Raw genomic sequence first — 71535 nt, forward strand, 5'->3', positions numbered from 1 at the left:
TATATCTATATAATATCTTTATATATTTCTTGTGTATTTCTGTACTTAAATGTACATTCTTATAATAGTTATATTATTTATTTTAAAAACCTGCCTTTAACCAAATAAAATCAGAAAACACACTTTATTTTAAAGCATATTTCAATATATTTCATATTTACATTTTTCATATTTATATTCACATTTACCATTTATATTGATGCATTAAATTTATATTATATATTAAATAATAAATATATTATAATATTATATTTATAATTATAAATATAATAAAGAATTCATTGGGATAGCTTGAAATAATCGCGGGGCAGAATTACAGCAGCTTTTTTCCCCCCAGCACTGAGGTTTCCAGGCAGATGAGGTGGGAAAAACTGGGATTCAAGAAGGTGCCAGTCTATAGGGTTTGTTGGGAGTCCCTAAAGCTGCTCCGGGTCCTGTTTTGGGGTGCTCTGGGTGGCAAATCCCCCGTTCCCCCTTTGGGGCTGGCCCCTGCCCCATTCCTTGCCTCCCCCTCCTCCTCTGGCTGCTGTTCCTGACTCTCCCAGGCAGCTCTGATATTTTTATGTGGTTCCCTGCCAGGTTTTATGCTCCCACTTCCAATTCCTGGTGCAGGAGTGGGATTTGGGATCCAGGCCTGGTGCAGCATGGATTTTCCTGCCCCATAAACTCCTGGGGGTTTTCTCCTCGTCCCACACTTCCACAGGGTGTTAAATCTGAGGAATTATCTCCATGTGCATGCAGCATCATTATCCTGACACTTGGCTATCCTCAGGAGATGCAAGGAGCACTTGTAGGCATCTCATTAAAATAAATCAGCTTCAAATGGCACCACAAATGTTTCCATCTTTTATCCAGCCCGGAATCTTTCGAATTAAGCCGGGTTTAAAATGCCAATATTGATTTTGGTGCTGGCTGATGGAAGGGCCTGGGTGAAGTTTGGGAAACCGGACGTGCTTTTAATTTAATTTCATTTTATTTCATTTCCTCTGGGCTGGGACAGCACCTTGCCATCAGCATTTCTTTTATTTGCACATCTGGAAGCAGGCAGGGAGCACAGCTGGGAAGAGCTGCTGGCCATTCATTCCCAATGCTCTGCTTGCCTCTGGAGAGCTGGGAAAACCACCCTCACTGAGGAGTAATTAAGCAGGAGAGTTAATAAATCCACGCTGGAGATGAAATGAGAATCATGATACCAGCAATCCCGAGCATATGGGAAAGATTTGGGAATTTATTGGGTTTTCAACAGCTGAGCCATTTGTGGGAAGGTGTTTTTAGGGAAAAAGCTGTGGCAGGTACAGGTGGGAGCAGAGATTCCCTGGAGCAGAGGAACATTCCTGTGCTGGATTTCCCAGGGCTCAGCATCATCCCATTAAATTCAGAGAAGTGCACTGGTAATTAAATTTTTGAGAACCCAGCATGTGGGCAGAAAACCCAGGGTTTCAGCCACCTGTGGAAATTTCTCCAGGTGCTGAGGGAGGCGGGAGGAGCTGGGCAACGCTCTCAGCTTTAATTTGAGTTTGTGGTCCCGGGGCAGGGACACAAGGAGCTCGTGGAGATGGGTTTTGGCCATAAATAAAAGTGGAATCGCTGCATTTTGAGTGAGGCTTTACCCACCCCAGAGGGCTGGGGCTTGGCTTCCCAGCTAAACAAATACTGGATTAAAAAAAATGGGGAAAATCTCATTCCATCCCCCTTAGCCTCAGTTTGGGACCTGGGACTCGGTGACATCATTGATGCACTGAAAATGTTGGGGTTTCGCCCCTGGTTAAGCCAGGTCAGGGTTTAAGCCGGGCTTAGCAAGGACAGAGCTCAGTAAAACACAGCTGGGAGATGCTGAGCAGCTCTCCAGGAGCTCTTGGAATAAGGATGTGGGTTCTGTGAGAATTAAATTCCCAGGCATCCCCTGGACCTTAAATCCCATCCCACCCCATCCATGGGACACCTCCCACCATCCCAGGCTGCTCCAGCCTGGCCTTGGGCACTCCCAGGGATCCAGGGGCAGCCCCAGCTGCTCTGGGAATCCCAGCCCAGCCAGGAATTCCTTCCCAACATCCCATCCATCCCCATCCTCTGGGCTCTTCTCATATTTTCCTCTTGTCCTATTCAAGCATCCCACTCCCATCAGGTCCTGGCTCACCTCACCTTGGAATGCCGTGCAGAAATTCCCAGAAACTCCAGGATTTCACCTCATCAGGAGCATTGGGCAGCTCCAGGATCTTTAAGCCCCACATTTGCAGTGCAGCAAAACTGGTAAATATTGTTAAATAAATCAATCCTTGTTTGTGCAGGGAGTTTTCCCTCAGGGCAGAGCCACAGAAATACCTGGATGAGGAAAAGCCTCCGGGCAGAATTGAATTCACATGGAAAATAATCCCACAATAAACCAACACAATAGCTGGGCAAATAAAAGTGGAGGAAAAGTGGAGTTAAAATACAGCTCTATAAACCAGGAGCTGTAAAACAGAAATCCCAGGAACAGGAGCTTTTCCATGAATTTTTTCTGCTTTATGGAGTCAGAGGTCACCTTAAAGTGTCCACGCTGGTGGGGGAGCAGAATCCTCATCATTCCGCCTTCCTAGGATCAGCCAAAACCTCGGGAAAACCCAGCCAGGTGGGCTCTGAAGGCTGGCACAGGGATTCAGAGCCTGTTTTATGGGAATTTGGGAAGCAGAGACCCCACAGGAGCTGCTCCTTCATCCATCCCTCCCCAGATCTCACCTGTGCTGCAGCCAGAGGCACATCCCTGGAATTCCAACAGAGCACAGGGATTCAAGCAGGATCAAGGAACTCAGCCAATTCATTTGAAGACTGCTTTAGACTAATTCCCAGTGCTGATTCATTCCCACCAGCACACGGACATGGAAGGGTGGGAAAAGCCCTCTCCAGGTGGGAATAAATCCCAAGGAAGGGAGGGAAAGCAGCAGGGACTGCTTGGAAGTATCTCTGGAGCTGCCATCACTTTTCCATGGGAAAATTTCCAGCTCTCCCCTGAATTCCTGGCTGGATGCAAAGCCCTGAGATTGTTGGAAGTGTTTCCATTCCTCAACAGCTCCTCACCACTAATAACTTATTCCCTAATTAATGCCCTAATTAACCTCTGCCCCCTGCTTTTCCAGGTGTAAACTGGTGTAAGGTGAGTGGGAATGGAATAGGAATAGGAATAGGAATAGGAATAGGAATAGGAATAGCTGTGGGGCCATCAGATCCCTCCAGGACCAGGATTTGTGTGCCAGTAATAAAAACATCAATAAATAAATAAGCTAAGTCAATAAATATTCCCCCCAGCCTGAGCTCAGGGAAAATAAACAACAATTCCTGCCAGCTGGGAGGGCTCATCATTCACCTCCAGCTCTTGCCAATCCCTCAGGGATTTCTTGCCTCCCTGAGCCAGGTGATCCCATTCAGGCACCAGCTCCATTCATCCAATGTGAGAATTCCCCCTAAGGAAGAAGTTTTTCCAGGTGGGAACAATTCCCCTAAGGACAAAGTTCTTGCAGGTGGGAACAATTCCCCTGAGGACAAAGTTCTTGCAGGTGGGAACAATCCCCCCTGAGGACAATGTTCTTCCCTATGCAGCCACTCCAGGATGTTTGCTGCCAGGAGTTATTTTAGCCCTCTGTGGTGGGAATGCTGTCATTTCCTTTCCTGTGAGGTTTTCCAGCTTTTGGGCCACGTTCTGTTGTTTGCCAGAGCCACCCAGGTGTGCAGAGACCCTCAATTCCACACTGGGATCATGGGAATACTTGGGGTTGGAAGGGATCCACAAGGATCATCCAGTCCCACTCATGGGACTGCACAGGACATCCCAAAAAATCAATCCCTGTTCCCAAGGGTGTTGTGGGGCAGCTGCCAGGGCTGGGACTCCAAAGCCACACCTGGCCTGGCAGTGGGACATCCAATTTCTCATTCCTGGGAGAAAAAGGAGAACGTTCCCATTTTGCCAAGCACATCCATGACCCCAGTGCACAATCCCATCCTCCTGCCCACCTGGATGTGCTGGTTGCACCAGGGATGAGGTCACTGGGAAATCTCACAGAATTCCAGAATCCCAAATGGTTTGGGTTGGGAAGGACATTAAGGATTGTCCCGTTCCACTCCTCTGGGCAGGGACACCTTTCATTGTTCCAGGGTGCTCCAAACCCTGTCCAACCCAGCCTGGGGCACTTCCAGGGATGGGAGAGCCACAGCTTCTCTGGGAATTCCATTCCCATCCCTCCCCACCTTCCCAGGGAAGGATTTTCCCCTAAAATCTCCTCATGAATCACAGCAGGATGGGGACTTCCCCTGCTGTATCCCTGGAAGGGCCTCGGATCCTGCCTTCCCCAACCAGATCCAGCCCTGTGACATTTTTTTCCCCTCACAAAAAAAGAGAGGGAAGATCAAAAGCCCAAATGTTTTTCTTCCTGCAGCTCCCAGCGAAGAGCTGCTTTATAAATCATCCCAGATAAACACAGACAATCCAATCTTTGCTTGCAGATCCTATGCAGGCTCTGATATCCCAGAATTTCTTCACCCTGAGCCAACAAATCCTGCCTGGTGCAATCCAGAGCCTGCCAAGAAAATCCCTTCAGGCCCGGGCTGCTTTCAGCAGAGGGGATGGGAGCAAGGCTGCACAAATATTCCACTTTTTGGCCGCTTTTCCTGCTCATTCACAAAGCCAAGCAAGTTTCCTCTCGGAGATGGGAGCAGCAGATCCCAGGCCTGGATGGGTTTTGGTGCGATGGGATCCCACAGCCCCATCCCACCGCTGGGTTTGTTGTTTTTCATGGGAACAAACACCGGGTTTTTTCCCTGAGGCTGTGGGAAATGAGGCATCCTTGTGGCTGCCACCTGGGAAAAGCAGAACCTGCCCTGGGAAATGTCCCACAGCAGCTGAGCTGGGGCTTTCCAGGGATTTCCGCCTTCCATGGGGCCCTGATTTTGTGGGAAGTTGGGGCTGTGAAGCAGAAACTTTGCTGGGTATTCCCAAGGGATGTAAATCCTGGTGGATCATGGAGGAGGCCCGAGTGAGCCTAAAGGATTTCCCTGACGTCCCAAACCCCATCACAGCCCAGGTTTGGAGGCAGAATTGGTGGGATGAAGTGCAATAAATCCCATATTCCTCAAGGCTCCTCTGCCATTCCACCTTCCCAGAATCCCAGACTGGTTTGGGGTGGAAGGGACCCTAAATTCATCCCATTCCATGGGCAGGGACACCTTCCACTATCCCAGGGTGCTCCAAACCTGATCCTTTTGTGCTGTGGGGCAAAGAAAGGTGATGGATCTCTTAAAAATTAAGCAAAAAAGTGCTAAATTCCCAATTTCTTGTTTTTATTAGGAATGCCTCATCTGAAAATAAAAGCCAATAATGTTGGAAAGGGCAGCTTTTCCTCCTGAATTGCTGAAAGGAGCAGGGCAGGGCTGCAGCCCCAGGAACAGGCATTAATAGGGTCCCTTAACCACAGGGTGGGTGCAACAAAACCCAGGTTTATAAACCAGCAGATGCCAACCTACAGTCCCTTGGAAAAACAGGGATTAGAGCCAGTGGACTCCAAAAATTCCCAAAATACATAGGAAAAAAGGAGTGTAGGCTCCTCTTGTCTTGCAGTTTTATTTTCACTGTATTTTGACATCTTTCTCTTTGTTGGTTGTCTTGAGCTGGCAAAATCTTCAGGGGTTGAGAGGGGAATCCATGAATTTATCAGTAATTAGAGCCCTCAGGTTGTGGTGTCCCTTTGGACAGCTCCAAATGCAGGGAATGCAGAGTTGGAGGTGCTCTGCTCTTACAAAACTGAGGCAAAAAAGTGCTCGGACCCAAAATCCTGATTTTTCTTGGGAATGAAAATAAAAGAAAACAATGTTGGAAATGCCTGCAGTGCCCAGTGAGGCTGGAAAAGCTCCAAGGTGCCAAGGAAATTGTGTCCTGCTAGGGAAACGTGGGATTAGGGAAATGCAACGGATATGCAATTTCCTTTTTCAAGTTTCCTTCCTTAATAACTATTTTAGTAAAGGTTTATTATATTTGGTAAATATATTACTAAATTATTAAATATATTACATTGTTAAATATAATTTTTATATTTATAAACTTATATTTAATAAATTTATATATTGCTTATATTTTAAAATATATTTATTTTTATATATTTTATATATAAACATAAATATGTATATATTTAAATATTTATAAATTTATATTTAAATTTATATTTATATAAAATATAATATAATAAATATAAAATCATTACATATAGATTATCGAATACATTAAATATTATTTAGTGTGAATATTTATATTTATAATATTTATATATTCATAAATATTATATTCAATATTTTACTTAATGATAAATTATTAAATATATTACTAAAATAGATTATATATTTATAATATATAGTAAATAGTAAACATAAAATTTACTAAAATTAGTAAATCTTTATTAAAATTAAGTTTCTTAGTTCCCATTCTGGGGGTGGCCAGGCCCTTCATTCAGATAAAGCCCCTTGCAGCTGCTCCCTGGTGGAAGTGCTCTTTGTAACGATCCTGGAAGGGGCTCCTGGCTGCAGCGGGTCCCTGCTCCCTCAGATCATTTTTAATCTAAGCCTGGCTCAGCTGGGAAGGGCTGATAAACCCCTGTGCCCCTGACAAACAGGGCTTTAATCCCTCTTTTCCCACCTCTCTTTTCCATTTGTCTCCCGACGACCCCAATGGATTAAAAATGATCCCTCCCAGAGCTGGAGCTTTGCTTTGAAACGTCCCCAAATCCTGCTTTGAGCCTGGGCTCTCAGGAAAGGTCAGCAGCTCCCTCCCACCACTTCCTAAAGCCTGGGGTTTTCAGGGATTTGTTTTCCTGGCCGCCCATTCCCAAGGAAATCCTCTGCTGGGAGGGGGCTCTGGGATTTGGGAGGGATGGACACTGGGAATCCCTGCTGAGGAGGGCTGGCAGCCAGAATAGCAAAATCTGATGGCTGGATTTGGGATCTGGGCACATTCTGCTGGCATTTTCCTTCAATCATGAGACCCTAACTCCATTGTCCTGTGATTTTTGGCCTGGGTTTTGATCTAAAAGAGAGGGTTTTAGCCCAAATTTAAGCCAAATTTACATTTCCCACTCTCCACCTGGGTGAGAGAACCATCATGTCCATCCCTTCCACCTCTGGAAAATCCCACTGGCAAACCAGTTTTGTGGTTTTCCTGGGAAGATGAGGCTCCTCTGACCCACAAATCCCAAAGAGAACCTTTATTCCTCTCATTTTCCCACATTTTATCCCGTGGCTAAAGGATGAAGGAGCTCAGGGCTGCTCTGGCTGAGGTTCACAGACCTCCCAAAATATTCCAAATTGCAGGGGAAGCCTGGGGGGTCCTGGTGGAAAAGGCCACCCCGTGGTGGGACCTCCCATGGTGGCATTTGCTCCGTGTCCAGCCACGGCTTCCGGGACAAGGGAAGACATCACAGCTAATCAATCCTTAATGAGCTGGAGCAGGAGGAGTGGGGAAGGATGTGGGAACAGAGCTGAACTTCCTCAGAAAAACTGCTGCCTGCTCCTGGTGACTGGAAATGGGAGTGTGAGGAAAAGGGGTGTCACAGCCCGAGCCAAAATTTTGTTAAATCACATTTTTCCCTGGAATAAACCATCCAAGCCGGGCCAAGAGGGATAAAAAAGAGCCTTTGCACAGCCCCAAGTAGAGCAAACCCTCTCAGCTTTGCTGCCTTTATATTAAATGTGGGTGATAATGAAATAATTCCACATTCAAATTGTCCTCCTTGGCTTGAGATTGATTTTCTGAATAATTTTTGGCACTTTTGGGATCGACACTGTCTAATGGCAATGAGAAATATCCACAATTGCTCAGCCCCAAACACCTTTGGGATTACCAGGAAATTCCCCAGGGGAAATCTTGGATTTTTCTGGTACCAGGTGTTTTGAACACAGATCTTGACCTGGTCACGTCCCAGAGCAGGCAGAGCCTTCCCCAGGGTGCCCAGCTCTGTTTGGATTTGGTTTTTTGGGAATGAAGGAGTCTGGCACTCCCAAACCCTCAGCAAACAGAGACAAACGTGTGACTGCTCCCAGGAATTCCCAGCCCTTGTTTGCTCTCAGTCCAGCTGAGCTTCCAAACTCCCAAATCACCGGGATCTGCTGGGGACTCCTTCAGCAGCACAAAGGCTCCCGCTCCAAGAAATCAATCCAAGGAGAGAATCCAAGGAAATGTTCCTTTCTTGAGCTCCCAGCCCTGTTTGCTCAAGGAGATTGATCCATTCAGGGAATGCTGACAAGCGGAGATGTCTCCGCATCAGCACCTCCCGTTTTAAATCGCAGCCTCCAGATCCTTGGGTTTTGTTGTTTGGGTTTTTCCTCGTTTCCCCGGCGTGTTTTCAGCTGCAGCTGGTTTCTAACGAGGAGATGACGCCAGTTCCCTGCTTGCAATTAAAGGATTTGTCCTTGAGGTGAGGAGTTGGGAGCACAGGGATGGAGAGGAGGGAAAAACAAAGCTCTTCACTCAGGGCAGCATTGACACCTCCAGATCAATCCCTCCTGCTCACTGCTGAATATTTCTGCATCCTTCACCCTCCCTCTCTCGAAAAACAAAACATCTCTGGAGGTCTCTGCTGCAGCTCCAGGGCAGGTGGAAACCAATTCTCTGCTAAAAAATGGAAATATTCCTTCTCTTCAGGAAGGCTTTGGGATGAAGGATTTCATCTCTTTCCTGAGCAAGTCTCCAATTTGTGCTGATTGAACAGCACTTGAGAGGAGGAGGCCAAGGAAAAGCTCATTTGAGGTGGAAATCACAGCAGAGCTGCAAATATGTATTTAAATATCAGAATGGGATAAAATGATGGAGGAAAAATATCAGGAAATAGAAAACAAACATTTCCATTTGAAGGCAAAAATGGAGTAAAAGTGTTTCTCAAAAATAAATCAACTCTGCTTAACCAAAGCAATGTTAGCTGACAATTCCTTTTGTTTAGACGCTCTTCTTGCATCCATAAATCCAGAGCTCTTCTCAGCAGCAGCAGAAATATTCCCCCAAATTCTCTCCCAGGTAATGAACAGGTTGGAACAACCTGACAAAAATAATTCCAGCCTTCCCACAGGGATAATGTGCCCTGATAACACCGTGCAGGGCCCTGCAATTCTGCACAGGGAGAAATCTCTGCTGAGGAAAACTGAATTTATCTCTCGTGGTGGTTTTCCTGTGGTGCTCCTGATGGAAAAGGGATGGGTTCGGGGCAAAAACTTTGGATTTTTTACAAAAATCCAAATATAAGTATATTTTAAAATATATATAAAAATATATATATTGTATTTATTGTATATTTGTATATATATACATATAAAAATATATAATTTTTAAAAGATATACCCTATATATTTAATATATTTTAATATAAAATATATTTTCTGTAATGTTTATATATTTTAATATAAAAGATATATTATCTATTTTTATATATTAAAATATATAAATAAATAAATATATATATATATGTATATAATTTTTTTTTTTCTATCACATCCCTTCACTGAATTTCAATACAAGTCCCAGCTGCTGATGGCTGAGCCAGAGGTTAAATCTGGAAAAGCTGCTGCCAAAAAGAGAGGAATTTCTCCAGGTCCATCCGTTGCTGATCAGGAGCTCCCACCCCGCTGGAATTCCCACCTGGCTGCTCCAGGGATGGCTTTGTTTGGTTTGATGAGGGAGCTTTGCTGGGATGTGTCTGATCAGCTCCCCAGGCTGGGCTTGGTGCAGCTGAGCCTGGCCTGGCAAAGCCTCTGCTGGGGCTTTGCAAAGAGCAGCTCCAGCCTGGCAGGGAAAATCTCAGCATCCCATTTTTGGGAGGTTGAAGAGAGCTGGACCATCCCATGGGATTCAGGGGCATGGGATGGGTTTAGGAGCCTTTTCCAGGCAGGATTTTGTGTTCCCAGTTCTTTTCCATCCCTAAAATTCTAATTAAACACCTCCCTCTCTGGCTTAATTGCTGCTAAAACTGACTCGAGATGAACTCAAACACAGCAAATCTGGTGCAATTTGACCACAGCAGAGCTCAGGTTTATTTTCAATGATCATTATAAACACATTAATATGGATTCAATTCCTGGTGGAATTCCTAATTCCAGTTCCTGCTGTTCTCCAGGTCGAGAACTGAGTTATCCTGGGGAAAATGCAGAAGATGCTTGAACACTTTTAAATGGAAATTCTAGTGGTTTGAGGAAGAAAAAAAATCCCTGAATTTTCCCAAAGCAGAATGCCAAAATTCCCAGGTGTTTCCAGCCAGCACCACTCCCAGATTGGGATTAAATCCTTTGCTGTACCTGTTGGAGTTTTTCTAATTTAAGGGTTATTTTTCAATATTAACAGTTGTAAATTGGAGCTGGGAAATAGAGGAGAGCAGGAATACAATCCCAGGAATCTGTTACCCAGCTCTGTGGAGTTTTGGTTTGGTTGTAGGATGGCTCAAAGGATCCGAGCAGCTGGAGCATGAGGATGTGCACGGTGACACCATCAAGCTGGAAAAGAAAATGGATTTTCCTCGATTTAATCTCATTGTCCAATATTTGAACACTGAGGGTTAGGGATTTTTCCTCACACAGAGGAAAATCTGTGGGTTTGGATAATTTCCAGTGTCCCCACAAGATTCCTTCCAGGTTCAAGGCTGAGTTTGCTCCCGTGCTTCCAGCAGGGCACATCCTGGGATGTCACCAGGATGGGAATGGGATGATTCAGCCCAGGCTGGGGTTGTTTTTTCCCTGCAAACAGCCAAAGTTCAGGGCTGAGTCAGGCAGCTCCTCCTTGGCCATGCAGGCGCGCAAGGTTTTGCCCTTTGCCCACAGACAACCAGACTGGGAATGTGCAAATCCCTTCAGCTTTCCCCAGCAATGATGAAATCTTGGAATTTATTGGCTTTTTATGCAAAACTCTCACTTTTTTTTCCTAGAAGAAAAAAAAAAAAAAGGAAGAGAAAATGAGGTTTTTCCTGCAAGCAGTGAAACTCCAGCCCTAAGGGGTCACCCAGAAATGCCTTTCCCCTGAGAAAGGGCAGGATTCCTGCCTGTGCTATTCCCATGAAGGTTTTGCCTGCTCTGGTTTTCCCAGTCTCAAGTGGGGAGGATTTGCTGGAGCTCTGGTTCCTGTCGAGGCCCCGCTGCCAGCCCAGCTCTAATCCCCGGCTCTGGGAGGGATTATTCCATTTAGGCAGGAGTGAAATAAAGAGGGGAGGCAAACAATCCCCACTGAAAGGAGAAGAGCAGCTCACCAGGCTCTGCTGGCTCCAAGTGGAGCCATCCCGGCAGGATTTGGAGGCGCTGGGAATCACAGGGGGGTTCTGGACAGAGGGGGAAGGTTTTGGGACTAAAAGAGGAGAAATTTAGGGGGGAGATTAGAAAGGAATTCTTCCCTGGGAAGGTGGGGAGGGACAGGGATGGGATTCCCAGAGAAGCTGTGGCTGCCACATCCCTGGAATGTCCAAGGCTTGGAGCAAATTGGGATAGTGGGAGGTGTTCCTCACAGTCTCTTCCAACCCCAATGGAAAGCAGACCCCATGGAAAACCCAAAGTCTGTAGACTCTAAGTGCCTGTTTTATTCCCATTCTACTTTTCCTGCTGGGTTCTGTTGGATGAAATGATGGATACCCGTGAGAAAACAGGGAATGGGCTCCTGGCACTGTCCTGGAGCCGCTCCAGGTCCTGGAATTCCTGGGGCTGGAACCAGAGGAATTCTCAGGAGAAACCCCACAGCACATCCCCAAACCAATCAACCCCTTCCCCCGCCCAGGCAATCACAATCTGTTTGTTTGTTTGTTTGTTTGCTTTGAAAATCCAATTAAAACATCCCAGGCAATTATTAATTATTCCCAGGCATTTCCTCCTGGAATGGCTTTGCCTGGTGGGAAAGTGCAAGGAGGGAAGAGTCTTTGACTCTGTCCTTGCTCGAAGATTCCCCTTTCATTAGGCCTGGCTTAATGAGGCTGGGTTTAAAGCAGGTGTTATGTGCAATCAGAGCAGAATTGTCTGGGGCCCTGCTCAGTTAACCTTTGCCTGTGTGCATGACTTGGCTGATTAATTAATCAGCGATTGATAATGACCTTTGATAATGACCTTCAGCTCCCAAAGATGAAGGCAGAGCATCAGCACCTTCTCCTTTTAGGCACCCACACAATCAGCTCTGGCAAGGAGCTCATTTCCTGGTGCTAAACTGGGATTTGGGATGCAGACAGAGAGAGGGATGGGAATATCTGTGTTTAACAGAGATGAATATTGATGATTCAATCTTTCTAAGGATGTGTGGTGAATTTATAGATGCTCTGTGCGTCTATAAAAATGAAAATGTGGAAGGAGAGAACGGCCTTGAGTTGCTCCAGCGGAGTTTTAGGTGGGATAATGGGAGGAATTTCTATTTGGAAAAGGTAGAGCTGCTTAGGGCAGTGGCGGAGTCCCCATCCCTGGAGGGATTTAAAATCTTAAAATCCACATGGATGTGGCACTTGGGGACATGGGGCAGTGGTGGCCTGGGCAGTGCTGGGGAATGGTCAGACTTGATGATCCAAGAGAGTTTTTCCAGCCGTAAGGATTCTGGGATTTTTGGGAGTCACAGAATGAGAGGGGGATGTGACTATTTGTGTTTAACAGGGACGAATACTGAGGATTCAATTTCAATCCTCTCCGGGAGCTCAGACAGGGTGGGAATCGCCAAGAAAAGGTCATTTCCAAAGAAATCCTTTCAAAACCACTTGGGTATTTCCTCACCCACTTGTACACATCAACATCCATGTGTGAACATTTGTGTCAACATCCATGAGTGAACACCTATGCCAACATCCATTAGAATATCCATGTCAACATCCATGCCCAGAGTGTGTCCATGGAGTTTGGAAGGTACCTGGAGGACTCCTTGCACTCCAACAGCAGCAGGACATTAAAAGTATTTTTTTCTTTTTAGAAAACTTCCTTTTTCCATGTTTTTCCCCCCTCCCAGGCCAGCTCCTGCCCATCCATCAGTGGCAGGGTTTCTGTGGATTGAATGAGGATGATGGATGTGGCTCCCTGTTGTCATTCCAGCTTGGATGGGGACTTGGAGCAACCTGGGCTGGTGGAAATGTCACTGCCCGTGGCACTAAATGACCTTGAAAGGTCCCTTCCACCCCAAGCCATCCTCTGATCCTCCATGAAGGGATTAAAGCTGGATCCCAGTGGGAAGAGAGATCCAAAGTCACTGCTGGGCCCCTTCCCAGAGCCACAGGAAACCTTCTCATGAATTTCCCCCAAATCCAGGTTCTTGGCTTGATTTTAAGCTGCAGAGCCAGGCCAGGCTCCAACCCAGGCCCAGCTCATCCCCAACAGCCCAGCCTTGCTAATCCAGGCCCTCAGCATTATCTTGGAATAAAGGATAACAGAGGGGGAAACCTGCATTCCCTCCTGGAGACGAGTCTGGCTGCAAGGCTGGTGGCACTGATTTTATTGTCCTGTCACAGCAGGAGATGGGTTTATCCCTGTTTTCCACAGCAGCAGGGGTGCTCCTGTGGGCTGTGCCAGGTGGGAGCAGGCAGGGAAAAGCCTCCTCCAGCATTGCTAATGGAGGAGTTGGAAGTAAATTAAGTCTGGAAGGGTTTTTTTCCCCTCACTGCATCATCCCCTCCTGTCCCTGAAGGTCTGGAATGACTCTGGGAGGCTGCTGGAAGCAGAGCCCCAGCTCCTCTGCTGATTTACAAGCAGATTGTGCCTGGAAAGGGGATGTTTAAGGAAAAGCATGGATGGGGTAGGTCTGGTTTTCCCAAATGAACTCAGTGGCTTCAGGAACACGGCCACACACAGCAAAGCCAGGCCTGGGGGGGGGGGATGGAGGCACCCAAGCTGCCCCAGAAATGTTGATTTTTGTCTGAACTGTGAGTAAACACAGAGATAAAAATGATCTACACATCCCTAGGAAATGCAGCCCACCAGGAAATCCAGCTGGAGCAGCTCCTTCCTACCTGTGCTGAGGAAAAGGAGCAGAAAAATGGGAAGGGAAAATCCACCCTGCCAGGCAGAGCAGCATCAATCAGCTTTTTTTCAGCTGCCCATTAGTTCATTTATTAGTCCATTGACTGAACCCAATGGTGTGGCGCTCCTCACCCTCCCAGGAATATAAACTGGAACCCCTGTTAGGCCAGGGATGTGGACACCACTTCTTGCAGCAGGAACGTGGCTTTTCCGTGCTCTGGAGCTAAAATAAATCAGAATTAATTCCTTTTGGAGCTTCCAGAGCCAGATGCATCCTGGCCATGCCCATGCCTGACATCTGCCCATTAAAGTTGTGCAGAGATGCAGATCTGTAAATGTAATTACACAGCTCAGCTCTAATTTCCAACTCTCATTTAACAACTGACTTAGCAGCATCCAAACAGTTCCAGTCCCATGGTTAATTCATGAGGATGCACAACTCCAAAATAAACTCAAAATCCTCAGAGATTCCCCTGATGAATTGGGGGAAAATTCCTAAGGGAATGTGGAGTGAGGGGGTGCTGGTCCAGGGGCTGAGCCTGGCTTGGAGCTGCTGTCCCAGGGAAAATCCCAGCCTGGGATGTGCTGCCTTGGCCACCATGTCCTTGTTTGAGGAGACCTGGGCAGTGAATTCCTGGAGGTCCATTTCTCGGGAGATTTTAGGATTATGAACCCAGCGAGATGTGTTTGTTTTACCATCGAACACAAATCCTGGATGTGCTGGGGTTTATTCCTGATCCTGCTTGATGGCAAACTGCCCTTTGATCCCTGGGATCCAGTGCAGACTGGGAGCAGATCCAGCTCTGGAAAAGAAGCCAGAGTTTCACACCTGAGGCTGAAACACCCTTATAAATCCTCCTTATCTTCTGCATCACAGGAAAAAAAGAGGTTTTTGGTGCTCTTAGAATAGAATATAATAGATGGTTTGGGATGGAAGGGATTTAAAACTCATCCCATTGATGGGCAGGAACACCTTCCATAAACCAGCAGGACCCAAACCCCCTCAGGTGCAGACCTATTCATTTATTTCCCATCCAACACACTGATGTAGTTTTCCATGTTAATGCATTTCCCTTAAGAACACATCCGACTATTTCCATTTTTCTCATTTAATGCATTCTCCTGCTTCAAATCCCTCTCCTATTTCAGTGCCTCCTCCTATTCCAATGAATTCCCTCCACCTCCAGCCTCCCAGAGAGGCTTCCTCCAGAGCTCCTGCTGCCTCCAGGATAAGCAGCCACCCCGGTGCTGCTTTTTCCAGCATCCATCCCTGCCCTGGCCGGGGACTTCTCCCGCATCTGCTGCCGGTCCCACCCATCCCTGTTTAATCTCTGGGAGCTGACTCACGGGGAAACGCCAGCCTCATCTGCCGGGAATGTTAAACAGAGCCTTTTTAAACAAGGGATGGAAGAAAGCGACCATCTGGCTGCAGGGAAACGTGCTGCTTCCCTCTTTCTGCGGGGAAAGGGACACAGGCACCGAGGCCAAGCCGGGCCTCCCCCACCCAAGGCACTGCCCCAGGTTTTGTCCCCAAAGCCTCTCCAGCTCTAATGGAGGGGTTGTCATGGCAATAACCCCGGGCTCAAACAATCCCGGGGAATTTGATGGGGATTAAAGCCCCGGGAGTCTGGGGAAGTGAGCCAAGAGGTGCCCTGGGAGCTGCTGGCACCTGCGCTCCGGGGCTGCTGCTGCCACATCCCTGCATCCCAGCCTGGGACTGAGCCTCCCCTCATGCCTCAGCTTTGGCTTTTCTGTGTTTCAGGCTCTGTGCTGCCTTAGGTGCAGCTCTGAGCTTCACATTCAGCGTCGCTGAGCTCTGTGCACAGAGCAGGGAGACAAAACAATTCCTGCTCCAGCTGGGCACCAAGGACAAATGACCCAAATCTCAGGTTGGTGCTCCCAAGAGCACAAACAGCTGTGGAAGAGGTTTTACAGCAGCTTCTGTGAGCCACAGAGAAGTTTGACAAGAGGATCCATCTTTAACCCTGAAAGAGTTTTCTACCAAGGTCTTTGACATAGAAACCAAGAAAGAAAGAAGGATAAATAAGAGAAACCTGCAGCTGCCTGTTCCAATGAGCACTTTGTTTGTTTCTTGTGACCAATGAGTAAAGGGTAAACTTCTGAGCTTTGTAAGAATGTATAAAAAGCATGCATGCTGGAATAAAAACAGTTTGAAGCCTTCTGAAAATGGAGTGTGTTGCTTTGGACTGTCTCTGTCTCAACTACAACAAACCCCGTGGGCTGGAGAGAGAAAAACAATCAGGGTGGGACTGCAGGGGCTAAAGCTGGAATGGGACAATGAACTGCAAGATGCAAATGGAGCAGAACTGATCCCAGGGAGAGAGCCCGGGAGCGCTGGTGCATTTTGGGGCCATTTTGGTTGATCTTGGGTGCAGCCCTGGCTGGGCTCTGGTGCTGCCCAAGGTGGATCCATGGAGGAGATGCTTGGAATGAATCCCTGCTTTATTCTGGGACTCTGCCCAGCCCCTGCTCCAGGGCAGCCTTGACAAAGCATCACCCCCATTCCCAGGGCAATTCCTGGATGGCCAGTGGGTCAGGAGGAGGATTTGCTCACTCACCCCAAGCTCTGTTTTAGGGTTAAAGCCAGGCCTCGCTTTTCCTTTTTGCTCCCACAGCAGAAAAGTAAAAACGGGAAAGAGCTGCTGGAAAAAAAATCCCAAATGCTGGATTGGGGAGCTGCCATTGCACAGAATCAGCTTTTCTTTCTGATTATTCTGAAATTATCTTTCTGCTGGGATCAGGGACTGAGCAAAAGCCCCATCTCAGCAGCTCCTAAAACCAGATTACAGAGGGAGTGGGGGAACTGGCTCTGATTTATCTCTGTGCTCACTCAGCCCATCCCAAATCCCAAACCACCACTCCAGCTCTCCCACCTCTCCTAGCAGGGACCTGCCCAACCTGCCCTTCCCTTATTCATCCCACAGGCATTGCTGACTTCCCTGTGATGCTACAAATCCACAGGGAAAACACCCAGAGCTGTCAATAAATCCTGGAGAAATGAGAAGGACCTCTGCAAAACGCTGGGAAAAAGAAATCCCTGCTTTTCCTGGTGCTGCCAAGGTGCCACAAGGAACCTGGGAGAGAGGAAGGAGCTGCTTTTGCACGGGCTGTTAAAATTCCCAGCACACGTGCAGGGTAGACTGAAGGGCTGAATTTATTCCAAAGGCTCCCTCATTCCTTATATCCATTTGGAGCTGGCTCTGGAGATGCTTTCAAGGTAACAACAGCCAGAGAATTCGGGATAAAGGCAAATATTTTCATCTGGTTTTCTTCAGGGATGCCATTTCAGACAGGCCTGCTCCCATCTCATCCCTGAGCCTGGATTCCAGGCCTGGAATTGCAGCCCTTAGATCCATCCAGGCTGTGACTCTTCAGTGCTCCGGTGAAAAATGCAACTGGAAAAGGTGTTTGGCAACCAATGGCACCAAAATCCCTTCAGGATCACAGACAGCTTGGGTTGGGAGGGATCTTAAACAGAATTCCACCCCCTGCCCTGGGCAGGGACACCTCCCACAGCCCAGGATGCTCCAAGCCCTGGGAGAGGCCTGGAAGGAGATGCCTCTGGAAAGGTGGGAGGCAGCAGTTCTCTTGGGCAAGGCAAAATCTGGGAGCAAAAAATTCCCTCTGCAAGCTGCTACTGGAAATTCAGAGCCTCTGCTTAGGGGAAAAAAGGTCTAGGAACATAGGAACATAATAAACTTGAAGTTTCTAATGCTGATCTTTTGGAGGGCTTCATTCCCTTTTCTTTTCTTTTTTTTTTTTTTTCTTTTCTTTCTTTTTTGCTCTGTCTCAGTGGAAAGCCAGGAATTTCTGTGGTCTAATTCCTTCCAGAACTTCGTCCAGAGTCAGCTCCTGCCCCTTCCCCTTAGGAATTCTGCTGGAGGCTCCTTGATCACTCTCCATCCCAGCCTGAGGGAACACAATGAGTTGGAGAGGATTTAAATCCATGAAAAGCTTCCCGAGCATCCTGCAGCTCTTCCCATCAGTGCCCCAGCAGCCAGGGATGGCCTTTCATCTCCTCACTCTCGAAATTTCAGGAGAATGAACCAATTCCCTGCCTTTGGAAATCCCTTCTCAAGTGCTCTGGAGCTGCTGGGGTGATCAGGAGAGGGATGGGCACTGCTCTCTGCTCCGGGGTGGTCCCAGCATTCCACGGATTTCTCATCCCAGAAGCTGGGAAAAAATCAGGGGAAACACTTGGACAGAGCTGAGCTCTATCCCAGGGAAATCCTGGGAGACCTGAGCAGGGAAATAAGGTGGGAAACTGGGAATTCCTGGGATTTCTGTGCTGCTCCTTTGGTGGTGCACCAGAGCAGGTGGATTTGTCCTTGCTGTCATTGGGGTGTAAATCTCAGGACTGTCACTTTTTTAGGATGCTGCAGCACCTTCCTTGGATGGATATATTAATTATGGAACATAAATACACACATATATCACATACAGATAGAACATCCCTTTCAAAAGCAAATATATCAATTATTTCCTCAGGCTTTCCTTTGCTCCAGACCTTTCCCAAGGTCTGTAGCCCTCTGGACAAGCTCCAGCACCCAAACCAGCTGGGAATTCTCCTGCTGGGCAGGAGTGGGAGCAGGGGGGATCCCACTGAACTCCTGTTGTGAGAGATAAAACCAGAGTTCTGGTTAATCTGGTGCAGGTATAAACAGCACAAATGATCCCTGCAAAGTTATTTTCCTCTTCCATTTCTGCCATTAAATTTAAAAAAAAAAAGGAATTGCTTTTAATATCCCTGAGTGCTGGAAATGTGAACATGTTGGAAATGCTTTGGAAAGGCTGGAAAGGATCCAGTCCTGGAGCACAAAAATCTCACACTCAAACCTCCAGTGAGGGTTTCAAAAAGTGATGGCTTGGAGCTGTAGTCATGGTGAGAAAACAAAATAGATTGGGGAAAAAAAACAGGAAAAGATGGGAAAAGGGGATTGAGGGAGGGAAGGGAAAGGAAAGGAAAGGAAAGGAAAGGAAAGGAAAGGAAAGGAAAGGAAAGGAAAGGAAAGGAAAGGAAAGGAAAGGAAAGGAAAGGAAAGGAAAGGAAAGGAAAGGAAAGGAAAGGAAAGGAAAGGAAAGGAAAGATTTGATGTTTGGGTTGGAAGGGCCCCTTAAAGCTCTCCAGTTCCAGGGGCAGGGACACCTCCCACCATCCCAGGCTCTCCAAGGACAGACTTTGCCCTGGCTGAGAGCTCTGGGAGCTGGGGGGATTTTGAGGATGGGCCAGACGAAGCATCCCGAGGGTGCCTGGCCGAGCATCATCCCCGGGCTGGCAGGGAGCAGATTCCTGGTGGCTCCTGGGGGTGCCCGCTGCCAGCCCTGCCCCTGAGGAGAAGTTTGGCACCGCAGGGAGCCGCTGGTGTTTCCCCGACCGTGCCATATGCGGGCAAACGGAGGAGAGGAGGGAGAAAGCCCTTTTACCACGAAAATTAGAAAAGGCAAAAAAAGGAGAAAAAAAAAAAGCGCCCCCGTCCCAAGCCATTAGCACGGGCATTGTAGCATGAAACACAAACCCTTCCTCCCGAGCCACACAAAGGCCGGGCAGAGTAATTAATGCAATGAAAGGGCCGGGGCTTGCAGATGGAGATGCGGGAATAAAGGCGCTCCCCGGCGCTGGGCTGTCATGCATCGCATGCTGCATCTGTTATGGAAATCAGGGCTAGCGGGGCCTTTTGTTCGGGCTAAAGCCCTCCCAACAGGGATTTGGCCGCAGTAGATTTTCTTGTTATTAAACACGATTTCGGGCTAGTTGGGAGCAGATGCTGCCGCAGCGTTTGGAACTAATAACGGAGCTCGGAGCGTGCAGCATCCCCGAGAAGCCTGGGCTCGCCTGCGAGAGCGGTTCCAGCGCCGCTCCCTGCTTTGCACATGAATGCTGCTGACACCAGCTGAGCCTTCTGGGCCGCCCTGGCAGCGCCCCCGGTACCCCCTCCCCGCAGGGACACTCCAGTCACACACTCCAAACTCATCTCTGCCCTCCTCGACACCACAAGGCGCCCAAAAAGCCATTGGACGCCACCCGCAGCATCCCGAAAATGTAAAATATCCCTCTGATGTCCTCTGTGATGGGTGTTTGGCCGTGTCAGGCAGCAGAGGAGTGGAGCAGCCCGCTCGGGGATGGTGGGGTCACAATGGGAGGGGCCTTATTGCTCTCTACAGCTTCCTGAAGGGACGTTGTAGACAAATGGGGCTCTTCCACCGGGCAGCACTGACAGAACCAGAGGACACAGCCTCCAGCTACGGCAGGGGAGGTACAGGTTGGATACTGGGAAGAAATTTTTCACTGAAAGAATAACAAAGCACTGGAATGCTCTTCCCAGGGAGGTGGTAGAGTCCCCATCTCTGGATGTGTTTTAAAAAAGACTGGACATGGCACTTGGTGCTATAGTTGAGGTGTTAGGGCACAGGTTGGACTCGATGATCTTAGAGGTCTCTTCCAACCCCATTATTCTGTGATTGTGTGATTCTGGGATTCTGGGATTCTGTGACAAAGGAAATGAGGTGACAAAGGCCACGGTTGAGTCCCCGCAGCAGGGGGGAATGTTGTTCCCACATTGTGGGAATGTTCCTCACTCGGGGTCACCAAATGTGGCGGTGTTCACAGGGGTCCCAGCACGAGGGAAGAGATGAGGATCTTGACTCCATGTTTCAGAAGGCTGATTGATTATTTTATGATATGATATGATATGATATTATATGATATGATATGATATATTATATTATATTATATTATAAGAAAATGATACATTAAGACTATACTAAAAGAAAAGAGGAAGGAGACATCAGAAGGCCAGCAAAGGAAAGGAGTGGAATGATAATAAAATCTTGTGACTGCTCACAGCCTCCACTGAGGTGGCTGCCATTGGTCATCAAGCAAAAGCAATTTCACACGCTGGCTAAACAATTCTCCAAATCACATTCCAAAGCAGCAAAACGTGGAGAAGCTGAAACTTCCCAGCTTCTCAGGAGAAAAGGTCCTGGCAAAAGGATTTTTCGTAAAATATGTCTGTGACGGCACATCAGCACCTGGGGGTGGTGTTTGGGCTGGAATTGCCTCTGGCAGCTCCTGAGAGAAGGGTCCTGGAGCTGGGGTGTGCCACAGCTCCGGGTGGGAGCGCACAGGGAAGGGACACAGCTGCAGTGGTGCCACCCCAGATGCAGCTGCAGGAGCACATCCCGGGATGTTTGCTCAGGGATGCTCCCAGGTTTGTCAGAGAAAGGCAAAATTGCAAAAATGGGGGTGCAGAAACTTCCAGGATCCAGGGCCAGCCACAGCTGCTCTGGGCAGGAGAAGGGGTTTTCACAGCCCTGAGGCAGAGCTGTCCGTCCATCCATCCATCCATCCATCCATCCATCCATCCATCCATCCATCCATCCATCATCCATCCATCCATCCATCCCCTGCTGTGGACCATGGAAAATGAGCAGGACAAAGAGCACCCAAACACCTCCAAAACAGAACAAAGGGCACCAGAACACCTCCTGACAGAGAATACCAAACATCTCCTGATCAGGACAAAGAGCACCAAAACTCATCCTGAGCAGAGCAGAGGGTACCAAACACCTCCTGATTAGTGCAGAGGGCAACAAACACCTCCTGATCAGGACAGAGGGCACCAAAACTCATCCTGAGCAGGACAGAGGGGACCAAAACAAACACCTCCTGAGCAGGACAAGGAGCACCAAATACCTCCTGAGTGGGACAGAAAGCACCAAATACCTCCTGAGTGGGACAGAGAGCACCAAACACTTCCTGAACAGACAAACCGCGGCAAACTCGTGCTGCTGTGCCAGGCAGGAGCGGGTGACAGGGCAGGGCAGAGGGCAGAGCCCATTTCCACGTCACATCACGGATATGCCAGACAAGAAATGAGTCACATCTGCTTCAGGGCAAGTCCTGAATCCCATCTGCAGCTATTCCAGCCAGGATGAGGTTAATGGCTCTGCTCGGAGTAACCTGAAACTCGGCACAGCCACCTCCAACCCCCTGACTTGGGAGGTCCCGACTTTGGGGGCAGAAAATGCCCTGCAGCCCCAGGATCTGCTTTTGTTCTGTGGAAAATGGTGCGGCACGATGCCATCAGCATTCCCGAGGAGGGGGAACACATTCCCGAGGAAAAGGGACACATTTCCAAGGAAAAGGGACTCATTCCCGAGGGAGGGACGCATTCCCGGAGAGGGGGAACACATTCCCGAGGAAGGGACAAATCCCCGAGGTAGGAACACATTCCCAAGGAAAAGGGGACACATTCCCGAGGGAGGGACACATTCCCGAGGAAAGGGGACACATTACCAAGGAAAAGGGTGATGTTCCCGAGGCAGGGACAAATTCCCAAGGAAAGGGGAAACATTCCTGAGGAAAGGGGCCATATTCTCGAGGCAGGGACACATTCCCTAGGAAAAGGGACACATTCCCTAGGAAAAGGTACACATCGTATGGAAAGGGCCATATTCTCGAGGTAGGGACACATTCCCAAGGAAAGGGGACACATTACCAAGGAAAAGGGCGATATTCCCGAGGCAGGGACAAATTCCCAAGGAAAGGGGAAACATTCCTGAGGAAAGGGGCCATATTCTCGAGGCAGGGACACGTTCCCTAGGAAAAGGGACATGTTCCCAGCGCTCTGGATCAGGCCATGAAGCACAGAGCTGTAGGAAATAGTGAGGTTCATATGTGGCTCCATCCCCTTTTCCCAGTCTCTCAGTGGTTGCTGTCACCTTGTCCTCAGCTCCAAGGTCACATCCAAACATAACCCTCCTTCCTACACCCTCTTATCCAATTCCCCCATCCAGTTTAATGAGCCAAGATGGCGCCAGCCCCGTGAGGGGACCCGCCATCTTAGGCCCAATGCTGCCCAATTTCACTTTGCCACCACGAAATGGTGCCCAGCACCTCCTTTCTCCTCTCTCCCTTCCTGCTCCAGGGACTGTCACAGCTCCCTGCAGGTGTCCCAGGGTGTCACTGCTGATTTTTCATGCTCACGGCAGAGCACTTGACTCAGCATCCTCTGCCCCCCACCACAGGGACACCCCAAGGCACTCCCAGGACCCCCAGTCCCAGTTGCTGCCATGGATTCCAGCCCTGGAATTCCAGTCCTTGTGTTTATTTATCATTCTGCTCCTTGCCTTTGGGTGTTTGCCCAAGTCGAGCCTCCTCATGCTGGGGGTGAAGCTTTTCTTTGGGTTTTTCCCTCAAAAATCCAGGTGGCCCTGGCTGAGGCCACATGCCCAGGCCCACAGAGCATAACTTCACCCCCCATCTGTAAATATTTCATAATATTCAATATTAGCACCGTTATTTCATTGCAAACACACTGAAATTCCCCTTTATTTCAGAAATGCACACTGCAGGGGGTTATTGCTACCTCCTCACCCCCATATTTTGTATTTTGCTGTAAAATAAGTAAAATGGTAACTTTTATCCCAAAATGGCAGCTGGACTGCCTTCAAGGGGGCTGTTCCCAGGAAAAGTGGTTTAACCAGGGAATGTCTCTGTTTGCTGTGGGATTAAAGTCTGGTTTAGGGGCTTTGCTCATCCCTTCCTCATTCCCATGGGAATGATCCCAGCGCTGGTGCCACCTCCAGAGCAGGGCAGGTGACCATGGCAGAGCAGGAACCATCCTGATTCATCCCCTTTCCATGAGTGAAAAACTGGGAATTCCTTGCCAACCTCCACAGCAAATTGCAAAGGAAGGAGATTTAGATTCTGGCACATCCCAGAATTTGTGCCATGAGGTGTGTGGAGGCCTAAAACCCCATTTCCCCATTTGGAATTCTTTCTTCACAGATCCTTTAAAAATCTGGGTGAGCTCTTTTCTCTCCTCCTCAGATTATTTCTCATCCCTCATCCTCCAAGTTCATTTAGGGAGAATAAATAAAAAACACTTGGCAGAACATTCCTTGTGCCAGATCCCAAGGATCAGGATCCAAGGTCATTTTGGACACTTTAGGACCTGCTAGGAAGATGAAAGAGCTGCAGGAAAATAAAATAAATTTAAAATATTAAAAATATGCTGTTTGAGCTTTTAAATTGGCAGCAGCCACTGTTGCAACTCCAGCCTCTCCATGGCTTTTTCAGGAAGGCTGGCACAAGAGCAGGATGAGATGGAGAATCCTTGGAAAAATAGGTTCATAAATCTTTTAAAAAAGGAGTTTGGGAGGAAGAAACTAAATGAGCTGAGAATTAATAATTACTTGATTTTCAGCAAATAATCCCTCCCTTAGGAGAGGCTGGCTATGTGAAGATGAGGCAAAGAAATGCCAGCACCTGATCCTGAATCCACCAGAGTCCCAAAGTACGCTTGGAGCTTTAAGCCACCACCAATCTGGGTGGAAAAAAACCTAAATATCCATCAAACAGCCAACTTCAGCATGTTAAATTTAGTTTTATTTCCTTTCTGGAGATGGTTTGAGAGTCCTTCAGCAGCACCTTCCTAACCCACCCCATTTGGGTTGTGACCACACCACACTAACATGACCCAGGAGCACCATGAAACATCCAAAATTCCTACAAAATTTGGGGAACCTCCAAACTGGAGACACCAGGAAGAGACATTTCTATTTCTTCCACCAGGAGCCAGGGAAGAGCAGCTCAGAGGGAGCAGAGGAGCCACAAAGCCCAGCTTGCAGCTCATGCAGAATTCCCTGCCAAGCTCTGGTGAAAATCCCAGGAAAAGCAGCAGGAGCCTGGTGTGGGACCAGGGTTGGGATGAAGCCAAAAAGAGTGGCCCAACCGCTCCTCCAGCATTTGCAGCTCTGATAGAGACACCACAAACCCTCCAAGAGGAACCATTAACTGGGAAAAAATCCTTTCTGGAAAGAGGCTCCAAGGAAGGAGGAGCGGAGCTTTCCCTGCTGGCTCAATTTCGGATCATGAGCTGAGTTGGGCTCCTCGAGCTGGCACAGACGGAAACACCAAAGACACCTTCAGATGGCAAGGACAGAGAGAGTTTGGGTAATCAATTAAACCCTCACTCATTAATTTCTCATTAATTACAGCACCTACAGAGCTGCTGGGTCATCGGGAACATCAGCACAGTCAGAAGGAACAGGAGATGAACTGCTGGGAATGCTCAGATGGAATTCTGAGATGAAGAGCACCACAGGGAGACAATTCCAAGCTTTCCTGCCTGGGTTGACACCAGGAGAGGCCCTTGGGAGGGGAGGATGAGCTGCAGGTTCTGTGTCCCAACAGGACACAGGAATTCCAGGACAACTCAGAATTCTAAGAATCCCTCAGCAGTGCCAGCATCAGGAACAGCCCTCGGATGGGAATGAGATTTTCTGGCAAAGAACAACCTGCAAACTGAATTTGAAAATGTGAAAATTCAGCTTGAGAGGCAAAGCAAAGCAACCCCCACGTGTTTGCTTTGCTCCTCTGCCTCTGGCATTTTTGGGAAACAACTCTGGGAAAGAACCCACAGCAAAGTGGAAAATTTAATGCCCAAAAGGCTGTTGCAAGAGAAAGATTCCTATTCAAACCCCAGCACAATTATGCCCCAAAACACACAAATATTAATGAACTACCACACAAAGGTCATTTCCACCACAAGAAAATTCCTTTTTTTGTTTTTTAATTCAAAGAAAAAAATGGTATTTTAATAAATACTGCAGAAACATTAACCAAACATACAAAGTGACTTCAACAATTAAAAAAAAAAAAGTAATGAATGTCCTGCTTTATAACAGTTATAACTTATTTTTCCACAATATTTAAATACAGAAAGAAGCACTTACCAGCTATTTTGTAATACTGCCCTAAGAGCACGGTTGCATCAGTTAAAAGCTTATTATGGTGGTCAAAAATGTCTTTTTTTTTTTTTTTTTTTGTGGGAAATAACCAGAATGGGAGTGAGATTTGTCTTCTTTTCTCAGATGAAACAAAGTGCTGGGAACACACAGAACTGAGAGTTAATTATGAGTTCATCTTTACCTTTGCACGAGTGAACAGAGCTTTTAAACACTTCAAAAATGAAGCATCACCATTGGGTATGAAATGCTTGTCCTCCACAAGCAAAAACCAGCCTGCTCAGAGCTTTGTCTCCTTCCTTTGGGAGAAGTTTGGTGAGTCAGGAAGAGTTGCAAACCATTGGAAAAGGCTGATTTAATTCAGTGTAACAACAGCAAAAAGGGATTGTACTGAACCAGTTCACCCCATTTCAGGATTTGGGGGCTGGATACTTTTGTGTTAATCCTAAAACTAAGAGCAGTATCCAGTTCCCACTGGGGACACCTTAAGGCCTCACAGTTCTTCAGACCCCTTTTCCTCCCCAAAATGAGGAGCACCACAAAAGGCTCAGCTGGCTCATTTGCAGGTTTTTGAGGGGTATTTTTTTTTTGTTTGTTTGTTTTTTTGTTTTTTGCAGTGAACCACATCCCAGAAGAGCATTTCTCTGCAGCTTTCTGCGGGATCCATGGGCTCTCCAGCTCCTGGGAGAAGCCCAGGGGGGGTTTTGGGGCTTCCCCAGGTGGGCAGTAAGGCTTAAGGAACGATCAGGGCTGCAAAACCACCACGAATCATTTGCCATCACAGCTCTCAGCACCTCCCACTTGAACCTACAGCAACGAGGCCACACAGAACACCAGCACTGGGCACCAACTCCACTCCACATCACAACCACAAAGAGGAACAGCCAAGTCAGAGCCCTGCAGGGCTGCTTTGCCCCCACTCCCCTCCCCCCAAACCGCATCCATCTCATTTCCACGGAAATTCTGGGAATCCTCAAACAGTTGTCTTCATCCCCATCGTGGATCAGCAAGGCAAAACTCCAACATTTTCCTCTAGGTGACACACACGGCCTCGGTATCCTCTCCATTTTCACAATCAGCTACTAAAAAAATGAGATCAAATCCTTTGGAAAACCAACTCTAAGGTCACGGGGATAGTTCCTTAATGAGAAGGGGCGTGTTAATAACGTCTTCATTAAAAAAACCAAAATCCCATTAAACTATTATTTGAATGAAATCAAAGTGGTAGCATCCAGGAGCAGAGCGTTACTAAAAGAAACAAGCACTGTCCATCACATCTCTCCTTTGCAGGGTTATTTTCCCAATCACTCTCTCTTCTCTCAGCACATTCAAACGTTTTCCCTTTTATTATTATTTTTTTTGGCATTGTCTTCAAACAGAAATTCCTGATGCCACCTCTCTCAGAGCCTTTTCTTCCTGCTGCTCAGTCCTTAAGTACAGTCTCACACAGCAGGAGAAGTCTCCATGAAAGCACTGGCAAAGCCCTCATTAAACACCCTGTGGCTGTGACTTCATTGAGCTCCAACCCCTCCTGGATCTTCCTCCTCCTCCTCCAGGAAATCCCAGCTCCTTCACATCACCGTGCAGCTCTTGGCTTTGTCCTTTCTCAAGTCCGTGGCCACTGTGGACAGTTCTGGCCTGCCAGGCATGTGTGAAATTCGCTTTGTGGCCCTCTGAGATTTGTTTCGTTTCACATTTTTGTTTGTTTTGTTCACACACGCCAGGGTGGCGACGTGAAAAATGTCTCTGACACTGTTTTCTGACTGTAAGGCTGAGCATTCGATGTATGTGGCTGCTCCAATCTGTTTGGCCATATTTGCACCCTGAGGGGAAAAAGGAACATGTGATCAATACCAAGTTGTGCAAAATCCTCACAATTCCAGCTCTGCGCTGTTTGTCTGGAAAACCCAAAGCTGACTTGGGAAAATAAACAGAGAATTGCTTCCAGGAGGAGTTAAACAAGTGTCCAAGCATTATCTGCTGAGCTGATAAACACAAATTGGGAGAGAAAAAGAGCTGAGTGACTGCAGCCTTTTCAGCAGTTTCACCTTAACCTGAATCTGGGAAATTCCTGGAAAATCTGGCAGCTGAAATCTCCAAAGAGAAAGTCTGTGCCTTAAGGAATAAGCAGCTGCCCTGAGCTGGAGCAGAGCCCCTGTTCCAGCTCCAGGAAGAGGGCAAAGTTCTTAGGGAAATGTGTTCTGGGAGAGTTTTATCAACTTCCTGATAGGGAACAGAGGAAAAAGGGCATGAGGGGTTATAGGAGCCCATTTTTAATTTTTATTTGGCCATATTTGCACCCTGAGGGGAAAAAGGAACATGTGATCAACACCAAGTCGTGCAAAATCCTCACAATTCCAGCTCTGCGCCGTTTGCCTGGAAAAACCAAAGCTAACTTGGGAAAATAAACAGAGAATTGCTTCCAGGAGGAGTTCAACAAGTGTCCAAGCATTATCTGCTTGGAGAGAATTGGGAGAGAAAAGGAAACAACTGCAAAAAGCCTGAAGGGTCTGTGTGAGGCCTTTTCAGCAGTTTCACCTTAAGCTGAATCTGGGAAATTCCTGGAAAATCTGGCAGCTGAAATTCCTTAAGACACAGAATTTCTCTTTGGAATAAGCAGCTGCCCTGAGCTGGAGCAGAGCCCCTGTTCCAGCTCCAGGAAGAGGGCAAAGTTCTTAGGGAAATGTGTTCTGGGAGAGTTTTATCAACTTCCTGCCAGGGAACAGGGGAAAAAGGGCATGAGGGGTTATAGGAGCTCTTCTTTAGTGATTTTTAAGAAGTCAAAGCAGGGATTTTTGTTCCAGCAGCACAAGGCAACACGTGACAATAGCCCAGGATCCCATGGTGGATTTTGCCACTGGAACACAATACAGTATTATGTGAAAAACCAGGAGTTGTTCCAAGGGAATTTGATTTCTGAGGGGTGAATCTTTACTAAGTTACAAAAACCAACCACATCCTTGATTTTGCTACTGAACACAATACAGCATTAAGCAAAAAAAAGGGAGTTGTTCCAAGGGAAATTTGATTTCTGAGGGACGAATCTTTACTGAGTTACAAAATCCAACCACATCCTTGAGGTGCCACCCCCGTGCCTGCCTCCAGCCCCTCGGTGCCAGCCTGGTGCCACCAATCCCTGGGCACCCAGCTTCCTGTTTGCCCTGCAGTGATGCTGCCCCTTATCAGTGGCAGAGGGGAGAGGCCTGATAAGGCAGCAGGAGCTGGTGGGAGCAGCCCTCCCCACAGTCAAACATCTCAGCTCAGCCTCAGAAATGTTTGCTCAGGTGGAGCTGCCTGAACTGGGAGGTTGGAGCAGGGTGTCACCAGCCTGTCCTTACCCTCCCAGAGCTTCCTGATGGACTTCAGAGGAATGGGAAAGCTCTGACTCCATTCCAGGCAAGGGGATTTAGAAAGAGCTGTGTCCTCTGTGTTCAGCTGACTCCTGCCCCTCTCAGGGGTACAGGCTGAGCTGTGAATCCAGGGGGAAAAAATCCACCTGCCAGCAGAGTTTTGATCACTCTCATGGAAAGACTTGATTTTACTGAAGTCCTGCCATTTTCCAGGGTAAACATGCTGCATCCTTAGTAACCCCACATCAGGAGCTGCTGCTTTGGAAAACATGAGGGAGAAACCATCCCAAACTGTTTGCTAAAGCCACTGAGGTGACTCGTGGAGGTGCCACCGTGCCTCCCACAGGGTGATTCAGCTGCCATGAATGATCACACACATGTGAGTAATAAAGGGAAGCTCACCTCAGAGCAGTTTCCCTGTTCCCTGCATCCTGCTCTCTCCCATGACCTCATTCCTTTCCCTTTTCTCTCCTCTAATGCCTGCCTCCAAACTTCTCCCTCCCCCAAGAGCAAAGAACTCATCAAGAATTAAGATGCCTTCTGGTGCTGCTGCACCTTCAGAAGGACAGACAAGGAGTTTTTTAAGGAATTGGGGACAGGCTATACTCCAATATAATGTCATGATTCTAAAGTCAAACAACATTCAAATCTGAAGTCTGCAGACAGCAATTTTTACCAATTTGTCAGTGAATAAACAGGATGTGTCACCTTTTAGCTACATTTTTGGCATGTGCAGGCACAGAAAAGCAGGAAGTTTTTAACAACTCACCTAAACAGCAATTTGCAACCAAAAAGCCAACAATTTATCATGTTTAAAGGGATGATTTTATGATGTACTGTGGGGCTGCAGGACTTCCTTTAGTCCTACACAGCTTTCAAACCAAGGCAAATCTGCCTTTTAGGCTGCACTGGTGTCATTGTGAGGCAGAAGCTGCCCACAGTGAGGGCTCCAGTGACAGAAAAGGGGTTTTTCCTTCCCTCCTGAAGGGCAGACAAGGAGGTGGCCCCTACCTGGTCGTAGGACACGGGGGTCTGCCTATGGTTGGAGAGCTCCACCAGCGTGCTGACATCGGTGCGCAGGTCCGACTTGCAGCCCACCAGCAGCATCTTGGTGTTGGGGCAGAACTCCTGGATCTCCCCTTTCCACTGGAAAATTGCAAGTTTCGTTAATTGCTGGAATGCTGAGAATTTTAGACTTTTCTTTCTTTTAGACTAAACCCCAAGGGAACGCTGCATTTGACTTAAGGCGGCGGAGAAAGCTTCCAAAATTGAAATTTTGAATTCTAAAATTATAGGTGTGTGGTTTGATTAGAAGTGTGTAATATCACACAGTAGAAAACTTATAGTTTAAAGTTTTAGGCTATAGTAATTTATATAAAATAAAAGTTTTAAGACAAAAGCTGGTCTTTCTTCATGGGTTTGGGTGGAATTGTGTAATTAGATTAAAAAATCCACACTACACGCCACGAGTAGTTAGTTATTAAGTTAAAGATAAAAATAATTTAAGTGTCATTTCTTAATTAGATAGTTTATCCTTGAAAAACCTTGTAAAAAGAAATAGAACTCCATTTTTAGTTTATTAAAGTAAAATACTGTAGAAGTCAACAGTTGGTAAAACTGTGATATAAATTAAAACTAATAAACATCTAAGTCCAAACAAAAACTACCATCTCACACATTTAATCCTGACCCTAACAAAGTAAAAAGATAAAACTCAACAGTTAAAGTTTAAATCCAAAGAGCCAATAAGTAACAACTTTAATCAGTCCTGACATCCCACGCTGAAATATTTTTATGTAATGTCTGGATTTGCCTTCAAGGTAATTTGCTGAAGGCATCAGCTCCAGCAGAACTTGGTCAAGGATGAAATCTTCCTATCTCACACACTCATGAATTCCACTGGCTTACTAATCAGGAGGGAATGAGTTATGTACCCACATGAGCAAAGGTCTGCAGAGCTGCTGTTTCCCACACCCAGCCCCAGCAGAAATGGTGTCCCCACCTTCAGCTGTACAACCACAGGGCTAAATGTGGGTTTATTGCTGCATTCTCACCCCTAAAACTACACAAATCTGCCCCAGGGGAAACAGCAAGGAGCCCCTCAGACAGAACTTGGGATAAATTCATTTGGTTTCATCTTTCTGCAAGGTTATGTTGAGAACTCAAAGCCAAAACTTCACAGCATAATCCAAACAGATGATACTCCCTAAAATTTAAGGCTGTAATTTGGGTTTTAAAGCATTTTAAGTAAAATCTCCTGCAGGATTAAGTAATCAAGCATGAGCAGGGACAGAAAAACCACAGCTCTGGATGCTTTTTGATACAGACAGAGTAGTTTTGAAGTATTTTTTGTAGGCTATTCAGAGCATTGTAAGGCACTTTATCCCAGTGAGACAAGAATCACTGGCCCCAGCCTCAGAAAAAAAAAACAACTTCAGGTCATTAAGCCCCAAACCCACCACTGTGAAGCTGAGTCATGCTCAGCAGCCAAGGAGAGGACCAGGACCACCCTGCAAACACAGAGCCTGACTATGGAAATTCCATGTTTGAGCTCGTGGGAAGTGTGCACAGGCTGGGATCAGTGATCTCATGAAGGGCTTGGGGCAGGGCTGCATTTCTGTGCCACTGCAAGCTCTGCTGGTGCCTTCCAGAGGCATTTGTCACTGCTCCTTCACACATCAGCCTCACAAATTATGTAAGGCCGTGGCAGAAGTCCAAACACTTGGCAGATAATTTTTGCCCAGCGAAGTTTCCCAATCCTGTTACAGGAACATGTGAGATACAATTTCTTACAGCACCTCACACCACCCTCAACAATTCCTTGCTGTCTCAGGGCTGAGGAATGAGAATTTCCTTCAGCCTCCAAGTGTCCATTAGCGAGTTTTTGTTTTCAATTAACATCCACCCCTTTCAAACAAATGACCTCAAATTAAAGCACCCTCCTGTCATCGCTCCATTTAAAGAAACAAAGTGGAAGTTTCCAGTGTAGGAACAGCACCACTGCAGGGGCATTTCAAGATGAGCTTGTCCAGCAGAGCTCTGTGCTCAGGGCTTGCTCAAGCACTTGCCTTTTTTAGGACACTGTCCAGGGTTTCTGGCCGACTGATGTCAAAGCAGATCAGGACAGCGTCGGAGTCGGGGTAGGAGAGCGGGCGGACGTTGTCGTAGTAAGGAGAGCCTGCAGGGAAAACACAAACAACATCTCCATTAATTGCTGCTTTCCTCTTCCTGCAGCCATCCAGACAGCCTGGAGAGGCTTTCAGCAACAGCCCCCCAGTGATCCATCAGCCACCAAAGGCTTGGGATGCTCCCAAGGAGAGGGAAACACTAGAGCTCAAGTTTAAGGCCCAGCATTAACCTGCAGGAGAACAAATCCTCCGAGCCCAAAAAAGGTTTTTCTAAAGCAGATTTGAAATTCCTCAGTTTTGATTTGTCTAACAGTTAATTTAAAACAAATAGCTCCAAGTGCAAAAAGCATCTTTAGCTGTCACATTGGCAATGTTTAGAAGAAACTCTTGCTTCAAATTGAAGAACTTGTTGCAGGAAACAGATTTCTAGCAGGGAAAAATCCCAATCCTGCAGGCAGGCACTCAAGTTATTTGTCACAAAAAGCCTCATTAATCTGTACACCAATAAAGCTTGCAATAAATGTTTATGTTTAGCCCATAAACCAGATTTTTATCAACGAGATCAAAGCTAATTTAGTAATCTGGGGGAACAGATGTAGGTACAGTGCTGCTCTTTGTACTTGTTTTACTTGCAGGCCTGTGGAGGGGTTTTCTGCTTTCCTTAACAGCAATCATGATGTGGAGAGTTAAAATCTGTCCAGAGTTTCAAATCGTATTTTAATCATCTGGTGAATTTGGCAACAGGTTTGAGGGGGAAAGAAAGGAAAAAAAAAAATCTTTGGTTTTTCTAAGAAGTTGCTCAACCACCATTAGGTTTGGCCTTAACTGTGCTGAGCTTCACTTCCTGAGGAAAATACATTTCTTAAAGCATTTAAAAGGGCATTTAAACCATTTCGTGGTCCAACAGGGCAAGGGCTTGGGCAGCTTAAAATTAATTTTCTCAGCCCTCACACATCCTTACTTCTGTAAATCCTAAAATACAGCAGAGCCCCTAAAACACAGCATGGAATACCCTCCCCCAAGAACCCAGCTCACAGGATTTTGGGGGGTTATCAGCTCATTATCCCACGGATTTCCCAGCTCTCCAGAACTAATTGGCTGCAAGGTCTCTGATTATTAACTGGATTAGAGGAATTGCTCAGGTTTTGCCCTGACAGACAGCTCAGGCTGTTGCACAAGGAATGGTGTGAAGGGCTCGCAGATGACTTCACTTGGAAGGCTTCTCCTGCACGGGAAAGGAGGCAAGAATCCCAGGAATGTTGTTTTTGAAATGAGGAATAACACATGGGGAGTGAAGCATTACCAAAGTAGGTAGCAGAAGGTAATTTGGTGAACGAGAAGGATTTAATTCGAATGCTCATCTCTGTAAACGATGTCAATCTGACAGAGCTGTCAGAAAAGGCTCTTCACACCCCACTTCAGCTGAATCCAGCACAAATGACACGTTGGGAACAAATCTCAGCGAGGTGACCTGGAGTTAACTCCTCACTGCAGCTATCAATGAGCATTTTCCACTGCTAATTACAGCCCAGGATCTCCAGCACTGCTGTTACAGCCCTGTCCTGCAGCCCCAGGGCTGGGTTCTTCACCCTGGAGCCCCAGGCTGGGTTATTTGTCCCGGACAGGAGGAACTGCAGCACCCAGTGGCACCGAGAGCCACCTGGGTGACATTAAAGCACTGCCACATCTCCCTGAGCTCCAGCAAGCACGGGCAGGACTGAGGGAATCCTTAATGGGTGCTGGCTAGAAAGGAGTCTCAGCAAAGCCTCACCCAGAAACTCATTCCTCACACAAATACCTCTGGGCTCACTCAGCAGCTCCAGGGATCCCATTTATGTGCAGGAGATGGATTTGTGCTCACAGAGTCCCCACCTCCAGCCCCGAGACTCCTTCCCACCCCTGCTTTGCTTGGAAGGTTCTTCTTTCCCCCCCCCCCCCCCCTTCTTTGAATTTCTCCTATTTCAGACGCTGAGCTGGAATAAAAGCACTTTTAGCAAGCTTAGGAGAGATATTTCCCAGCTTTTCTCCAGGCTGGTGTGTGGCAGAACAAACAGAGCCCATTTCAATTCCTGGAGCTGCAGGATCCACAAAGGAAATTTCCTGCTCTCATTTATAACCAAAGCTTTATTCCTGTGCAAATAAAGAGGGGCTGCAGCCCTCACTGTGCAGGCCTATTCAAGCTGGCATTTTCATGCCTTTGCCCAGAGAAACCCTCAGAAGGCAGGAATGTGAGGAATGAGGCTCGCTCAAGTCTGAACAGACAACTCCAGCACAGCCCAGCCAGGCTGCTCCCTCTTTTTCATGTTCCTCTGCAGATTTGAAGCTGTGCCAACCCTCGAAAACAGAAGGAGAATGTGGAACTGGAGCCATGGTATTTGTGGGGAGAGAAAGAAAAAAGAAAAAAAAAAAAAGCCTATTTGTGTTTGGGATTCTGTTCCTGCAAAATAAAACATTTTTGGCAAGGACAACATGGGTGGTTTTTCAGTCTTATCAAGGAGTTGCTGATAAGGCTGTAGTTCATTTTCCTTTGTGCTGGACATTTATTCCAGCTGCAATCCTCCTATTTTTTTTTAATTTGTTTGGCAGCTTCAATGATTTCAGCCAAAAATACTTGCAACATTAAGGATGGTCTGCTTTTGAAACCTCATGTTTCATGCAGAGTCCAACAAAAATTCAGCTTTTAGTCTGAAATAAAATCCCTCCCCAGCAATATGGCTGGGTTTGGCCTAGAGGGGATGCCAAGCTCAGCTTTAAATATTGCTATCTTAATAAAGAACAGAATGACATCATTAAAAGCTGAAGAGTATTTAATTTTGGGGTGGTTTAGCACCACTTGAAGGTGCTGGATAAGGGAGAGGCGTTTGGCTGGAAGATGCAAAGGCACCAGGAGGGTTCAGCTGCACATCCTGAGGCCAGGAGGGCTCAGTAACAGGCAAGACTTTCCTATTTCCACACCAGCAAGCAGCCACCAGGAATTAGGCTTTGGAGCCTTTTGGAGCCCAGTCAAGTGAAAGAACAACAGATGAACAGCAGCATTCTCACTCCCAAACCCTTGGGCTCACTAATTATCCCAGAAAACACAGCAAACACTGCCTGCTCCAAGGAGCTGATTCAGTGCTGATGGTTTTCCTCCTTCAAAAAAACAAAAAAAACCCAAAAAAACTGGGATGACTGAGGTGGATTTACAGTGCAGGTTATCTCCAAGCACAGAGATATCAAAATATTCACAGTTTTTTGTAGGATCACACCTCCAAGGGAAAACTTTGGGAGGGCACTTGGCATTCCCAGGCACCAATTCTAATTAATTCCCGTGTAAATGTAATAAGAAAACCCTGCTAAAACGGGCAATTAAAACCAGAAAATCACAGAATTCAACAAGAGAACTGGGAGGCAAAGACAGCAATTGGACTTTTCCTTTGCAGTCCTTACTGCCAGGGAATTTGGGGAATTAGCAACTTTAATTCCTTCAAGTTTCAGCTTTCTCCTGAAAGGTTTGAGCACGAAACTTTCCAATTAATTTCTGTTGGTAGATGGACACTGAGCACATTGTATACAATAAAAATCACAGCAAAACTAACTTGACTCTCAGCTCCAAGGCCCTTCTGGGTTTAATTACTTGCTAATCCCCAGCAGTTGTAAGTATTTCTGGCCCTGTTGAGAATTATTTTATTGGAGTAGCCACAGTTCAAGCAATAAAGAAACCCCCTAAAACACATTTTAGGGAGACACAGGTATGTACACCTAATTAATGGCATTTCTAAGCCACAGCTGCTGTTGTCTTAGCAAGAAATATAAATATCAAAGGAGCCAAAAAAAACTTGATAAATGCAGATTAGATGGTAGAAAAAGGCAACTAATACAGATTTTTTTTCCTTCGCAGTGGCCCTGAAAGTACAAGATGAAGCTTTCACCTGGAGAAACTTTTAATATTCCACCTCACACAAGCAGCAGAACTCCCAAACAGCTCAAGACTGCCACATGTTACCACAGAGCAGAGTAATTTATGGTGTAGTGAGATTGCAACCAGACATTCCTGCTTTGAGAGAGGGCTGGTAGTCCCAAACCCCATTGAAATTCTCCTTGGCAAGTGCTTCCCTTAATGCTGTGGCTAATTTAAATCCTTCTAATGACTTGCAGAACTAGACAGCACCAGCAAACATTTGAATAATGAACCTTCCCGTTCCATTCCACTCTTGCTTGTCCCATATTCCTATGGGCAAATCCAAGATGCAACAACAACTCCCCAATGAATTTTGAATTTTCTATCAGTTGCATGACACCTACAAGTTCTCTGGTAAAAACACATTATTGTCGTTGGTATATAAAGAATTACAAAGCAAAACTGTGGCAGCAGGGCCCGTTCTCACCCTCACACAACTATTTTAACCAATGGCCACAGCTTTTCTGATTTTCCCAGGGAGCAAAAAAGGAGCCGGAGGTGGCAGTACATCCTTCCAAAGGATTCACTGCAAAACCTAATTATCAACTTTAATTCAAGGCTGTTAAATGCTCCCAGTTAAAAAAAAAAAAAAAAGGAGTTAAAGATGAATACAAAATACTGATTGAGTCATCTTGGAAGTATCTGCAGCATACTCCAAAAAAACCTCAATTAAACAGCATCTTTTCCCCCCTCCCAAGAGATATTCAAGCACCACGAAACCTGCAGCCATCACCTCCCCCGTGTTGCAATGATCAGCCATCTTTTGAAGTTAATTAGATTTAGTCCTGCTTTAAAAATGCCATTCAGACATCTCTTCCAACTCGGTAGAGGAGCAGGACAAAGACTTGTAAAAATTAAATTACCAAGACTTTCAGATAAGGCTAAAACACTCCCTTATCTTCTGCTGTCTGTTATCTGCTGATGAGATTTTGCTCTGGGTTCATGGGCTTGGGCAGAGCTGGGTTTTTGCACTGGCTGAGAATGGATGGTGTTCACGGAGCCAGAATTCCTCATCCAGAGTCCCACAGCCAGAGGATCCACTCAGTAAAACCGAGCACTGGGTCTTTCAAGCATTTCCTCTTCACTTTGGGGTGTCAGACAAATCACCCACTTGGTCTCAAGCTTCTGACTCAACCTCATTTGCTCTGAGTTCCAGGACACAGGACAAAGGCTGGCAGGTGTTTTTTCTTCCACTGCTTTTGTCTTTTGAAGTGCCAGGGAATATTTCATTCCATGGGTGTCTCCAGCCTTTGACAAACAGATTCCAAACCTTCCCACGTCCAGCCCGTGTGTGTGTTGTATGTTAATAAAGATAACATTTTCCAAAATAACTAATAATTTTTAATAAGCCCTTGCTCCATAGTTCCAGGCAGCTTAGCAATCAGCATGAAAGCTCCAACCAGACATACTCCAGAAATCTGCAAGTCTCACTTGGCACAAGATGAAGAAAAAAAAAAAAAAAAAATCAGCTCAGAGCAAAGCTGATACTGGTTGTGGGCAGAGGCTGCCTTTTCCCAGTAATCGTGTTGCAAGAATTTGGAATCGTTTCCTCAACAGCAAGAGGGAAGCCAACCCGCCGCCTAAACTCCTCTTTTAAACAGGGATTAACATTTTCATTCCTGGTAAAAGAACTGCTGTCGCGCTGAGGAGGAACTGCCGGGTCCAAATTCAGCATTAAGGAGCCATCTACACAGAGAAAGAGAGGCACTGCGTGCTCTGCCAAGTTCCCGCAGGTTTTTTTGCCAATCAGCTCTGCAGATGATGTTGATGCACACCTCTGGTAATGGTTCCTGGTGTCATTCCCCCCTGGACATCCTCAGCTCTCCACAGGCAGAGCCACACCGGCTCCCCACGCTCCTCTCCAGCACTGAGGCAGCGATTTTGGGGTGCTCCCTCACCCCCCTGGCTGTGTGAGCAGCCCAATTATCCAAATTATCAACGACAGGCGGATCTAGAGGAGCTCCTGTCTCAACATGCGAGCAGAGCCAGCCAAACACCAAACCCCTCAACCTTGGAGCCGTCTGAGCCGGTTTCTTCCAGGTAAAACTGGAAGAATGAAGAGCCTGATGGGGGGAAAGGATGGCTCCCTCCACATCCCAGAGAATCAGAGATAAATTCTAAAGGTTTTCCCTAAAAGCCGTTCCTGGCCTTAGAGACTCTCTAGGACACTGAAAAGTGCTATGTTTTGTAAAAAAAACCAAGGAGGCATTAAGGAGGCCCCCAGGAGCTCCAAAGCGAGCTGAAATAATTCACCATTAGCACATAAACACCTTTTCCCTCTCCTAGGAGGCCAAGCTGGGTTTGCAGGCAGCAGAGCAGCCCAGGTACCCCCGGAGCTCCCCAGAAAGCTCCTTCCAGCCAGGCAGGTGAGAACACATTCCCCTGCAATGCTGACAAACCGCTTCCCGGAGCCTTGTCCACACCCTCAGCCAAGCACATCCCGCAAGGATAGCTGAGATTTTTGTCCAAAAGCCGTCAGAAGCAGCCGCACGCGGAGCCCGCCAGCCCCGCCGCTGCTCCCGATCCCCCCCGAATTGCCGGGATGCCAACAGGAGCGCTCACCCGAGGTGTCCCAGAGGCTGAGCTCGATGCGCTGCGTGTCGATCTCGAAGCTGGCCGTGTAGTTCTCGAACACGGTGGGGACGTAGCTCTGCCGGGAGACAGCGCACGGTCAGCCCGCGCCCATCATCGCCGCCGCCCCGACCCCGGCCCCAGCCCAGCCCCGCTCCCGTCCCGCGCACCTCGGGGAAGCAGTCCTTGGCAAAGACGTGGAGCAGCGCCGTCTTCCCGCACTGGCTGTCCCCCACCACCACGATCTTGCACTTCACGTTCTGGTTGGGATCCATCACCGCCTTGCTCGATAACTTCTGGCTCGCTCTTCTTTCCTTCATTGATCTCCCCTTAGTCCCTCCGGCCGGCCACAACAGAAGAGAGGGAAAAAAAAAAAAAAAAAAAAACACCAAAACCAGCCAAAAAACCAAACCACACCCGGGCTCCTCGAGAAAAAAAAAAAAAAAGTAAAAGTGATATGAAAAGCACAATAAAGCCGCCGCGGTGGAGGAGGCAGAGCCGCGGACGCGCCGCCGCCCGCCCGCCCGCCGGTCCCGCGCTCACTGCTTTGTCCCCCCGCCGCCCGCCTCCATTTATAGCCTCTCGCCCGCCAATCACCGCCCGCCGCCGCCAGGCCACGCCCCTCCGCCGCGCGCCGCCGGGGCAGTGCGCCCCCTAGGGGAGCCGGGGGGCAGTGAGGGGCGCCCTCAGAGCCGTGGGGGACGTAAAGGAGGGGGCTGTGGTGTTCATCTGGGATTTTATCTGTAAATGTCGGCGGTGGGAAAGGGATCTGGGGCTGTGCGGCCTCCGGAGGTGGTCCGGGGTCCCTCAGGGGGTGCCCAGTGCCTCGGGCTGGGATGAGGGATGCTGGGGAGAGCTGAGAGAGCAGGGGGTTGAGGGGGATGAGGGGAATGAGGAGGGGTGAGACAGAGATGAGGAGGAAGGGCTGAAAAAGGATGAAGACAACTGAGAAGGGATGAGGAGAGCTGAGAAGGGATGAGAGATGAAGAAGGAATGACGAGAGATGAGAAGGGATGACGAGAGATGAGAAGGGATGGTGCTTGTGATGGTGGGCAAAGGGGCTTTCCCCTCAAAACATGGTCACAAGGAATATGTTGGGATATCACAAAACCACAGAATCATGGAATACTCACAGTGGGAAGGTACCACAAGGATCATGGATCTCATGGATCCAACCTCTGTCCCTGCACAGACACCCCAAAATCCCACCCTGGGCATCCCTGGCAGCACTGTCCAAATGCTCCTGGAGTGTTGGGAATGTGCCCATTCCCTGGGGAGCCTGGGCAGTGCCAGCACCCTCTGGGGGAAAAGCCTTTCTCTAACACCTATCCCAAACATGCCCGGACACATCTCCAGCCATGCCCTCAGTGCTGTCCCTGTCACCGAGAGCGGAGATCGGTGCCTCCCAACCATCAACATCCTCCTATTTCCTCTCTTCCTGGACACAACCCCCAGCAAAGCTGGCTGGGGTTCAGCAGAGGATTGAGCATCGTGTCTGAAAGGAGAGCCCTGAACAAGGGACGGTTTGTGAGCAGCTCGTAGCACTCATCTCCCTCAAGAGCTCCTCTCTTTTCCCCATATGGCTCCGTGTGGCAGTGGGATCCCTGGAAAAGGGGCTGGAGCAGAGCCTGCCTCCCCTCTTGCCTCCTTTCTGGCTTTGCCTGGCTCAGCCACACACAAGGGTGGCCACCCTGAAGGTGCAGCCTTTGCCTTTTCTCTTGAGTCATCCAGGTCATGAACCCAGTCCGTGTCAGTTCTGGGCTGAAACGTGAGCAATTCATCAAGTTTTAAAACAACATCCTGATAAAAGGATGCTGGCTCGTGCCTGTTTGGCCACAGGGAGATGCTGCCCTGACTCACACGAGAGAATCCCAAACATGACATTTCAAAATTCAGTGCTGATATTTTTGGGGTTTGTGACGTGTCATATCTTTCGTAGGTCAAATTACTCATTTCCAAAGGATCGGTTTCTGTTTGGAAACAATGTGTAGAACACTGAAATTCGCTCTGTGTGCCTTTTTTGTAAAGCCCTGGAGCAGACAGATTTCCATCTCTTTTTAATGTTTTTAAATTAAAAGCTGCTCCTTTGCAGACTCCATTCATCCCTGCTGTCCACCAGCTCTTTAGAGAGATGGTGGAATGGGAGGAGTAAGCAGAGAAGAAAATTACTGCTCACAGGAAGCTGAGTTTTGTTCAATAGTGGAACAGGAGATAAGTTTGGAAAAATAAAGTTGTGTAAAATGCTCTCAGGTGTTCTCCAAAGGGCAGAAAACCCTGATTTTTCTGCCTTTCCCTCTGCTCCACACTGGAACACAGGGCAGCCTCATGGGCAGAGGAAGGTGGGATCGAGCTCTGGAGTTTCACCTCCAGTTCTTTGGGAGTCCAATGCACCAACCAAGGAATATCTTGGATCTAAAGAGAGAAGAAGATGGGGTTGAAAGAGCTCTTTGTTCATCCTGAGTGGGAGCTGGGTGTGCACATCTGCTCCTGATCAATCCATCGGGCACCTCTGCACATATGGACACAAGATGGACCAAAGCTGGTGCTGATGCTGCCCTTTCCTTGGTGCTTTCCTCTGAGGAGGAATCAGTCTCCTGCGGGGTCCTGGAGGAAACATCTCCCTCACACAGCTCCTGTGGAAAATCTGCCTGCATCCAGCTATGCCTGGAATGTGGAAACTTTAACGCACAGGAACCCTTACTCACCGTGAGCAGAGAGCTTCCATCAGCAGCTCCCGGTGATTTCATCTTCACACGATTGGTTTGCTGCCAACGTGGCCCAGCCCATCCCCAGGGATTTCGGGTGCTTTGGGCACTGGGGACAATCCTTGCAAGCCGCCAGCTTGTTGGAATTCCTTGGGGAAGCTGCTCCAGATCCGTTAATCCCCATAAACCCATTATTCATGTCAGACCCTTAAGTTTAATGCCTTTTCCCATATCCCGATAACTACGGGGATAAGGCAGTGGGGGTTGATGTTTCCACCAGGATTTTTCACACGCAGTCTGGATTTTTGATTTGTAGGGCCCAGTTTCGTGCTTTGCTTCGTTCAAATTCCCCATTTTTCTCCAGATCTGATCGGAGCCTTTCACAGTTTCTCCTCTTTCCATCCCAGAAATCATGATGTGTATATTAATAACACACACACAATTTGGGACTGGCGTGGTAATGACTCCTGATCCCATCTAAGATTTCATGGGAATATCAAAATACATTTTTCTCCCCTCACAAATAATCTGCCTGAGCACTTTCTATGACTGCAATAAACCAGCTGAGAACAAGTGCTTTTAGTTTCAGAATAACTGCTCGATGATTTAAATCTAAAATTGCTCTCCAGATCTCTCTCCCCGCAATTCCAACCACTAAAGCATCCATGGAAAATACTGAATAAAATACATAAAACATGGATTTTACACATCCCACCCCTTCCCCACGCTGCTGGTGTGCAGCTTAACGCACATTAAAAGAACATTATCGAGGCTTAAGGTCGGACATTTGTGGATTAGGAAATGCGTGTTTCCTGCGTGGGGGAAGCGTGGGCTCCCTCGGGAATGAGTGAGGATGGGCGTTAAGTCCATGATCACATCTGATTTTTTTTTGTTTGTTTGTTTTATTGTTTTGGTGGGGTTTTTTTGTTTGTTTGTTTTTTCCAGAAGCCAGGAGTGATTTTGTCGCCTCAACGAGCAGCCATTGAGGGACATCTGCACCTCATGGAATCCCCACCTTGTTTAGGGCCGCTGTTCCCCTGAACCAGACCCATTTGTTATCTCTTTGGCGGGGCTTATCAATGCCCTGTTCGACTTCTCAGCAGATGAAAAGAGATTATTTCTCTCTGCTGCCTTGCGAGATGACGCCACGAGATGAGCCGGCCTGTTTGAGAGGTCACAAGAACCCACTAATTCCCACTAAGGGATCATTCCCGGCCCTTAACGTTCTGCAGATGTTGGAAAAGGAGCTCCTGCTACCTTCCCGTTAGGACTTCAAATGGCAAACCACACTGGCTGCCCAGGGAATTCTCACTTCGGGAAAAATCAGCTTCAAGGAGCTCAACTGCCACGCGTGGCTCAGACCCTGCCAAGGGACAGAGCTCTGGCTGCCAAACCCCAACCCCAAAGTCCTTCTGTTCCAAGGAGGGTTTAAAATTGATGGTGGCAGGGTGAGAAAGAGCCTCTCCCGTTTCGTGATGTCGGTGGAATACTATGCAGGAGCAACGGCATGAAAATCAATGCTAATTAGCTGTGAAGTGAAAACAAAATGAAGCTTGACACTCTTATAATCTCTATTTTGGCATTTAGAAATCTGGCTGTGACTCCAGCTCTGGGAGAGAACTGCATAAATCCATAAAATCAGCTCGAGACATCCGTGAGTCTCCCTCACCTGACTGACAGGTCCTTGGGTGCTAAGCCTCGGATGAGAATGGAAGCTCAGCTATTCCAAGTTTCAGGAACTGAGGGCAAAGCTTTACCAAAGCCAAAATGTTTTTAAAAGCCCCTAATGAAGGCAGGACATTAAGACAGAGGCTGAGGTGGTTTAAAATCCAACCTGGCTGCCGTGTCATTATTCACAGGCAGGATGGAATCCCATCTCTGCTGCCAGCCCTGGGACCTGTCCTGCAGGGCCTGCAGCTCCCTGGCTGTGTCCAGAGGCTGTCCCAAGGCTTTTATCCCCACAGGGGATGGCAGGTGTGGGGTTCTCTCCTCTTTAAAGAGGGATAATACTGTGGAGAGATGATTTTTCCAGGAGTCCAGGGCAGCACCAGTGAAGTGAGGACATGTGGGAGGTGATCACTCCCTTCCCTTCACACCATCCAGCCAAGGAGGATCTTTAAAAGCCTCCAAAATCATGTGGATTGTTCAGATATATCTGAATTCTGCCTCTGGAAAAGCTTCATGTTTTTGGGAATAGAAAACATATTTTAAGAGCCAGAGAAATGCTCTGGGGCCACTTAGAGAATTCTAGAATGGTTTGGGTTGGAAAGCACCTTACACCTCATCCCGTCCCACCCCTGCCATACACATGGACACCTTCCACTATCCCAGGCTGCTCCAAGCTCCATCCAACCTGGCCTTGGATATTCCAGAGATGGGACAAGGGGATCCTTGTGAGGAGTCAAGTTCAGACACGCTGTTCCTCATGGCTGTCTGACCTTATCCCACGGGCTGGGGAGTCACCTCAGATCAAACCTCCCCTGCAGCAGAATGATTCGTTTTGGAGAAATGCATCCAAAGCAGGAAAATGGCGCAGTGATCCCGTGCAGATCCAGCTTTGCTGTTCCATATTTATGATTTGTTAGCGCTGGCAGGAAGAACAAATTGCAGGTCGGGGGTGCTCTGCCATCCATGAAATCACACGGAGCTCAAGGACATTCCCTGCCTTGGGATGGTGGGGCAGGAGCAGCCCCCAGTGAGCAGGAACGCCAAAACTCCACATTCCCAGCCCGCAGCTGGAACTCCAGGATTTTGTCTGAATTCCTGCTGCTGTTGTGCATTCCTGGCTGTTAAAAAATCAGCTCAAACATCTTGGGAAGGACAGGGATCAAAGCCTGCAAGTCCTCATCTGGATGATAACACAAGATTGGATTTCAACAACAAAGAAGAATTGTTTTGAGGCTGGTTTTTTTTTTTTTTTTTTTTTTTTTTCCAAAGCCCTGTTGGCATTTGAAGGAACACCAGCGTTGCATTACATTGATCTGGCTCTGAACTCCGATGTGAACTAGGCCTGAAGATGCATAGAAATTTATGGAGAAATCCCTTTGAATTTCTTGTGCTTTGGCTCAGAGTGAAATGGTTCCTAGATGTTGTTGAAGAATATCCTGCAGACAAAAAGATTTCCTTCTCCATTCCTGCAGGTTAATTATGGAAATTCCTTACACAGGATCAGCAGTGCCAGTTGCTGGGGAGACAGGAAAAGTGTTTGTTAGGGAATTCTAGCCTGGAGCAGCATAAAAATTTTCTGACAGGATGGTTTTCCATCAGAAATATTGATATGCTGAAGGCAGCTTGTTTTGCTGAACTTCTTGGATTTCAGTGGAATTTGGTATTAGGAACTTGCTGAGTTGATCTCTGCTAAGGTTGCAACTTTCAGGTTTAACCTCTTTTTATAACGAGATATTAAATTCCAAGATTTATTTATGATGTAGCTTCTGCAATGGATAGGAAATGAGTAAACTTGGAACATTTTTAGTCAAAGGATGAAGCTCATTTCACAAGGAATTTTGAAATCCTTTTGCTTGCATCCCGTTTGGGGCTGGAAAAAATGAGTGAAATTGTGTAATCCCCACTCCTCACCCAGCTCTGGCCAATCCCAGTGGGTGCTGGGGGCCAAAGGCAGACTCTGGGAGCAGCTTCCAGGGAAAAGTGCACAGGATTAGGTCAGTACTGCATGTCCTTACCCATTCCTCCAAATTCCTCCCCCTTCCCTGAAGGCAAAGCAGCTCGGAATTATTGCTGAAGAGCACAAAACTCAGCGAAGGGGAAATGTCATTGTTTGGCTGTGGCACCACCGAGGTGGATTCGTTATCCTGAAGAAGTTCAGAGTGTTTCTCCTCCCCCAAACCCCTTCATTCCACCCCAAGCCTCAAATATTCTGTGATCCAAAGCTTTCCTGGCTGTACACACATATTTGTAATTCCTGCCCGTGTGAATGAGTAACAGCAGCACAGACCCTTGGAAACATTGCAGGAATTTTTTGGGAGCCATTTGAAACTCTTCATGCACTCGGGTGTTGATTTTTATTGTTTTCTGTCCCTCAGGCACAACATTTCCCACCATAAACTTGTGGGGATGACTTCAGAGCTGCATTTCAAAATTTGTTGGGCTGGGAGCTGTAGCTTGGAGGGTGCCAGGCTGGGATTAATCAGGCTCTGAGCTGCAGAAAAACCTCAGGAATTTCAGGGGGGAAAAGCAGGATGGCCATGGGCATCCATGAGGGGAAAGCACCAAGCAGACACCAGAGAAGTGAGGATTGGACAGGGCCTGGAGCTCCTGTAAAGCAAATACAGAGAGGAGAAATCCTCTGGGAGGATAATTTTTCTGGGATTTGGGAGATGCAAGATCCATGGGAGTGGGGCAGCTGAAAAATAAGAACAGCAAATGTTCCACTTTAGGAAACTCCCATCGCTGCAGCAGCAAAAGCTGCTCCAGCAAGTCCTCACTCCCAGATTCCCATATTTCTAATTAACTCCAATTGTGGAGGCAGCTCCTGCACGGCCCTGGCGAGGGATTGGCTTTGGGAGGAGCCGCTCTCCAGAGCTCTTGGAGGGAGGCAGCACAAAAATGAGATTTCAACCAAGCCCCGGGTCAAACAGGACATTTCTGGGTCACCGGGGCCCTGGCCTGGATTTTCAGCAGCTCTGCCTGCAGCCAGCGAGATGAACTCCAGAGCTTTACTCCCTTTCTCTGCTTCCTTTGTGCTGCTGCTGTGGAGTGTGGAAAAATGAGACATTTCCAGGGGCTGGAGCTCAGACAGCACCAGCGTGGACGGATGGATGGTGGTGGAGGTGGCAAGTTGGGGCTTCCACACCACGGTGAGAGCATCTCCCACTTCAGCAGCTCCTAAAGCAGATTTCCCTGGAAAAGTGTGAACATCCCTGGGTCACACACAGCCTTGAACTCCCTGCTGAGCGAGGCTAATGAGGCAAGTGTTGGTTGCAGCAGGTTTCACACCCTTTCCACCCCGAGATTTCCACGGGCAGGGAAAGTTCCTCGCTCTAATTAAATGACTCAGAAGAGCCCAACTGGTCTTCTAACACATTCTAGCTCTGCTTTTGTTGTCAGGTGTTTCCACAGGAATGATTCAAGGTTGGAAATATCTTCTTCTTACATCTGAATTAAGGAATTATTGGAAGGCTGCAGAAAACGAGGTCTTCACTTTATTCCCAGCTTGGTGGGATATGCGTTGTCAAAGAAGGGTTGAAGGGAACCTGCAGGAAGTTGCTGCTCCATCCCTTCACCTCCAAACCCCACAAAGCAGCCAGATCCAGGATTTCTGGGCTCTCAGGAACAGCCTGGCAGCAGGAGTGAGAATAAGTTCCTCCAAAGCTCTTGTTGGGTGCATTAAAAATTAATTCCTTTGCTCAGGTATTTCACTGGGAAGACAAGACAGAGCCATGAGAAGCTGTCCTCAGATAAAACCATGACATCAGCTCGCACAGGGCTGTCTGGGAGCCTCCAGGAGCCCGGAGCTGAGCTTCCCAAAGTTTTGCATATCCCGTGCTCAGCATATCCCAGTGAGCGGCTGCCGGCCGAGAGCTCACGCACCACTTGGATTTCAGCTGGAACATGTATTTGCAAAGTCCAAGGAGAGCCTCATTTTTTCACCATAAAAGGTTGGGAGCGAAATTCCAGAGCTGAATTAACACGTCCTGCTGCTCCTCCACGTGGGAAAAGAATGCCGCGTCCTCCCACGTCGCTGCTTCCCATCCCAGGGCTTCTTCCCTCTTTCTGACTTGTCCCTGCAAGTCAGACCTTGACTGCCATGAGCCAACAATTAATTAGAAGGATATAATTACCTCTCATCAAGAGAGATACCTGCAGAAGCCAGGTCTGCCTCTCTCCGTGCTTACATTGCTTTTATCCCGCTGCATTTTCTAAATTAATTGGAGTAGTCCAGAGTTTTCACAGTTCTGGGGGGAAATCGGGCACAGGAATCTCTTCTGACCTCCTGCTAATAAATAATGATGGGAAGAGAGGATTATCCAGCAGCCAAATGTGCTCCTGAGGGGATTGGAGGGGTTGTTCCTGCTGGGAATGGGATGCCAGTGTAGGCCACCATCCCTGCACGGTGCTCAGGTCACAGCACTGCTCCACATTTCCATCCTTGTGAAAATCAGCAGGGTATGGAGGAGAAATCTTTTCCAATAAAAGGAATTGGGAATTCAAATTTGGAATTATGTCACCTGGGGAGTGAGAAGGATGGTCCTGCCACAGTTTTCCCCTATGGAAATGAGGATGACAGAGGGGGCTGACAATAACTAAAAGCTAATTTTAGACACTAAAATAGTTACATTTTCAGCTTTCTGGAATTTTCTGGTGCAAGAAGAAGAGAGCCTTTCTCTGTTCCTGGTTGTCCTGCCAGTTTTCCAGCGGGATGCGGGACAAGCCAGTTCATGTCTCCATGCCTTGCCTTATCTGAGCTTCACGGTAACTCCCAGGCTCAAAAGGGCACCAGGAGGGCGAATTTGTCACCACCACCTCCCAAAGATCTCAGGCTCCTCCCGGGAGCCTGGGATTCAGCTGGAAAATGTCCCTGCTGGTGGATCCTTTGGTGCTGCTGGCAGGAGACGGTGCTGTCCCATCCCATCCTGGCACATTCCATGGGTGTTCCCAGCACCAGGAGACTCCAAACCCAAGTGAGCTGATCCCAGCACCAGATGGAACATCCAGGAAGCAAATCCCAGGCCAGAGGGTCGTGCTGCCAACCTACAGAGCTCCAGGAACACCTGGGGCATTCTCCAGAGCTTTTCCAGCTGGGAAAGGCCTAGATCCTGCTGGAGCGTGGGAAGGATGAGCACAGGCAGCCCCTGGGTTTGGGTGATGCCATTCACAGGCTGCCATCCCTGCCCCAGTGCCAGTTTAGCCACACCTGGAGCTCGTGGTTGCCCCAGACAAGCCAGCTCACATCCCTGACTTTCCAAAACCTGCCCTGAGTCCGGCCTGGAGAATTCCCCGTTTCCTCAATGGAGGATTCACCAGCTGTGGGGATTCTGGGGATTTAAGAGCTGGTCACCATGGAGAGTGAGGAGCTACATCTTCTTGGGGTGGCAGCTTCCTGACTGACACCCAGATGTCCCTCAGGGGTGGCAGTGCCACATCCAGGGCCTTTGAGCAGCACAGCACCAGCTCCTGATGGACAAAACCACTCCAATAATTGGAAAACCAGGAAGATTTTGCTGGAGTTAAACCTTCCCTGTGCCTGCAGCAGATGTGAGGGGGCTGCATGAGGTGATAAAGGCCCTCAGGAGATGGTGGAGCTGTCCCCACGATGCAGCTGAGGCCACTTGAGCTTAGCAGGGCCAGAGGTGGAGAAATCAGCTTGGAAATTGTCCCAAGTGCTCCCAAAGGCACCCCCAAGTGTTCCCAAAGGCGCCCCATCTCTGGGGTGAAGGCCTCTGTGTCCCAGTGATGTGGGGCTGGCTGCATCCATGGGATCCCTTCCCATCCCTTCCCAAGGCACAGAATCTCCTCCAGGAGCTGCTGGTGGGGCCAGCTTGGTGTTGGCTCCTCAATCCATTCATAGCAGAAGCTCAGATCCTGGTTTCAGTGCAATGCCCTGAAAGGGAGGAGCATCTCCTTTGGAGACCTTTCCACATGAAGGGATTTTTACTCCTTCATTTTACTCAGCCTTGCAAAACCAACTGTGAATTTTCCACAGGGGATGAAGGGGGGTGATTAACAGGGATGTGGAACCAAAGCTGAACAGCTCCCATCCTCTCAGCCTGGTGGGTATAACACAATCCAGGCATTTCATCCTCAGAAATCATCAGGATTCCCATACACCACATCCGTGCAGCTTCATTTTTGGGGCCACAATACCCCAGGCTTTCAGTGTGGGGGAAGATTTCAATCCACGCTGCTCACAGGGGGTATAAACCCAAAGGTTTGGGGATGAGCCATGGATAAAAGGAGATTTTTGCCCAGGAAGAGCCCAGCTTTCAGTTAGTTGTGACAAGCCTGGGCAGAGGGACAGCCCCATGTCCCTGTGCCAGCAGGACACCAGACCTTGTGTACAAAACTATCTATTAAAGAGCCTCTCCCCCAAGCACAGCCAGGAAAGTGGCCTGGGCTGAGAGCCAGGGTGCTGGTGGGGGCATCCCAATCCCTCCTCTTCTTCCTCTCCAGCAGGTGGGAATCCCCCTCCCAGCCCCGGAGCCTTTGGCATGGGCACATTCCCCTGGCTCCACCTCGGGAGCTTTGTACTGAGTCACCCTGAGCAAAGCAGAGATAAGGAAATGACTGGCAGCCCTCCAGCCTGCACAGATGCTGGCTTATTTTGAACTCCACAAATGATTTATGTGCTCAAGGAAGGATCCCAACACCTCCTCCTCCTCCTCTCCAAGTCCTTTTTTAAAGTCCTCCATTTCTCCCTGTCTCCACATTCTCCCTGTGGTGTCAATACCTTCACTCTGGGCACCCCAAAAAAAAACAAGGGAAGGCCAAACCAAATATTTTGTTGAGAATTAAATGGAGCTAAAGCTCCAGGGGGGCAAGGAAAGGTTTAGTTTTATCAGCAAACCAAACACCCTATTCGGGAGCAAAATGCTGTTTTCCCTCTTGGAACAGCCTCCTGAAAATGCGGCCAATGCAGTTTTCATTTGCAACACTAATTTGATGAACTCCAGCGGGTTAATGATATTGCTGGATTTAATTAAAGCAGTTGTTGGTCAGGCTGAGTCCCTCCTCCTTAGGAAGGCCTGGTGTTTTGGGAGCACTGCTGACATCCAGCACTGGAGCCCAGCCTCTGGCCAGAATCATGGAATCATGACCATGAGCAGGACATGGGGTACAGCCCCAAATCCCCGTTTCAACCCCTAATTCCTGTTTCATCCCCAAATCCCTGTTTCACCCCCAAATTCTTGTTGCAGCCCCAAATTCCTGTTTCATCCCAAAATTTCTGTTTCATCCCCAAATCTCTGTTTCATCCCCAAACCCCTGTTTCATCCCCAAATTTCTGTTACAGCCCCAAATCCCTGTTTCATTCCCAAATCCCTGTTTCATTCCCAATGCCTGTTACAGCCCCAAATTTTTGCTTCATCCCCAAATACTCCTCTCAACCCCAAATCCCTGTTCCAGCCCCAAATTCCTGTTTCAGCCCCAAATGCCTATTTCAGCCCCAAATCCCCATCACAGCCTCAAATCCCTGTTCCAGCCCCGTGTCTCCAGCAAGGACCTGATTGCCCACAGGGTTTTCTCACCCACATGGTGCCACCAAGTTTGATTTGGGACACCAGACCTTCCACATTCAGGTGACACCCAGGAGGGACACAGTCCCACTCCTGCAATTTCCTCTCAACTCTTCCCAAAATTTCCTGACAGCACAGAGTGTCCTGAGAGCTTTGCAACTGCCTAAAAACCCTGAGGAGCTGTCTCAGCTGTAGCCCTGACTTCTCTCCAGTCTTTAAACAGCCCAAACCCAGCAGTGGCTGCTGCTTTCCATGGAAAACTTTCCCTGCAGGAAGATCCTGAGCAGGCTCCAGTGAGTCCCTGTGGGGTTACCTGGCACCACTTTGGGCTCTGTCCCCGTGGTGACACTGCTCACCTCATTTCTGGGCTGGCTGTCACCTCCTCATGACTTGGAGCTAAATGATTTCCAGCCTGGAGCTGTCTGTGCCAGGGAAGCTGTGCTGCTGGGAATGGTGAGTGATGGAAAGTCACAGCACACCAGCAAATATCCCTCTGTCAAACGTGGGGATGAAGGATCTGGCTTTATTCTGCACCCTAAAAACCCTCAGCCTCCTGCTCAGGCTGACCCTGGCCTCTCTATGGATGTTGGACTTGATCTTGGAGGTCTGTTCCAACCTTCATTCTGTGGGTGGGAATGTTTTGCCACAGGAGGCTCTGGCTCCTGGTGGTCAATTTTCCAATCCACTCCTGCATCCCTGCTTGTGGATCAAAGCCTTTTACCAAACTGTTGTTTCTTTGCTTGCAAAATGCACAGAATGTGTTTGATGTCTCTATGTTAATTAAAGGAATAATAATCTCCTGTAAACCAGAGATATCCCTGCAAGTTCCCCATCTCATATCCCAATTAGCTGCAATGCTTATTCCCAGTGGGATGCCTGCCAGGAAAGCTTGGGGAATGAGTGTCCTTCCTTACCCAGGACATGTAGATCCTTCCAGGGCTTTAATTCCCATCCCTAAATTTCCTGTCATTAAGTTAATAACCCCATTGTTTTAAGTGCATCTTCATTTTTGGAGGCACAATACCCCAGGCTTTCAACTTGGGGGAAGATTTAAATCCGTTTTAGTCAGGGATGAACTCTTGTCCCTTATGGGAGGGACACCACAGGAGACAGAGCAAAGGGGTCACTTGTTCAGTATGTAGAAGTTTTTCAGGAATAAATGTATTTTTGAAGGGGTTCAACACAAATTCTTTGATAATTTAGATTCGCAAGAGTATGGGGTGACAGGACAAGGGGCAATGGCTTAGGACTGGAAGAGAATGGATTATGATTAGGAAACAATTGTTCCCTGTGAGGATGGTGAGGCCTTGGAATAGGGTGTGGCTGTCCCTGGATGCCTGGCAGTGTCCCAGGCCAGGCTGGACAGGGCTTGGAGCAGCCTGGGACAGTGGGGGTGTCCCTGCCATGGCAGGGGGTAAAACAGGATGGGCTTTAAGATCCCAACCCCAACCACTCTGGGATTCCATGACTCACACCCACCCTCCGTGTGCCCATTCTCCTTTTGGCTCAGCAGCCCCTGGCACGGGGCAGAGCCAATGTCACCACCCCTGGTGACATCCTGGCTGCTCCACACATCCCAATCCCTCTGTCCTGTCAGGATTTTCCCTTCCAGCCTTTTGCCTGCATATGAGGAAGGTTTCCCTTGTCACAGCCCAAGCCTGCATTTCACATTCATGCATTTAAAGCACAGACAGGCTTGTAATTAAAGCCTGGAATATTTTAAGCACTCGTAGTGATTGGAGGTCTCGGAACTGAGCTCAGCATATGCTGCTCTCATAGTAAGCTCCAGTTCTGCCAGCTGCCTGCGTGGGCTCTGCCTGCAATTCCCACTCTCCCATCAATGAGCTGTACCCAGGAGCAGGAATCATTCACTGATGTTGATTCTTTTGCTTTTTTTTGGTCAAGGTTGGGATTAAATGGCGGGGTTTTTTTTTGGTTTTTTTTTCAGACTCAGATGCTTATTAGTTTCTATACAAGCTCTTACAAGCTGTGAGTTCTGTAGTGCTTCACTATCAAGGTAAAAAAATGGAGCCACATTTCTTTTTCTATAAGGCTTCTTAAGGATAAACTGTTTAATTAAGAAATGACACCTCAATTATTTTTATTTTTAACTTAATAACTAACTACCCATGCTCCTAAATGCAGACTTTTTTATCCAATTACACAATAATGTCCAAACTCATGGAGAAGAAAGTGAAGAAGAGGGACCAGCCTCCACCTTAAAACCTCCATCTTGCTTTGTATATATTACTACATTCTAAACCCTAAAACTCGAAGATTTCCACCCTGTAATGTTACACAGTTCTATTCAAACCACACACCCGTAATCCCAGTGTTATCAATCAATTCTGGAAGCCTTCTCCACAGCCTCAGGTCAATGCAGTGTTCTCCTGGGGGTCAGTGCCTGCCAGCACAGAAAGTCTCAAATTCTCAGCAGCCAGGGCTCCAAGCCCCAGCCAGAGCACAGCGTGGCCCCTTCTCTGCCCAGGAGCAAACCCCTGATGTTTCCCCAGGCAAAAGCTCCAAATCTGGAGTGGTTCAATGGGAGCATGGCAGGAATTCTCCATCTCCCAGCGAGGTTCCTTTGCTATGGTTACACGAGCCAGGAAGAGAAAACGAGAGGTGGGGGATACTCGAGTGTTATTTTTTTTTTCTTTCTTTTTTAAGCCCAGCCAGTTCCCAGCGGCAGCTCCCGAAGCGTGGCAGGAATGTCACCAGGCAGGAAACGCTCGTGACTGAGTACCTGACCCAAACACGTGCCTCACCTTCCTCCTGCTTGTTTGTTTTGGTTTTTTTTTTTCCCCTGGAAAGAATCCCATCCTCGCCTACCAGCTGGTAAATATTGCTGCTTCCTCCTGCGTGCAAAGCTCGGCTTCATCCTCTCAGAGGTTACCCATGGATGGGGCTGCCAGGGACAGGGATGCGCCGGGGGGATAAGGAATCCTTGGGGGGGTCACCGAGATCCTCACTGCTGGTGCTGGCAGAGCATCCACCCAGGGGCTGAGATGTTCCTCAGCACAATTCCCAACCTGTCTGTCCTGCAGAGGTGAGGGAATAATCCTGCTCGATAACATAACCAACAATCAATAACTATAATCACTAGAATATTTCATTATAATGATTATATAATACATATATATAATACATAATATATAATATATAGTACATAATATATAATATATAATATATAATATATAATATATAATATATAATATATTATATATTATATATTATATATTATATATTATGTAATATATATTATATATTATGTAATATATATTATCATATATAATATGTTATATAATATATAATATATAATGTATAATATGTTATATGTTATATGTTATACGTTATATATATTTTATATATATTATAAATATAATATATATTATATATTATATAGTATGTTATATATTATATATAATATATTATAAATTGTATATTATATATTATATATTATATATTATGTATTATACATAATACATAATGTATAATGTATAATATTATATATAATTTATATCATATTTTATAATTATTATAATAATTTATAGAAATAAACGGTTGTTCCTAATTAACCAGTAGTGTGAAGGGTGTTGTTAAGAGCCAATCAGGTTCTGAGTGAGCAATCCTACCTATAAAATACGTGAAGTTCCTAATAAAACTTACTTTATTAGGAACTATAAAGTGCAGTGTAAAACATTACACTTGTGTTTTACTGATGTGAATTGTTGTGAAAGTCTTTTCAATACATCACCAAAATCAGGGGCATTCCCCAAAAAAGCCCAGCGAGCTGGGAATGCCCCTGGAGCCACCCAGAGCATTCCCACCCTCCCAGCCCAGGCTGGAGGGCTTTTGGGACATCCTGAACCTTTCATTTCTCTCCTAGCTGGGAAAAATTCCTGGTTTGTTCCTCCTGGGTGGCAGCCGGGGGTTTGGGGACACCCGAGATGTCCCGGGATGGGCAGCGCAGCCCTGGCTGTTCCCGGCTGGGAAATTTTCCTCGGAGTTTCCACCGGGAAATTTTCTTCGGTGTGAAATTTTCCCGGAGTTTTGTCAGGAAACCCTTTCGCAGCCTCTTTTTCCTTGGAACAGCTCATTAACACCGCAGCGGAAATCTGCAGGCTCCGGGCCAGGTTTCGTAATGCTCCCGGAGCAACGCGGGGACAGGAGGGTTTGCATGGAAAACCCACAAAATTCCAGCAAAAAATGAGAAACTTGGAGCTCGCTGCGTGCGCAAACATCGCCTTTCCTCTGCTCTGCGCGCAGCTGAAGTGCTCTGGAGAAACCACACGGCCACAGCTTGTCCCAAAATAACTTTTTTAGAGGAGTATCCAGCACGTGGAATTGTTGGCTGGGTGCAAATCGCTGCTCTGAAGGGCTGGGGAAGGCTCTGGAAACACAAAATGTTGGATTTGTTCAGCCTTGGCCACGCCAGCCAGAGCTCCGGGCTCCCACACATCTCATCTTTCCCCAGGAGCATGTCTGGGTGCTAACAAGAGGAAAAAAAGGGAAAATCCAGCCAGAATCTCAGCACATTTCAGGGAATAAAGTGGAAAAAAAATTCCCTTTTATGTGTCAGAGTCAGATCCCACTCATGCTCTGGTGTAAATCCACGGGGGAGAACGTGGGAGGAGGAAAACCGGGAGCTCCTGGGGCTGCCCGTGCCCAGGGCATGAAGGAAGAGCTGCCAAAATCCACGGAAAGAGGAGAGCCCAGCGCGTCCACACCCACCCACAGCTCCCAAAAGCTGCTCTTTTTGTTCCCCTCACCTTTCTATTCAAATTCAGCGGTGCTAAACCAATATTTATTCAGTTTTTTCCTGGTCGGGAACCACTCCCTTCGTGCTGATATTTCAAAAATGTGTCTGGTTGCCCTGAGGAGTTGTAGCTGTGTGTGTCTGAGGAGGAGGAGGAGGAAAGCTGCACTGGGGTATTTTTAGCCCCGTGTTTGTCTGCAGAGCCACGTCCCAGAAGAATTTTTGGTTTCATCCCCGCCTGGGGACTCAGTCAGTTTGGGTGAGATGCACAGCAAGGGCAGCTCAGTGTTACCAGCCCATGCAATGGGTTATAAACAGAATTATCCAAGCATTAAAATATTCCAGTCTGGCGTGAAAATCCTTGAAAGCAGAGCTGAGACTGGGCAGAGGGAGCGGGGAAGGTGGGAGGGTGTTGGAACCCTGGATTCTGAGAATTTTAGTGTTATTTAAGTATTATTTATCATTAAGAATTTTAGCAACTAAGAATTTTCTGTGTTGAAAGACACAGCCCCTCAAGAGAGCACTGCATTTAACCTGAAGCTGTAGAGAAATCTTCTAAAATTGATGGATAACACCAAGATTGTGAGTGTGTAGTTTAAACAGAACTGTGTAATATCACATAGTAGAAAAACTTAGAGATTAAAGTTTTAGAATACAATAATATATATAGAACTAAAATAGAAGTTTTAAGGCAGTAGCTAGTCCTTCTTCTTCACCTTCTTCTTAAGGAGTTTAAGTAGTAATTTGTAATTAGACCAAAAAGTCCACACTACAAGACACAAGTAATTAGTTATTAAATTAAAAGTAAAAATCATTTAAGTGTCATTTCTTAATTAGATAGTTTTCCCTTAAAAGACCTTGGAGAGATAGATACAGAGCCATTCTGGCTGGGGACAGTTGTGGGTGGGTGACTGTCCCTGCTGTCACCCAGGACAAGGTTTTTAGGGATAAAAACTTGCACCCCTCTGTCCCCAGCACTCCTCCCCATCACTGCCCAGGCAGCAGAGATGTGCTGCTTCCTCACTATCACATTTTTTGGGGGTAGAAAATGATTTCACTGATTTATTTTCTACCTTGCAGGACTGTGGGAGTCTGCCCTGTGCTGCTCCATGAGCCACCAGCTGATTTTAGCCAATTTTTGAGCTGAAATCCATTTTAAACTGAATTTCCTTTAGCTGTGAGGAATGCTGCCCACCCATATTTCTGTGGGTGCTTCCAACCTGGAGCAGCTGGAGCATCCCCCTCTTATCACCTTCCTCTTATCACCGAGCAGAGGAGCCTGAGCACTGCCTGTCTGGGGACACCTGGCAAGGTCACCATCTCTTCTCCTGCCTGTTGGGGGAACACAGTTGGGGTGGTTTGGCTCCTGAATCCCCAAATCCACATTTCCAGCAGCCCTCTGTCCCCAGCACTCCTCCCCAGGCAGCAGAGATGTGCTGCTTCCTCACTATCACATTTTCACATTTTTTGGGGGTAGGAAATGATTTCACTGATTTATTTTCTACCTTGCAGGACTGTGGGAGTCTGCCCTGTGCTGCTCCATGAGCCACCAGCTGATTTTAGCCAATTTTTGAGCTGAAATCCATTTTAAACTGAATTTCCTGAGCACAGAACATGATCTGAGCACTCTGCCCTGAGTCCCCTCTTTAAATAACCGGAGGTGGAGAAGGAAAATGCCTTTCAGAACCTCTGCCCTTCCCTTTCCCTGCAGCCTGGGGTGTTTTTTGCAGCCACCCTGGATTATTCATGCCTTCGGTATCTTCACCACCTCAGCTTTAGGATGAACTCATAAAACATAAATATTTTGTGCTCCAGAGAGACTTTTTTTTAGTGGTTTCGGGGTATTGAGCAAGCGCTTCATGTGGCCCAAGCTGTGGATTTCCCCCCAGGAAAGGGATGTGCAGGAAATGGGGACAGGGATGGGGTCCCTGCACTGCAGCATCACCACTGGATCAATAATCCATGGGTTTGCCTTGTTATTAATGTACTGAATGCCTTGTTTTAAAGTGTAAATAGTTCTTGACAGCCATTAAAATGTGATTACAGGACATTCAGGGGACATCTCTGTCAGGGACAGGAGTTGCCAGGTCCCTTGGCCAGGACAGCCCCACATGAGGAGAGGGAAAACAACTGGGAGGAAAAAATGGGCAGAGGATGAGAATGGGTGACTTAAGGCAGGGTGTGCTCATGAAATGGGAGGGAGGAAGTGCTGACAGAGCTTCTTTGCATTGGAAACTCGGTTAAAGATGAGCTAAGTGTTGCACAAAATGTACATTGCTGTCCATATATCTGCTGTGGGATGAGAAATATTCCCAGGATTGCCAGGAAAGGTGGGGCACAGAGGCTTGGGCGCTCCTGGGGGGGCTCCAGCTCCTTTGGGATGGGGAGGGAGTTTTGGCGAGGGAATCCCACTCAGGGCTCATTCAGCTGCAGCAAACAGGGATGCAAACGTGGAAAACCTGCACTTGGAGCCTCCCATTCCCAGCAAAGGCCTCTGCCAGTGACAGAAGTGCAAAAACATTTCAACAATGTGCTCCAAACCACTTCCAAATGTTTTCCAGGCTGGAGCAGAGCTGCCACGAGTGCCACTGAGCCGAGGAGCTGCCCTGGCTCTGGGCACGCTGCCCAGCAAACCTGCTTCCTCTGCTGGCCCAGCAAATTCCTGCTGGGAGCAGGATGCTCCTGAAGGGAAGAGAGGCATCACCCTGCTCCCCTGCAGCTGAGGGAATGCAGCATTTTATTCTGTTTGGGTTTTTTTGAGTCATTTCCGCGGCTGCTGAGCCTCCCTGAGGCCGGCCACCCACTGTGGATGCAGTCACCTTTGGTCATTTATCCCAAATGTGTTTCCTCGGGAATCTGGGAATGCCTGTGGCTCCTGGCAGCCTCTGCTGAAGCCTCTGAAGGGTTTCTGGTGCCAGGGACACCTGGATGCAGGTTCTGGAGCTCTGGAACAGCATTCCCAATCCTGCCTCCCAGAGCAGCCACCATGACCAAAGGTGGGTTTGGGATTGCTCCAAATTCCAGCTGCTCCATCCTGGATCTCCCTTCCAGCTGCAGCAGCAGCAAATTCCCTGGTTTTGCAGCTCCATGAGCCCCAGATGGCTCCCAGGATGGGATGTGGAGTCCCCCAGTGCTGCCACTGCTGGCGTGCTGGTTTGGGTCCTGCTCCCTCTGCTATCCCATTTGGTTTGTCCCAAGTTATCCCAAATTGTAGCCATGACATTTTCTGAGAAATCCTTTCCTTAGGAATTTTTCTCCTGAGAAGCTGAGAGGCCTCAGGAACAAAATGTACCCAATGGTTATCTGCTGCTGTGGGATGCAACAGGTGCAGCTGGGATTGGGCTCATGGGGTTGTTTCTAATTAGTGGCCAATCACAGCCCAGCTGGCTCGGACTCTCTGGTCAGTCACAAGATTTGTGATCATTCTTTTTCTATTCTTAGCCAGACTTCTGATGGAATCCTTTATTCTATTCTTTTAGCATAGTTTTAATAATATATATATATATATATATAAATATATATATATATATATATATATATATATATATAATAAAATAATAAATCAAGCCTTCTGAAACATGGAGTCAGATCCTCGTCTCTTCCCTCATCCTGGGACCCCTGCAAACACCATCACACCAAATTCCTTCCCACACAAACTCCAGCGAGATGTGGAGTCCAGGAAAGGAGCCCACGGTGGGCTGGCACTGATGAGGGTGAAAGTGCCAGCACTGATCACTTCACTGAGGGTTTTTTGGGGGGTAAGGATGAAAAATCCATCTCCTTTCCATCTTCTGTACATCTCCACTTCCCTGACCCGGAATTCCACTTTTTAAAATAACTCCATTCTGCAGGAACAGTGTCCTAAAATACACACCTGACATACTTTATCCCTTCCCAAAATGCCATCCTGCAGCTTGAGCAGCGGGATCTGTGGGGCAGGACACGGCCAGGGTCACTCTGCTCCTGCTGGGAAGGTGAGGGAATGATTCCCTTTCCCTGAGGATCAACGTGGGAATTGGATCTGGCAGGAAATCCAGCGCTGGGTTCGGTCTGGGGACACCCATGGGGGATCCAGGACTTGTCCAAACCACACAGGAACGCAAACTCTGCTTGTCAATCCCTTGGGAATGGCCTGCTGTGGAATTCCTGGGGTTTCTGCCTCGCAGCCAGCAGTCATCACCCAGAACTGGGAATTCCATGTGGGAAGAGCTCTGGAAAGGGGGACAACAGCCCCCAAGCCGAGGTTTCAGTGCCAGGCCTGGTGTCACCTCCCAAGGCCACAGGAATCCAGTGCTGCTCATGATCCAGCAGAAATCCAGAGCTCCTTCCCCATGTTCCAGCCAGAGCTGTGGACATCAGGACAGTGTTTAGATCCCACCAGGATCAGGACAATGCTGACATCCCATCAATGCTTACGTCCCACCAGGATCAAGACAATGTTTGGATCCCGCCAGGATCAGGACAATGCTTACATCCCATTTTTCCTTCCATTTGTCCCCCATTCCAGAGATGCACCCCCTTATTCCTGAGGGTTTTCAGGACAATCTGTTGGTGTCACCTCCCTGGACACCTCTCAATGCCACAGGAATCCAGTGCTGCTCATGATCCAGCAGAAATCCAGAGCTGTGGACATCGGGACAATGTTTAGATCCCACCAAGATCAGGACAGTGTTTAGATCCCACCAGGATGAGGACAATGTTTAGATCCCACCAGGATCAGGACAATGTTTAGATCCCACCAGGATCAGGACAATGCTCACATCCACCAGGATCAGGACAATGTTTGCATCCCACCAGGATCAGGATGATGTTTACATCCCATCAATGCTTACATCCCATTTTTCCTCCCCTTTGACTCCCATTCGAGAGGTGAACCCCCTCATTCCTGAGGGTTTTAGGGCCCCGCTGAGGTTTTTGGAGCATTTCCCCCCCAAGGAAAGGGGGAAATGCAGCAGGAAATGCAGCTCTGTGAGGAGAAGACCCCCAACCTCCAAGGATTGATGGGTACATCAGGAAAATGATGGCTTTATCCAGGTCACCTTTTTCATCTGCACCCAGGGAGGAAATTAATGAAGCTCCCAGAGTTGTTCCCACTAATTGATGACTTCTTAATGGCAATAAAGCTTTAAGAAAGCACAGATGTGTTACGTGGAAGGGCAGAAGTGAGTGGCTCTGGGTGCTTTATCTTGGTGATTTGGGAGGGGGGAATTACAGGGAATTTGATCCTTGCTCCAAGTTCTGCTCCTCATTTTAGTGGGGAAGAGCATTAAAATTAATCCTGGCACTTACGAATGGTGATTGGGCAATTAAAAGCTGATTAATCCAATTTTATTTAGGGAAAATGGATGAGGGAAGGAGCTGTTAAATGGGAAATGATGGAAAAGTGGAGCAAAGGTGAAAGAAAGGATAATTGGGCCTGGCTTTGGAAGAGAATGGGATTCTTAGAAAAAGGGAATGCAGGGGATTGGATCTGTCTGGACAGCAGGAAAAGGAGGAGACAGGAACAAGGAGGGGATGGGAAATGCAGGTAAGAAATTGAGCAAGGGCAGGTGACAACCAGAGGAGCCAATTCCTTCCAGATCCGCATGGAAAACAATGCTTGATATTTTTATTAATGACCAAAAAAAGAGGAGGAAGTTGCTGATGAAATTTCCTGATCAAATCTGCTGATGGAACCAACTGAAAGGGGAAACATGGACAATTTGGAGTCTTAAGGATTGAAATAAAGCAGTCAGTGAGGCTTTGAGCTGTGTGGGAAGAGTGAATCAGTTCAAAGTGATGGAGAGGGGAGAGATCCCAGGAGATGCACCAGGATCTCACTAACCTGAGATGCTGGATGCAGCTCTGATGCAGGAAAAAATGAGCTGTCCCAGTGCAGGACAGACTCCAGGAACTTGGTGCATTTGATCCACCAACACCTGAGGAAATCTCTGCAGATATTTAAGGGCCAGATATGAGGCAGAGGTGAATTTCTCACAGTGGGAGCTGGAGGAAGAGCCCTCCAAGACCTGCAGCCAAACCACCCCAGGGGTTCCAAAGGCCACAGCGATGTTTTGGTGGCCAGCTGGGCACCCCAGGAGCCAGCTCTGCTCAGGGTGACTCCATCCCCAGTGCAGGAGGAGAGGGTTTGATGTGGTGCCTGCAGGAGAAGAGCCCTGATAAACCTGGGATCCTTCCAGTCGGACCAGAAAAACCTGAGGTGCTGCCACCCACCCTGATGTGCGGCTGATGTGATCCCTGGGTGATAGCTGAGGGACAGGAGGCCGGGAAGGTGTCCAGGAATTCTGTGTTCCCACGGGTGGCTGGCAGCTGCTCAGATCAGCACCAAGAACCTGCAATGAGAATTGCCTGGGAGCCTCCTGAGCTCCCTCCTTTTCCCGAGACAATTCCCTCCTTTTCCTGCAGCAGCAGCATCCCAAGAGTTGAGCTCTGGGTGCTGTGGATCTCAATAACCTGATGATTTTTGAGGGATGTGTTGGTGATAAATCGTTTGCTTTTCCCATGGTTTTTCCACAGCAGCAGATGGGATCAGAGGAAAGGAGGGAGGATTCTCACCTTCTCCTAAGAGCCCACCTGCAGAGCTCTGGAAAACCCTCAATAAGGATGTGGAGCTGCTGGAGCGAGTCCAGAGGAGGGAATAAAACACTCCTGATCCAAACCCTGGAATCCAAACCACAGCAGGTTTGGGAGACACAGCAGTGACACCGAGGGCTGGAATCTGCTCCATGGGCTGCTCGTGCTCCACATCCTCCCAAAAGAGGTGGGAATGTGAAATTTGGCTGGGATTTAGAGCCTCCTATTCCTGGTATTCCTAAACCAGGATAAGAGGGAGGATGGAGATGTTCCAATGCTTGGGAGCCAGGCTGGGAGAGCTGGGAATGTTCCCCTGGAGAAGGGAAGGCTCCAGGCAGAGCTCAGAGCCCCTGGCAGGGCCTGAAGGGGCTCCAGGAGAGCTGGAGAGGGACTGGGGACAAGGGATGGAGGGACAGGAGCCAGGGAATGGCTCCCAGTGCCAGAGGGCAGGGATGGATGGGACATTGGGAACTGGGAATTCCTGGCTGGGCTGGGATTGCCAGAGCAGCTGTGGCTGCCCCTGGATCCCTGGAAGTGTCCCAGGCCAGGCTGGATGGGGCTTGGAGCAGCTTGGGACAGTGGGAGGTGTCCCTGCCCATGGAACTGGATGGGCTTTAAGGTCTCTTCCAACCCAAACCATTCCAAGATTCCCTGAATTTGGCACCAAAACCTCCTCAGTGAGTCCCAGAAAGCCTCTCAGTGTTTTCCCTGCCCCAGACATCAAAGTTCTCGGTGGCTGAGGGGGCGTTTTCCCACATCCCTCTGTCTCCCCACAGGGCTGGGCTGCAAAACCAACCCCGGTGGCAGCATTGGAATGCAAAGCCCAATGAAAGCCTCTGCTCCTCTCAGCTTCACTAGCAGGGCTAATTAAGAGGAGCCAATCAAAATCCCCTTTGCAAAACACACATTAACAAATTGAGATGTGTCAAAGCAGCCCTAAAAACCAGCTGTGAGTGGTTCCAAACACGGAGCAGGGAATGCAGATCCCACAGAGCTCAGCTGAGTTTAGGAATTTCTGCAGATTTATGTCCCGACAGCTGAGTTGGAGACTTCAACTTTGAAGCCTGTGGCTTTCAAACCACGACAATCCTATGAGAACTATGAGAACCCTTTGATTCCACCCAAAACAACAGTGGGGAAAGCACTGGGAGAGGAGGAATCCCATAAATCGAAATGCCTGTGGAGGCAGAGGAGATTGAAGGGCTCAGGGGTCAGGCAGCAGCTCCAGGGGTGGTGATGCCTTGGGAGGCTGCCCTGGAGCAGGGGCTGGGCAGAGTCCCAGAATAAAGCAGGGATTCATTCCAAGCATCTCCTCCATGGATCCACCTTGGGCAGCACCAGAGCCCAGCCAGGGCTGCACCCAAGATCAACCAAAATGGCCCCAAAATGCACGAGCGCTCCCGGGCTCTGTCCCTGGGATCAGTTCTGCTCCATTTGCACCTTGCAGTTCATTGTCCCATCCCAGCTTTAGCCCCTGCAGTCCCACCCTGCTTGTTTTTCTCTCTCCAGCCCACGGGGTTTGTGCTCTGGGGCTGAGATTTGGCTCATTTGTCCTTGATGCCCAGCTGGAGCAGGAATTGTTTTGTCTCCCTGCTCTGTGCACAGAGCTCACCATCCCTTAAACATTATCCCTTTTACACTAAAGCAGCACAGAGCCTGAAACATGGAAAAGCCAAACCTGAGGCATCAGGATTTTCCTTAAATTCTTTCCCATTTCCCATTACTTTGCAAAGCCTGGGCTCTCACTGTGCACTCTGTTCTCCGAGCAGGAGCAGAGGGAACAATATTTGATCATCTAAAAAATGTGTGAGTTTTAGGGGAAAACAGCAAGAAATCCCAATATTATTGTTTGCTTTGTGGGCCCTGGCCAGGGGAATATTTGAGGAATTCATAAAAACGTGGATAAAACAAAGATTCTGTGCTTGAAATGTGCAGAAAAATCTGTGCTGCACTTCCTGATCCTCCTTCCCAAAAAGGGTTTTCCTTGTATTAAGGGATCCTAATGGATTCTGGGATGACTCTCCCCAGGCAGATGCCGTGTTTGACATCTCCCTCTCACGAGTCTGGCAGCAGGAGGAGGCCACAGAATGCAGAATTCCCAATATTTTGACTTGGCTCCTCAGCAGGCTCTCCCAAATCTGCTTGGCAGAATGGATGGGAGGGGGGAATTTTCTCACTTGGGAAGCTTTAATGTGATGTCGGAAAACTCAGTTCTCATCCAGGGCTGGCACTGGGATGGCATCCTGAGGATGTTTCTTCTTGGGATGAGCAAAAAGACAAGGAAGGAGGATTTCCCTGGCATGGGGAAATTCTGAAAAATTCATTCCTAGGGAGAGTGGGAAAAACTTCCAGGCTCTTCCCTGCTTAAATCTGCCCTGTGGAATGGTTTGGTTTGGGCGAGTTGTTCTCTCTGGAAGGGGAACATCCATCCATCCATGAGCTGGGATTGCTTCCCTGGATGTGCTGCCCATGGACCATTCCCAGTGGAGCCCATCCCTGGGAATGTCAGGATTTTCTGGCTCGTTTTGAGTCCCAAACCAGCAGTTTAAGGAGCTGTGGATGCACCAGCCAGGAATTACCAGGGAGCAGATTCCACAGGGGTCCTCTGCATCCCGGGAATCCCAGTGCAGGCAAACAGGTGGTGGGAGAGGCTTTCTCCAAGGAAAAACCACCAGGAGCCACACAAAGGTTCAAAAGAACAGATCCTAAATCATTAAAACAGATGATTCCTATGGATTTCCATGGATTTCCATGGGGCTGGATACAGATCCAACCCACCAAGTGGGATAACAGCTCCAAGGTTATTCCCAACAGGTTTTCTCCAAGGAAAAAACCATCAGGAACTACACAAAGGTTCAAAAGAACAGATCCTAAATCATTAAAACAGATGATTCCTATGGATTTCCATGGATTTTCATGGATTGCCATGGTGTTGGATAGGGATCCAATCTGCTCAGTGGAATAACAGCTCCAAGGCTGTTCCCAACAGGTTTTCTCCAAGGAAAAACCACCAGGAGCCACACAAAGGTTCAAAAGAACAGATCCTAAATCATTAAAACAGATGATTCCTATGGATTTCCATGGATTTTCATGGATTTCCATGGGGCTGGATACAGATCCAACCCACCAAGCGGGATAACAGCTCCAAGGTTATTCCCAACAGGTTTTCTCCAAGGAAAAAACCATCAGGAACCACACAAAGGCTTTGCCATTCAAAAGAACATATCCTAAATCATTAAAACAGATGATTCCTATGGATTTCCATGGATTTCCATGGGTTTGGATATGGATCCAACCTGCTGTGAGGCTGTTCCCACCAGATCTGATTTTTGGGATCCACATCAATCCATTTCCAACTGCTCCACATCCTCATGGATTTAATTCCTGGAGCTGCCTGGCTTTGGGATCAGTCTGTGTTTGTTTGGAGCCTGAGCTCCACCTTTCATCTCCCACACCAGGAATGCTTTAATATTCCAAGAATAATTGGACATGCCATCCCATAATCCAATAGCCTGCATCCCCAAATCTCATTTTGTGCTGTTGGGATGACATCAGGCAGGGAGCAGGGGAACCAACAGCTCATCAAGGACTGGATCTTTTCCCAAAATAAACCTGGAACATCCACAGCCATGGATGGGGCTGCATGCAGGAGCTGCCTGATGAATCCATGGATTTTGCAGTGCTGGGATGGTGGAAAATTCCTTCTCATGGTGGATTGTGCAGCCAGGAATTCACCTGCTGGGACTGCAGTGATCCTGTCTGGGATATTTGGAATTATCTTTCTTATTAGAGGAAGATCCCATTTTCACCTGCTCAAATCCACAATTATTTTATGGATGTAAATACCCCAAGCCTGGGTTTGATTCTGATTCCAAAAATGGCCATTTTCCAAATCTCCAGGTGTGGAAAAAAACCCTTTTGGTGAATCTAGATGGGCTACTGGAGTTTTGTGGGAAGAAATTGTTTTAACACAGTGAAAAATCAGTGAAAATCGGGAATTTTGGCCTTTAATAGGCCTTAAAGACACATTTATTGGGAAGGAAAGAAAATGGGAATGTTTATTAATCCCACAGGATTGTTAAATTGTCCTTTCCATGTAAAAAATCCTGTGTTTAGGACGCCTTTGCTCCTATCTAAGATATTTCATATATTCTACATTTTATATTTATATATTTTATTTTTATTTTTAATATTTTATATTAAAGGCCGCTTCTCCCAGTTTATATTTCCCTGTCCTTGGCAGATGAAGAGCCTAAAGCTGTCAGAGGGGTGGGAATTTGATGGGATCCTGCCTGCCCCTGCCACCCTCGTTTGTCACCTCTTGTCACACCCTCATCACTCCATTATTCATGAGCCAGAAAGGGACAAAAACCATCCCAAACCTCCTCGGGCAGCCTGGAATTCTCTGCATGGATATGGAGGGGAATCCCTGAATCCCTCGGGCAGAAGAGGAGCTCCTGGAGCAGGAATGGCTGGACCTGGTCTCACCAAATTCCTCCCAATTCCCAAAGATTTCTTGGGAAAAAGCACGCTCAGAAATGCTCATGGTGGAAAATAAAAAGGATTAAATCAGTATTTGCATAGGGAATGGGATTTGGGGATTTGGATGGGGAGTTTTTATTCCCAGCAAAGGGGATGCTTTGCTCAGACCCCTCATCCCACCCATCTCCAGAGGGAAGGAGACCTGAGCCAGGAAAATTGAGATCTCCCAGCCCTGGAGCCGCTGCCCCGCAGTGTTTGTTGCACCTGGGGTTTCTGGGATGGCTTTTCCTCCTTTCCATCCTCCCTCTTGTCCTGGTTTAGGAGTCTACAGGAACAGGAGGCTCCAAATCCCAACCAAATTTCACATTCCCGCTCCTTTTGGGAGGGTGTGGAGGACAAGCATCCCATGGAGCAGATTCCAGCCCTCAGCATCGCTGCTTAGGGTTTGGATCAGGAGTTTTTATTCCCACCAAAGGGGATGCTTTGCAGCTCTGTCCCTCCTTGTCACCCTGACCACAGCCAGGCCCCTCAGCCCACCCAGCTCCAAAGGGAAGGAGAGCTGAGCCAGGAAAACTGGGATCTCCCATTGATGCCTCGGGTTTGGCTTTTCTGTGTTTCAGGCTCTGTGCTGCTTTAGTTGCAGCTCTGAGCTTCACATTCAGCGTCGCTGAGCTCTGTGCACAGAGCAGGGAGACAAAACAATTCCTGCTCCAGCTGGGCACCAAGGACAAATGACCCAAATCTCAGGTTGGTGCTCCCAAGAGCACAAACAGCTGTGGAAGAGGTTTTACAGCAGCTTCTGTGAACCACAGAGAAGTTTGACAAGAGGATCCATTTTTAACCCTGAAAGAGTTTTCTACCAAGGTCTTTGACATAGAAACCAAGAAGGAAAGAAGGATAAATAAGGGAAACCTGCAGCTGCCTGTTCCAATGGGCACTTTGTTTCTCGTGACCAATGAGTAAAGGGTAAACTTCTGAGCTTTGTAAGAATGTATAAAAAGCATGCATAAATATATATATATAATAAAATACAAACAATAAAATATATATAATAAAAACAGTTTGAAGCCTTCTGAAAATGGAGTGTGCTGCTTTGGACTGTCTCTGTCTCAACTACAACAAACCCCGTGGGCTGGAGAGAGAAAAACAAGCAGGGTGGGACTGCAGGGGCTAAAGCTGGGATGGGACAATGAACTGCAAGATGCAAATGGAGCAGAACTGATCCCAGGGACAGAGCCCGGGAGCGCTGGTGCATTTTGGGGCCATTTTGGTTGATCTTGGGTGCAGCCCTGGCTGGGCTCTGGTGCTGCCCAAGGTGGATCCATGGAGGAGATCCTGTTAATAAATCCCTACTTTATTCCTTAGCTCTGCTCCAGGGCAGCCTCTCGAGGCATCAATCCCCTCTCGAGATCCTTTCCTGCAGATAAAACAACTTGGGGAGATGGGGGAATATTTGAGGATTCAGCAAGTCAGGGAAAATCCTTATCCACTCCTCCCAAGGCCCTGCCCAGTTAATTCCTGAGGCTCCAGGTTCTCCCAGCAGGATTTGAAGCCCTAATGACGCTCCAAATTTCCCTTCCCTGGAGCAAGGACAGCCCTGTGGAGCAGGCAGGGATCGCTGCCCTTTGGAAATGCATTCCTGAAGCTGCTCCTGGCATCAATCATCCCTCTGCAGCACAGCCTGACCTCCTCCCCATCCCAAATCCCTGCCCAAATCCCTCCTGCGGGTCAAACATGGGCTGGGCCAGGGATTCATGGCAATTAAAACGTCTCATTTATGATTTATATCATTCCCATCATGGACAGAGCAGGAATTTGTGGGGATTGGAGCCCCTCAGTGCCCAGGGCTGAGCTCTGTTGGAGCATCGGGGAGAAACCTTCGGGGTGTGGGCTTGGCTGGCTCTGAAAACAGAGAAAATGGTAATGAACGTCAAGGTTAGCCCCCAAAAAGTGGCTTAAAATAAATTTAAAAGAAAATATTCAGGTCTGGGGAAGTAAAGAAGGAAAAGTTTTGCTTTTTTCCCATTTTTTTTCCAGGGTATTTGGCACAATTTGGAGGGGATCTGCTTGGATCCAAATGAAAGATGAGGGAATAATCACCTGTTAATTACAAATCACCTAGTCCTGTGATTAACTCAGCCCCTGGGTGAGCTGCCCTTCCCTGCTATCCAGCAGAGAATTCCAAAAGCATCATTTCCCATCTCAGAAAACTCCTTTATCCAGCTGAAACCGCAGGATGGCACAGGAGACACGAGGGGAGTGATCCCAGGAGGGAAATTTCCCGCGATTTGATGGAATTCCACCTTGAACCGATTCACCCTTTGCTCTTAAACCCGGGGTGCTGCAAAACTTGTGGGGAAAGGCAGTGGAAAAGGAGCTTTTCCAACCCAAATCGTGATCCCAGAGTGCTCAGCTCTCCTCCGAGAGTTTTTTGGGCTCCGGTTTAGTTGTGGACGGAAATAAAATGAGGAAAATGGCCCTGGTGTGTCCTGGCATCCCAAACCCCCAGCAAATCCCACTCCTGCCTCTTCCAGCTCCCTGACCTGCAGCTGCACTTGCCTCCCTCAGGAAAAAAAAAAAAAAAAGGGAAAAACCTTTCCAAACTCAGCCTATTATCCTGATAATATCAGAAAAATTGCACCCGACCCCATTAATATCCATTTTTAAATTTTTTTTTTTTTCTGGGCAAGAATCCAAAAGCTGCCTTCAGGAAGAGTGGAGGGAGCAATTACCCCGTTCCCAATGATCCCGGGGGGCTCCCCTTCCCCACTTTTATGGCTGGGATCAGAGAACAACGCCCCCCATCCCTGGGCCAGCAGGAATCCCTGAGCTCGGCTCTAAATCTCTGCAAAGGGAATTTTCCAAGCTGTCACCATCCCTCCCCTGGCTTTGAGCCGGTTTTCCTTGGTATTTTAATGAGTTCTCCGAGACGGGGGGGGGAGAGAAAATAAAGGAGCAAAACCGGGGAAAAGTGAGGGTGATGTCATCAGCTCCCACGTCTGGTTTTATTGTCTCAAATATCAGCAGCTTGTTCGGCTGGGGCAGTTTTATTTTATATATAAATAGAGAGGTGGAGGCAACGCAAATATAAACACAGAAATAGAAATACGCTTATAAAAATACAGAGGGGGAGGCAGCGCTGCCCCTTGGCCACAGCGGTAAATATTTCTCCAAGAGAAATGGGAATTAAAGGAGTGTAAAAGCATATTTTGCTGTAAAACATGGGGAAAATGGGAATAAAAGGAGTGTAAAACCATGTTTTGCTGTAAAACATGGGAAAAATTGGAGTAAAAGGAGTGTAAAAGCAAATTTTGGTGTAAAACCTGGGAGAAATGGAATAAAAGTAAGGAAAAACCCATATTTTGACCGTAAAACCTGGGAGAAATAGGATAAAATGAGTGTAAAACCATATTTTGGTGTAAAACTTGGGGAAATGGGAATAAAAGGAGTGTAAACCCATATTTTGGTGTAAAAGTTGGGAGAAATGGGATAAAAGGAGTGTAAAACCATATTTTGGCATAAAAGTTGGGAGAAATTGATAAAAGGAGTATAAAGCCATATTTTGGTGGTAAAACAGTTTCCAGCCAGAGAGTTGGGGTTATTTTTAGGGAATTAATATGATTTTCCCAGCACAGGTTCAGGTGTGGGGGAAGAGAGGGATGTGGGTGATTAAAGCTTTGGCTGTGGGGTTTTGCTGCTGAGCATCCCTGCCCTGCTCATGGAATTTGGGTCAGAAATGGGAAAAAAAGGGCCAAAAATTCATATATTCCTGGGGGTGGAGCCAAATCCCACTTGGGTGGTACAAGGGGAGGTTTTTAGGAGCGTCTTTTTTATTTTATATTTTATTTATTTCATAATATAATATAATATAATATAATATAATATAATATAATATAATATAATATAATATAATATAATATAATATAATATAATATAATATAATATAATATAATATAATATAATATAATATAATATATAATATATAACTATATAAATAATATAACAATATATAAATATATAAATTATATAAGATAAATATATGTTCTATATATTATGTTAATATATAAATATATAATAATATAGAATATATATAAACATGTAATTTATATGTTATTTATTTTAGATATATATTGTATATATTAGATTCTTTCTATAACTATATAATTAACATAACAATATATAAATATATAAATTATATAAGATACATATATATTGTAGAAATATATTATATTAATATATAAATATATTATAATCTAGAATATATAAAAATATATAATTTATGTGTTATTTATTAATTTTATTTATTTTAGATATATATTATATATTATATTATATTATATTATATTATATTATATTATATTATATTATATTATATTATATTATATTATATTATATTATATTATATTATATTATATTATATTATATTATATTATATTATATTATATCATATCATATCATATTATATTATATCATATCATATTATATCATATTATATCATATTATATTATATTATATCATATTATATCATATTATATTATATCATATTATATCATATTATTATTATATGCTGGCATTAATCAGAATTTCTGGCATTGATCACCCCCCCCAAAGCTCAGCATCTTTTTAAAGCAGACTCTTCCCTCTGATCCTCCAGCAGGAATCCAGCTGAAATCAATAGGAAAGCTTGGATTGAATTTAATGGGATTTTGATCAAATCCTAAAGTGAAAAATAAGATAAAGCCCAAACCAATATTTCTGAGCAGAAGGAAACACCAAGACCCAGGGGAGCCCGAGCAGAGCCATCCCTGGCTCCCAAGGGAAATATTCCATGTAGGAAAAGCAGAGCCCTCCCCTGTTCCCTGGGATAAATGGATTTGGGAAGTGCTGGAAGGAGTTGGGTTTGGGTGAAAGGCAAAGTTTCCATTGCGATTTTTTTCATTAAAAAATACAATTCTTTTTGTTTAAAGCTTGAAAAACCAAAAATGTCCAAGTGCGTTCTGCGAGAAAATGATGATGGCCTCTAATATATGATGATATAAATAGAGAGTAAATAGTAGATCCCTAATCCCTAATATTGATAATATAAAGAAAGACTAAATATTAAATTC

The 71535-nt window shown here is 47.2% G+C and overlaps 1 protein-coding gene across 1 annotated transcript; it reads right to left on the minus strand.

Moving 5' to 3' along the window:
- Positions 1-25525: 25525 nt before the first annotated feature.
- RND3 (Rho family GTPase 3) lies at positions 25526-39054 on the minus strand. Its single transcript, XM_066553276.1, has 5 exons — positions 38891-39054; positions 38712-38799; positions 32150-32259; positions 30093-30227; positions 25526-27554 (listed from the first exon to the last, which is right to left on the minus strand). Exons 1-5 carry the CDS (start codon positions 39038-39040, stop codon positions 27303-27305), a joined length of 735 nt encoding a protein of 244 aa, XP_066409373.1. The 5' UTR covers positions 39041-39054; the 3' UTR covers positions 25526-27302.
- Positions 39055-71535: the final 32481 nt, after the last annotated feature.

This window comes from Molothrus aeneus, chromosome 7 (assembly GCF_037042795.1).
Source record: "Molothrus aeneus isolate 106 chromosome 7, BPBGC_Maene_1.0, whole genome shotgun sequence".
NCBI classification, from domain to species: domain Eukaryota; kingdom Metazoa; phylum Chordata; class Aves; order Passeriformes; family Icteridae; genus Molothrus; species Molothrus aeneus.

Excerpts from the sequence above, each read along its gene's own strand:
- RND3 (XM_066553276.1), bottom strand. The coding sequence starts at position 39,040 with ATGAAGGAAAGAAGAGCGAGCCAGAAGTTATCGAGCAAGGCGGTGATG. Across the intron at positions 32,260-38,711 it reads CAGCCTCTGGGACACCTCGG|GCTCTCCTTACTACGACAAC; the intron begins GTGAGCGCTCCT and ends TTTTCCCTGCAG. Across the intron at positions 30,228-32,149 it reads TGGACAGTGTCCTAAAAAAG|TGGAAAGGGGAGATCCAGGA; the intron begins GCAAGTGCTTGA and ends GCAATTTTCCAG.